Source organism: Oncorhynchus keta, chromosome 21 (genome assembly GCF_023373465.1).
Source record: "Oncorhynchus keta strain PuntledgeMale-10-30-2019 chromosome 21, Oket_V2, whole genome shotgun sequence".
Lineage (NCBI taxonomy): Eukaryota > Metazoa > Chordata > Actinopteri > Salmoniformes > Salmonidae > Oncorhynchus > Oncorhynchus keta.
Window position 1 is genome coordinate 30171969 of NC_068441.1, and position 72089 is coordinate 30244057.

At 39.6% G+C, this 72089-nt stretch overlaps 1 protein-coding gene across 3 annotated transcripts; it reads right to left on the reverse strand.

The window, feature by feature from the left end:
- Window positions 1–26533: 26533 nt before the first annotated feature.
- On the reverse strand, window positions 26534–44601 carry LOC118378220 (protein FAM219A-like). 3 transcript variants are annotated; one of them, XM_052473684.1, is made up of 6 exons: window positions 44323–44601; window positions 32154–32253; window positions 30008–30170; window positions 29052–29135; window positions 27458–27518; window positions 26534–26931 (listed from the first exon to the last, which is right to left on the reverse strand). In XM_052473684.1, exons 3-6 carry the CDS (start codon window positions 30019–30021, stop codon window positions 26773–26775), a joined length of 318 nt encoding a protein of 105 aa, XP_052329644.1. In that variant the 5' UTR covers window positions 30022–30170; window positions 32154–32253; window positions 44323–44601; the 3' UTR covers window positions 26534–26772. The 3 variants fall into 3 exon arrangements, with proteins under 3 accessions (XP_052329644.1, XP_052329643.1, XP_052329642.1); XM_052473683.1 differs by having other exon boundaries at window positions 32154–32256; XM_052473682.1 differs by lacking the exons at window positions 26534–26931; window positions 27458–27518; window positions 29052–29135; window positions 30008–30170 and adding an exon at window positions 31438–31961 and having other exon boundaries at window positions 32154–32256.
- Between the last annotated feature and the right edge of the window lie 27488 nt (window positions 44602–72089).

Below are 72089 nucleotides of genomic sequence, written 5' to 3' on the forward strand. Positions count from 1 at the left end.
ATGGATAAAGAGTATACTAGTTGTAACATGGGTACAGAGCAGACTGGTTGTAACATGGATACAGAGTATACTAGTTGTAACATGGATACAGAGAACACTGGTTGTAAACATGGATACATAGTATACTAGTTGTAACATGGATAAAGAGTATACTAGTTGTAATGTGGATACAGAATATACTAGTTGTAACATGGATACAGAGCAGACTGGTTGTAACATGGATACAGAGCAGACTGGTTGTAACATGGATAAAGAGTATACGAGTTGTACCATGGATACAGAGAATACTAGTTGTACCATGGATAAAAAGAAGACTGGTTGTAACATGGGTAAAGAGTATACTAGTTGTAACATGGATAAAGAGTATACTAGTTGTAACATGGATACAGAGAATACTGGTTGTAACATGGATACATAGAAGACTGGTTGTAACAGGGATACAGAGAAGACTGGTTGTAACAGGGATACATAGTATACTAGTTGTAACATGGATAAAGAGTATACTAGTTGTAACGTGGATACAGAATATACTAGTTGTAACATGGATACAGAGAAGACTGGTTGTACCATGGATAAAGAATATACGAGTTGTAACATGGATACAGAGTATACTAGTTGTACCATGGATAAAGAGAAGACTGGTTGTAACATGGATACAGAGTATACTAGTTGTAACATCGATACAGAGCAGACTGGTTGTAACATGGATAAAGAGTATACTAGTTGTAACATGGATAAAGAGTATACTAGTTGTAACAGGGATAAAGAGTATACTAGTTGTAACATGGGTACAGAGCAGACTGGTTGTAACATGGATACAGAGTTAATGAGTTGTAACATGGATACAGAGAATACTAGTTGTACCATGGATACAGAGAATACTAGTTGTACCATGGATAAAGAGAAGACTGGTTGTGACATGGGTAAAGAGTATACTAGTTGTAACATGGATACAGAGAATACTGGTTGTAACATGGATACAGAGAAGACTGGTTGTAACAGGGATACAGAGAAGACTGGTTGTAACAGGGATACATAGTATACTAGTTGTAACATGGATAAAGAGTATACTAGTTGTAACGTGGATACAGAATATACTAGTTGTAACATGGATACAGAGAAGACTGGTTGTACCATGGATAAAGAGTATACTAGTTGTAACATGGGTACATAGTATACTAGTTGTAACATGGATACATAGTATACTAGTTGTAACATGGATACAGAGAATACTAGTTGTAACATGGATACAGAGCATACTGGTTGTAACATGGATACAGAGAAGACTGGTTGTAACAGGGATACAGAGAAGACTGGTTGTAACAGGGATACAGAGCAGACTGGTTGTAACATGGATACAGAGAAGACTGGTTCTAACATGGATAAAGAGTATACTAGTTGTAACATGGGTACAGAGCAGACTGGTTGTAACATGGATACAGAGTTAACGAGTTGTAACATGGATACAGAGTATACTAGTTGTAACATGGATACAGAGAAGACTGGTTGTAAACATGGATACAGTTTATACTAGTTGCAAATCTATACATAGTATACTAGTTGTAACATGGATAAGAGTATACTAGTTGTAACGTGGATACAGAATATACTAGTTGTAACATGGATACAGAGAAGACTGGTTGTACTATGGATAAAGAGTATACGAGTTGTAACATGGGATACAGAGTACACTAGTTGTACCATGGATAAAGAGAAGACTGGTTGTAACATGGATACAGAGTATACTAGTTGTAACATGGATACAGAGCAGACTGGTTGTAACATGGATAAAGAGTATACTATTTGTAACAGGGATAAAGAGTATACTAGTTGTAACATGGATACAGAGAAGACTGGTTGTACCATGGATAAAGAGTATACGAGTTGTAACATGGATACAGAGTATACTAGTTGTACCATGGATAAAGAGAAGACTGGTTGTAACATGGATACAGAGTATACTAGTTGTAACATGGATAAAGAGTATACTATTTGTAACAGGGATACAGAGTATACTAGTTGTAACAGGGATAAAGAGTATACTAGTTGTAACATGGATAAAGAGTATACTAGTTGTAACATGGATAAAGAGTATACTAGTTGTAACATGGATAAAGAGTATACTAGTTGTAACATGGATAAAGAGTATACTAGTTGTAACATGGATAAAGAGTATACTAGTTGTAACATGGATAAAGAGTATACTAGTTGTAACATGGGTACAGAGCAGACTGGTTGTACCATGGATAAAGAGTATACTAGTTGTAACATGGATAAAGAGTATACTAGTTGTAACATGGATAAAGAGAAGACTAGTTGTAACATGGATACAGAGTATACTAGTTGTAACATGGATAAAGAGTATACTAGTTGTAACATGGGTACAGAGCAGACTGGTTGTAACATGGATACAGAGTATACTAGTTGTAACATGGATACAGAGAACACTGGTTGTAAACATGGATACATAGTATACTAGTTGTAACATGGATAAAGAGTATACTAGTTGTAATGTGGATACAGAATATACTAGTTGTAACATGGATACAGAGCAGACTGGTTGTAACATGGATACAGAGCAGACTGGTTGTAACATGGATAAAGAGTATACGAGTTGTACCATGGATACAGAGAATACTAGTTGTACCATGGATAAAAAGAAGACTGGTTGTAACATGGGTAAAGAGTATACTAGTTGTAACATGGATAAAGAGTATACTAGTTGTAACATGGATACAGAGAATACTGGTTGTAACATGGATACATAGAAGACTGGTTGTAACAGGGATACAGAGAAGACTGGTTGTAACATGGATACAGAGAAGACTGGTTGTACCATGGATAAAGAGTATACGAGTTGTAACATGGATACAGAGTATACTAGTTGTACCATGGATAAAGAGAAGACTGGTTGTAACATGGATACAGAGTATACTAGTTGTAACATCGATACAGAGCAGACTGGTTGTAACATGGATAAAGAGTATACTAGTTGTAACATGGATAAAGAGTATACTAGTTGTAACAGGGATAAAGAGTATACTAGTTGTAACATGGGTACAGAGCAGACTGGTTGTAACATGGATACAGAGTTAATGAGTTGTAACATGGATACAGAGAATACTAGTTGTACCATGGATACAGAGAATACTAGTTGTACCATGGATAAAGAGAAGACTGGTTGTGACATGGGTAAAGAGTATACTAGTTGTAACATGGATACAGAGAATACTGGTTGTAACATGGATACAGAGAAGACTGGTTGTAACAGGGATACAGAGAAGACTGGTTGTAACAGGGATACATAGTATACTAGTTGTAACATGGATAAAGAGTATACTAGTTGTAACGTGGATACAGAATATACTAGTTGTAACATGGATACAGAGAAGACTGGTTGTACCATGGATAAAGAGTATACTAGTTGTAACATGGGTACATAGTATACTAGTTGTAACATGGATACATAGTATACTAGTTGTAACATGGATACAGAGAATACTAGTTGTAACATGGATACAGAGCATACTGGTTGTAACATGGATACAGAGAAGACTGGTTGTAACAGGGATACAGAGAAGACTGGTTGTAACAGGGATACAGAGCAGACTGGTTGTAACATGGATACAGAGAAGACTGGTTCTAACATGGATAAAGAGTATACTAGTTGTAACATGGGTACAGAGCAGACTGGTTGTAACATGGATACAGAGTTAACGAGTTGTAACATGGATACAGAGTATACTAGTTGTAACATGGATACAGAGAAGACTGGTTGTAAACATGGATACAGTTTATACTAGTTGCAAATCTATACATAGTATACTAGTTGTAACATGGATAAAAGTATACTAGTTGTAACGTGGATACAGAATATACTAGTTGTAACATGGATACAGAGAAGACTGGTTGTACTATGGATAAAGAGTATACGAGTTGTAACATGGATACAGAGTATACTAGTTGTACCATGGATAAAGAGAAGACTGGTTGTAACATGGATACAGAGTATACTAGTTGTAACATGGATACAGAGCAGACTGGTTGTAACATGGATAAAGAGTATACTATTTGTAACAGGGATAAAGAGTATACTAGTTGTAACATGGATAAAGAGTATACTAGTTGTAACGTGGATACAGAATATACTAGTTGTAACATGGATACAGAGAAGACTGGTTGTACCATGGATAAAGAGTATACGAGTTGTAACATGGATACAGAGTATACTAGTTGTACCATGGATAAAGAGAAGACTGGTTGTAACATGGATACAGAGTATACTAGTTGTAACATGGATAAAGAGTATACTATTTGTAACAGGGATAAAGAGTATACTAGTTGTAACATGGATAAAGAGTATACTAGTTGTAACATGGATAAAGAGTATACTAGTTGTAACATGGATAAAGAGTATACTAGTTGTAACATGGATAAAGAGTATACTAGTTGTAACATGGATAAAGAGTATACTAGTTGTAACATGGATAAAGAGTATACTAGTTGTAACATGGGTACAGAGCAGACTGGTTGTACCATGGATAAAGAGTATACGAGTTGTAACATGGATACAGAGTATACTAGTTGTACCATGGATAAAGAGAAGACTGGTTGTAACAGGGATAAAGAGTATACTAGTTGTAACATGGATAAAGAGTATACTAGTTGTAACATGGATAAAGAGTATACTAGTTGTAACATGGATAAAGAGTATACTAGTTGTAACATGGGTACAGAGCAGACTGGTTGTACCATGGATAAAGAGTATACGAGTTGTAACATGGATACAGAGTATACTAGTTGTACCATGGATAAAGAGAAGACTGGTTGTAACAGGGATACAGAGCAGACTGGTTGTAACAGGGATACAGAGAAGACTGGTTGTAACATGGATACAGAGAAGACTGGTTGTAACAGGGATACAGAGTATACTGGTTGTAACATGGATACAGAGAATACTGGTTGTAACATGTATACAGAGTATACTGGTTGTAACATGGATACAGAGTATACTGGTTGTAACATGGATACAGAGAATACTGGTTGTAACATGTATACAGAGTATACTGGTTGTAACATGGATACAGAGAATACTAGTTGTAACATGGATACAGAGCATACTGGTTGTAACATGGATACAGAGTATACTAGTTGTACCATGGATAAAGAGAAGACTGGTTGTAACATGGATACAGAGTATACTAGTTGTAACATGGATACAGAGCAGACTGGTTGTAACATGGATAAAGAGTATACTAGTTGTAACATGGATAAAGAGTATACTAGTTGTAACATGGATAAAGAGTATACTAGTTGTAACATGGATAAAGAGTATACTAGTTGTAACATGGGTACAGAGCAGACTGGATGTAACATGGATACAGAGTTAACAAGTTGTAACATGGATACAGAGTATACTAGTTGTAACATGGATACAGAGAAGACTGGTTGTAAACATGGATACAGATTATACTAGTTGTAACATGGATACATAGTATACTAGTTGTAACATGGATAAAGAGTATACTAGTTGTAACGTGGATACAGAATATACTAGTTGTAACATGGATACAGAGAAGACTGGTTGTACCATGGATAAAGAGTATATGAGTTGTAACATGGATACAGAGTATACTAGTTGTACCATGGATAAAGAGAAGACTGGTTGTAACATGGATACAGAGTATACTACTTGTAACATGGGTACAGAGCAGACTGGTTGTAACATGGATACAGAGTATACTAGTTGTAACATGGATACAGAGAAGACTGGTTGTAAACATGGATACATAGTATACTAGTTGTAACATGGATAAAGAGTATACTAGTTGTAACGTGGATACAGAATATACTAGTTGTAACATGGATACAGAGCAGACTGGTTGTAACATGGATACAGAGTTAACGAGTTGTAACATGGATACAGAGTATACTAGTTGTAACATGGATACAGAGAAGACTGGTTGTAAACATGGATACAGTTTATACTAGTTGCAAATCTATACATAGTATACTAGTTGTAACATGGATAAAGAGTATACTAGTTGTAACGTGGATACAGAATATACTAGTTGTAACATGGATACAGAGAAGACTGGTTGTACTATGGATAAAGAGTATACGAGTTGTAACATGGGATACAGAGTACACTAGTTGTACCATGGATAAAGAGAAGACTGGTTGTAACATGGATACAGAGTATACTAGTTGTAACATGGATACAGAGCAGACTGGTTGTAACATGGATAAAGGTATACTATTTGTAACAGGGATAAAGAGTATACTAGTTGTAACATGGATACAGAGAAGACTGGTTGTACCATGGATAAAGAGTATACTAGTTGTAACATGGATACAGAGTATACTAGTTGTACCATGGATAAAGAGAAGACTGGTTGTAACATGGATACAGAGTATACTAGTTGTAACATGGATAAAGAGTATACTATTTGTAACAGGGATAAAGAGTATACTAGTTGTAACATGGATAAAGAGTATACTAGTTGTAACATGGATAAAGAGTATACTAGTTGTAACATGGATAAAGAGATACTAGTTGTAACATGGATAAAGAGTATACTAGTTGTAACATGGATAAAGAGTATACTAGTTGTAACATGGATAAAGAGTATACTAGTTGTAACATGGATAAAGAGTATACTAGTTGTAACATGGGTACAGAGCAGACTGGTTGTACCATGGATAAAGAGTATACTAGTTGTAACATGGATAAAGAGTATACTAGTTGTAACATGGATAAAGAGAAGACTAGTTGTAACATGGATACAGAGTATACTAGTTGTAACATGGATACAGAGAAGACTGGTTGTAAACATGGATACAGTTTATACTAGTTGCAAATCTATACATAGTATACTAGTTGTAACATGGATAAAGAGTATACTAGTTGTAACGTGGATACAGAATATACTAGTTGTAACATGGATACAGAGAAGACTGGTTGTACTATGGATAAAGAGTATACGAGTTGTAACATGGGATACAGAGTACACTAGTTGTACCATGGATAAAGAGAAGACTGGTTGTAACATGGATACAGAGTATACTAGTTGTAACATGGATACAGAGCAGACTGGTTGTAACATGGATAAAGAGTATACTATTTGTAACAGGGATAAAGAGTATACTAGTTGTAACATGGATACAGAGAAGACTGGTTGTACATGGATAAAGAGTATACGAGTTGTAACATGGATACAGAGTATACTAGTTGTACCATGGATAAAGAGAAGACTGGTTGTAACATGGATACAGAGTATACTAGTTGTAACATGGATAAAGAGTATACTATTTGTAACAGGGATAAAGAGTATACTAGTTGTAACAGGGATAAAGAGTATACTAGTTGTAACATGGATAAAGAGTATACTAGTTGTAACATGGATAAAGAGTATACTAGTTGTAACATGGATAAAGAGTATACTAGTTGTAACATGGATAAAGAGTATACTAGTTGTAACATGGATAAAGAGTATACTAGTTGTAACATGGATAAAAGTATACTAGTTGTAACATGGGTACAGAGCAGACTGGTTGTACCATGGATAAAGAGTATACTAGTTGTAACATGGATAAAGAGTATACTAGTTGTAACATGGATAAAGAGAAGACTAGTTGTAACATGGATACAGAGTATACTAGTTGTAACATGGATAAAGAGTATACTAGTTGTAACATGGGTACAGAGCAGACTGGTTGTAACATGGATACAGAGTATACTAGTTGTAACATGGATACAGAGAACACTGGTTGTAAACATGGATACATAGTATACTAGTTGTAACATGGATAAAGAGTATACTAGTTGTAATGTGGATACAGAATATACTAGTTGTAACATGGATACAGAGCAGACTGGTTGTAACATGGATACAGAGCAGACTGGTTGTAACATGGATAAAGAGTATACGAGTTGTACCATGGATACAGAGAATACTAGTTGTACCATGGATAAAAGAAGACTGGTTGTAACATGGGTAAAGAGTATACTAGTTGTAACATGGATAAAGAGTATACTAGTTGTAACATGGATACAGAGAATACTGGTTGTAACATGGATACATAGAAGACTGGTTGTAACAGGGATACAGAGAAGACTGGTTGTAACATGGATACAGAGAAGACTGGTTGTACCATGGATAAAGAGTATACGAGTTGTAACATGGATACAGAGTATACTAGTTGTACCATGGATAAAGAGAAGACTGGTTGTAACATGGATACAGAGTATACTAGTTGTAACATCGATACAGAGCAGACTGGTTGTAACATGGATAAAGAGTATACTAGTTGTAACATGGATAAAGAGTATACTAGTTGTAACAGGGATAAAGAGTATACTAGTTGTAACATGGGTACAGAGCAGACTGGTTGTAACATGGATACAGAGTTAATGAGTTGTAACATGGATACAGAGAATACTAGTTGTACCATGGATACAGAGAATACTAGTTGTACCATGGATAAAGAGAAGACTGGTTGTGACATGGGTAAAGAGTATACTAGTTGTAACATGGATACAGAGAATACTGGTTGTAACATGGATACAGAGAAGACTGGTTGTAACAGGGATACAGAGAAGACTGGTTGTAACAGGGATACATAGTATACTAGTTGTAACATGGATGGTATACTAGTTGTAACGTGGATACAGAATATACTAGTTGTAACATGGATACAGAGAAGACTGGTTGTACCATGGATAAAGAGTATACTAGTTGTAACATGGGTACATAGTATACTAGTTGTAACATGGATACATAGTATACTAGTTGTAACATGGATACAGAGAATACTAGTTGTAACATGGATACAGAGCATACTGGTTGTAACATGGATACAGAGAAGACTGGTTGTAACAGGGATACAGAGAAGACTGGTTGTAACAGGGATACAGAGCAGACTGGTTGTAACATGGATACAGAGAAGACTGGTTCTAACATGGATAAAGAGTATACTAGTTGTAACATGGGTACAGAGCAGACTGGTTGTAACATGGATACAGAGTTAACGAGTTGTAACATGGATACAGAGTATACTAGTTGTAACATGGATACAGAGAAGACTGGTTGTAAACATGGATACAGTTTATACTAGTTGCAAATCTATACATAGTATACTAGTTGTAACATGGATAAAGAGTATACTAGTTGTAACGTGGATACAGAATATACTAGTTGTAACATGGATACAGAGAAGACTGGTTGTACTATGGATAAAGAGTATACGAGTTGTAACATGGATACAGAGTATACTAGTTGTACCATGGATAAAGAGAAGACTGGTTGTAACATGGATACAGAGTATACTAGTTGTAACATGGATACAGAGCAGACTGGTTGTAACATGGATAAAGAGTATACTATTTGTAACAGGGATAAAGAGTATACTAGTTGTAACATGGATAAAGAGTATACTAGTTGTAACGTGGATACAGAATATACTAGTTGTAACATGGATACAGAGAAGACTGGTTGTACCATGGATAAAGAGTATACGAGTTGTAACATGGATACAGAGTATACTAGTTGTACCATGGATAAAGAGAAGACTGGTTGTAACATGGATACAGAGTATACTAGTTGTAACATGGATAAAGAGTATACTATTTGTAACAGGGATAAAGAGTATACTAGTTGTAACATGGATAAAGAGTATACTAGTTGTAACATGGATAAAGAGTATACTAGTTGTAACATGGATAAAGAGTATACTAGTTGTAACATGGATAAAGAGTATACTAGTTGTAACATGGATAAAGAGTATACTAGTTGTAACATGGATAAAGAGTATACTAGTTGTAACATGGGTACAGAGCAGACTGGTTGTACCATGGATAAAGAGTATACGAGTTGTAACATGGATACAGAGTATACTAGTTGTACCATGGATAAAGAGAAGACTGGTTGTAACAGGGATAAAGAGTATACTAGTTGTAACATGGATAAAGAGTATACTAGTTGTAACATGGATAAAGAGTATACTAGTTGTAACATGGATAAAGATATACTAGTTGTAACATGGGTACAGAGCAGACTGGTTGTACCATGGATAAAGAGTATACGAGTTGTAACATGGATACAGAGTATACTAGTTGTACCATGGATAAAGAGAAGACTGGTTGTAACAGGGATACAGAGCAGACTGGTTGTAACAGGGATACAGAGAAGACTGGTTGTAACATGGATACAGAGAAGACTGGTTGTAACAGGGATACAGAGTATACTGGTTGTAACATGGATACAGAGAATACTGGTTGTAACATGTATACAGAGTATACTGGTTGTAACATGGATACAGAGTATACTGGTTGTAACATGGATACAGAGAATACTGGTTGTAACATGTATACAGAGTATACTGGTTGTAACATGGATACAGAGAATACTAGTTGTAACATGGATACAGAGCATACTGGTTGTAACATGGATACAGAGTATACTAGTTGTACCATGGATAAAGAGAAGACTGGTTGTAACATGGATACAGAGTATACTAGTTGTAACATGGATACAGAGCAGACTGGTTGTAACATGGATAAAGAGTATACTAGTTGTAACATGGATAAAGAGTATACTAGTTGTAACATGGATAAAGAGTATACTAGTTGTAACATGGATAAAGAGTATACTAGTTGTAACATGGGTACAGAGCAGACTGGATGTAACATGGATACAGAGTTAACAAGTTGTAACATGGATACAGAGTATACTAGTTGTAACATGGATACAGAGAAGACTGGTTGTAAACATGGATACAGATTATACTAGTTGTAACATGGATACATAGTATACTAGTTGTAACATGGATAAAGGTATACTAGTTGTAACGTGGATACAGAATATACTAGTTGTAACATGGATACAGAGAAGACTGGTTGTACCATGGATAAAGAGTATATGAGTTGTAACATGGATACAGAGTATACTAGTTGTACCATGGATAAAGAGAAGACTGGTTGTAACATGGATACAGAGTATACTACTTGTAACATGGGTACAGAGCAGACTGGTTGTAACATGGATACAGAGTATACTAGTTGTAACATGGATACAGAGAAGACTGGTTGTAAACATGGATACATAGTATACTAGTTGTAACATGGATAAAGAGTATACTAGTTGTAACGTGGATACAGAATATACTAGTTGTAACATGGATACAGAGCAGACTGGTTGTAACATGGATACAGAGCAGACTGGTTGTAACATGGATAAAGAGTATACGAGTTGTACCATGGATACAGAGAATACTAGTTGTACCATGGATAAAGAGAAGACTGGTTGTAACATGGGTAAAGAGTATACTAGTTGTAACATGGATAAAGAGTATACTAGTTGTAACATGGATACAGAGAATACTGGTTGTAACATGGATACAGAGAAGACTGGTTGTAACAGGGATACAGAGAAGACTGGTTGTAACAGGGATACATAGTATACTAGTTGTAACATGGATAAAGAGTATACTAGTTGTAACGTGGATACAGAATATACTAGTTGTAACATGGATACAGAGAAGACTGGTTGTACCATGGATAAAGAGTATACTAGTTGTAACATGGGTACATAGTATACTAGTTGTAACATGGATACATAGTATACTAGTTGTAACATGGATACAGAGAATACTAGTTGTAACATGGATACAGAGCATACTGGTTGTAACATGGATACAGAGAAGACTGGTTGTAACAGGGATACAGAGAAGACTGGTTGTAACAGGGATACAGAGCAGACTGGTTGTAACATGGATACAGAGAAGACTGGTTGTAACATGGATAAAGAGTATACTAGTTGTAACATGGGTACAGAGCAGACTGGTTGTAACATGGATACAGAGTTAACGAGTTGTAACATGGATACAGAGTATACTAGTTGTAACATGGATACAGAGAAGACTGGTTGTAAACATGGATACAGTTTATACTAGTTGTAACATGGATACATAGTATACTAGTTGTAACATGGATAAAGAGTATACTAGTTGTAACGTGGATACAGAATATACTAGTTGTAACATGGATACAGAGAAGACTGGTTGTACCATGGATAAAGAGTATACGAGTTGTAACATGGATACAGAGTACACTAGTTGTACCATGGATAAAGAGAAGACTGGTTGTAACATGGATACAGAGTATACTAGTTGTAACATGGATACAGAGCAGACTGGTTGTAACATGGATAAAGAGTATACTATTTGTAACAGGGATAAAGAGTATACTAGTTGTAACATGGATAAAGAGTATACTAGTTGTAACATGGATAAAGAGTATACTAGTTGTAACATGGATAAAGAGTATACTAGTTGTAACATGGATAAAGAGTATACTAGTTGTAACATGGATAAAGAGTATACTAGTTGTAACATGGGTACAGAGCAGACTGGTTGTACCATGGATAAAGAGTATACGAGTTGTAACATGTATACAGAGTATACTAGTTGTACCATGGATAAAGAGAAGACTGGTTGTAACATGGATACAGAGTATACTAGTAGTAACATGGATACAGAGCAGACTGGTTGTAACATGGATAAAGAGTATACTAGTTGTAACAGGGATAAAGAGTATACTAGTTGTAACATGGATACAGAGTATACTATTTGTAACATGGATACATAGTATACTAGTTGTAACATGGATACAGAGAAGATACAGAGAAGACTGGTATACTGGTTGTAAACATGGATACATAGTATACTAGTTGTAACATGGATAAAGAGTATACTAGTTGTAACGTGGATACAGAATATACTAGTTGTAACATGGATACAGAGCAGACTGGTTGTAACATGGATACAGAGCAGACTGATTGTAACATGGATAAAGAGTATACGAGTTGTACCATGGATACAGAGAATACTAGTTGTACCATGGATAAAGAGAAGACTGGTTGTAACATGGGTAAAGAGTATACTAGTTGTAACATGGATAAAGAGTATACTAGTTGTAACATGGATACAGAGAATACTGGTTGTAACATGGATACAGAGAAGACTCGTTGTAACAGGGATACAGAGAAGACTGGTTGTAACAGGGATACATAGCATACTAGTTGTAACATGGATAAAGAGTATACTAGTAACGTGGATACAGAATATACTAGTTGTAACATGGATACAGAGAAGACTGGTTGTACCATGGATAAAGAGTATACGAGTTGTAACATGGATACAGAGTATACTAGTTGTACCATGGATAAAGAGAAGACTGGTTGTAACATGGATACAGAGTATACTAGTTGTAACATGGATACAGAGCAGACTGGTTGTAACATGGATAAAGAGTATACTAGTTGTAACAGGGATAAAGAGTATACTAGTTGTAACATGGATAAAGAGTATACTAGTTGTAACATGGGTACAGAGCAGACTGGTTGTAACATGGATACAGAGTTAATGAGTTGTAACATGGATACAGAGAATACTAGTTGTACCATGGATACAGAGAATACTAGTTGTACCATGGATAAAGAGAAGACTGGTTGTAACATGGGTAAAGAGTATACTAGTTGTAACATGGATACAGAGAATACTGGTTGTAACATGGATACAGAGAAGACTGGTTGTAACAGGGATACAGAGAAGACTGGTTGTAACAGGGATACATAGTATACTAGTTGTAACATGGATAAAGAGTATACTAGTTGTAACGTGGATACAGAATATACTAGTTGTAACATGGATACAGAGAAGACTGGTTGTAACAGGGATACAGAGAAGACTGGTTGTACCATGGATAAAGAGTATACTAGTTGTAACATGGGTACATAGTATACTAGTTGTAACATGGATACATAGTATACTAGTTGTAACATGGATACAGAGAATACTAGTTGTAACATGGATACAGAGCATACTGGTTGTAACATGGATACAGAGAAGACTGGTTGTAACAGGGATACAGAGAAGACTGGTTGTAACAGGGATACAGAGCAGACTGGTTGTAACATGGATACAGAGAAGACTGGTTCTAACATGGATAAAGAGTATACTAGTTGTAACATGGGTACAGAGCAGACTGGTTGTAACATGGATACAGAGTTAACGAGTTGTAACATGGATACAGAGTATACTAGTTGTAACATGGATACAGAGAAGACTGGTTGTAAACATGGATACAGTTTATACTAGTTGTAACATGGATACATAGTATACTAGTTGTAACATGGATAAAGAGTATACTAGTTGTAACGTGGATACAGAATATACTAGTTGTAACATGGATACAGAGAAGACTGGTTGTACCATGGATAAAGAGTATACGAGTTGTAACATGGATACAGAGTATACTAGTTGTACCATGGATAAAGAGAAGACTGGTTGTAACATGGATACAGAGTATACTAGTTGTAACATGGATACAGAGCAGACTGGTTGTAACATGGATAAAGAGTATACTATTTGTAACAGGGATAAAGAGTATACTAGTTGTAACATGGATAAAGAGTATACTAGTTGTAACATGGATAAAGAGTATACTAGTTGTAACATGGATAAAGAGTATACTAGTTGTAACAGGGATAAAGAGTATACTAGTTGTAACATGGATAAAGAGTATACTAGTTGTAACATGGGTACAGAGCATACTGGTTGTAACATGGATACAGAGAAGACTGGTTGTAACAGGGATACAGAGAAGACTGGTTGTAACAGGGATACAGAGCAGACTGGTTGTAACATGGATACAGAGAAGACTAGTTGTAACATGGATACAGAGTATACTAGTTGTAACATGGATACATAGTATACTAGTTGTAACATGGATACAGAGCATATTGGTTGTAACATGGATACAGAGTATACTGGTTGTAACATGGATACAGAGAATACTAGTTGTAACATGGATACAGAGAATACTAGTTGTAACATGGATACAGAGCAGACTGGTTGTAACAGGGATACAGAGAAGACTGGTTGTAACAGGGATACAGAGACGACTGGTTGTAACATGGATACAGAGAAGACTGGTTGTAACATGGATACAGAGTATACTAGTTGTAACATGGATACAGAGTATACTGGTTGTAACATGGATACAGAGAAGACTGGTTGTAACAGGGATACAGAGTATACTAGTTGTAACATGGATACAGATAATACTGGTTGTAACATGGATACAGAGTATACTAGTTGTGACATGGATACAGAGAATACTGGTTGTACCATGGATAAAGAGTATACGAGTTGTAACATGGATACAGAGTATACTAGTTGTACCATGGATAAAGAGAAGACTGGTTGTAACATGGATACAGAGTATACTAGTTGTAACATGGATACAGAGAAGACTGGTTGTAACAGGGATACAGAGTATACTAGTTGTAACATGGATACAGATAATACTGGTTGTAACATGGATACAGAGTATACTAGTTGTGACATGGATACAGAGAATACTGGTTGTACCATGGATAAAGAGTATACGAGTTGTAACATGGATACAGAGTATACTAGTTGTACCATGGATAAAGAGAAGACTGGTTGTAACATGGATACAGAGTATACTAGTTGTAACATGGATACAGAGCAGACTGGTTGTAACATGGATAAAGAGTATACTAGTTGTAACAGGGATAAAGAGTATACTAGTTGTAACATGGATAAAGAGTATACTAGTTGTAACATGGGTACAGAGCATACTGGTTGTGACATGGATACAGAGAAGACTGGTTGTAACAGGGATACAAAGAAGACTGGTTGTAACAGGGATACAGAGCAGACTGGTTGTAACATGGATACAGAGAAGACTAGTTGTAACATGGATACAGAGTATACTAGTTGTAACATGGATACATAGTATACTAGTTGTAACATGGATACAGAGCATATTGGTTGTAACATGGATACAGAGTATACTGGTTGTAACATGGATACAGAGAATACTAGTTGTAACATGGATACAGAGAATACTGGTTGTAACATGGATACAGAGCAGACTGGTTGTAACAGGGATACAGAGAAGACTGGTTGTAACAGGGATACAGAGACGACTGGTTGTAACATGGATACAGAGAAGACTGGTTGTAACATGGATACAGAGAAGACTGGTTGTAACATGGATACAGAGTATACTAGTTGTAACATGGATACAGAGTATACTAGTTGTAACATGGATACAGAGCAGACTGGTTGTAACATGGATACAGAGTATACTGGTTGTAACATGGATACAGAGAATACTAGTTGTAACATGGATACAGAGTAAACTGGTTGTAACATGGATACAGAGAAGACTGGTTGTAACAGGGATACAGAGAAGACTGGTTGTAACAGGGATACAGACAATACTGGTTGTAACATGGATACAGAGTATACTAGTTGTGACATGGATACAGAGAATACTGGTTGTAACATGGATACAGAGTATACTAGTTATAACATGGATACAGAGTATACTAGTTGTAACATGGATAAAGAGAATACTGGTTGTAATATGGATACAGAGAATACTAGTTGTAACATGGATACAGAGTATACTGGTTGTAACATGGATACAGAGTATACTAGTTGTGACATGGATACAGAGTATACTAGTTGTAACATGGTTACATAGTATACTAGTTGTAACATGAATACAGAGTATACTAGCTGTAACATGGATAAAGAGAATACTGGTTGTAATATGGATACAGAGAATACTAGTTGTAACATGGATACAGAGTATACTGGTTGTAACATGGATACAGAGTATACTAGCTGTGACATGGATACAGAGTATACTAGTTGTAACATGGATACAGAGTATACTAGTTGTAACGTGGATACAGTAAATACTAGTTGTGACATGGAAAAAGGAGAGAATCTCCTAGTCATAAATTGTACTTTGGGGCTCTTGTTTCAGGGCTATTTATTTAGTTGTTCTTTCATTTTGTTTTTCTGTTTATTTATGTTTTATGTGAGACATGTTTTTGAGCAAATATTATAATCAATACATATATTTAGTCATTTATCAGTGACATTGTTAGTCTACGGAAGGAGTTTTACAGCCAAATATTTGTTATATTTCCTCTCTCTCGGTCTCTCTCCCACACTTCCTGTGTGGACTGGCGCCATGGATATCACGATAATTCACAATCATTGAACCACAAATCCCCAAAACATGGATATCCTGCCAACATAAAGCCATATAAAACATTTCTTGTCACTTAAAGAAAAGCCGAGAACGTCATGTTGTACAACCTCTTGTTGTTCCCTGTCTGAAACTCAAATAATGTATTTTGTGGAGTATTACTCTGAAACTACACTGTGTGATAGCAATATTGCCTGCCCTTGACATCAATGGAATTAAATAAGGAATATGTGCAGTTTCAATAGTGAAAAAATATAACTATGTTAGAAGAGAGAACATGCACCTCGGTTTGAATGGTCTTCTACATGTCAATCAATACAAATTCCATGACTTCTCATATTGTACTCCAAAACTTGTTTCCCCCTAGATGACTAGTGCTCAATCATTGGTCTTGTGCACAAGCCATTGTCATGTGAGGTTCAGACTTAACCAATGCAAAATACAGCCTTTTCCACTTATCATCCCAAACATCACTTACATTTTTTTTTAAATCATGTACTAGTATTTGGACACTGTCTGCTAGTTTATTTACTTCACATTAGGTTGGTAACTGATCTGAGCTTAAGAAACCAGGTATATAAATATATCTTGCTGACTTCTGATATGCACCGCTACATGGATTTTCCAAGAGAAGGCCTTGGTTGAAAGGGTAAGGGGACAAGGTAGTGTAAAAATAACTGATTTATATTTGGTCTTTGGATCCCTCTGGTGGATGTACTAAATACCAGCATACAGTCAACTACTGTTTACAGTCAACTACTGTTCTTACAAGTCAGTGGTTCGTTTGTATACTGTTTACAGCATCACCTGATGCCGACTTCGGTTCCACGTCATAGCAGTGATTTATGAAGGTTCTACACCTACTACTTCAATTTTCCAGTCTCATCCACCATATGTTTTTGTTGTAGAGCCTCAAACGCCGACATGCAAAATCTCTTTGTGTGAAAGGTTGAAAAATAAAGTAGATGTAATTGCTAATTAAATAAGAGGGTTGTTTATTGGAAACAATTTTATCTCATCATAAAGAACTTCCATGAGTCCTTAAATGATAGAACAAATAGGTTACTGAAGCCAAAGACAATTAAAAAAAAAAATATATATATATATGTAAAATAATAATTCACAAAAATGAATTGCCCAAAATCCTCAGCGTGATTAAAATGTACTGATTTGTCAGAATTCTTAAAACCTCAGGGTGCCAAACTAAAATCTGATTTTGGTGCAGAATGTCCAGAACTGCACAGAACAAAACTATAAATGCAACATGCAACAATTTCAAAGATTTTACTGAGCTACAGTTCATATAAGGAAATCAGTACTAGTACTGGACCTTTGGATGCATGTTGACATTTAACATCTCCCACTGTCTAGACTAGTCTGCACATTAAGACTGGTGGGTTCCAGACATTTAAACACATTATGCCCATTTTATAAACCCTACAGAATCCGTCCAACCCCCATTCATTCCCAGCAAATAGCCTAATTAATGTTAGCTAATCAACATGGATATACAGTGCATTCGGAAAGTATTCAGACCCCTTAACTTTAAGTTACGTTACACCCTTTTACGCTACAAATATTTCCCCCCCTCATCTACACACAATACAAATCAAATTGTATTGGTCACAAACACATGGTTAGCAGATGTTATTGCGAGTGTAGCAGCAAAATACTAGTGCTTCTAGTTCTGACAGTGCAGTAATATCTAACGAGTAATCTAACAATTCCACAACAACTACCTAATACACACACATCTAAGGGATGGAATAAAGAATATATACATATAAATATAAGGATGAACGATGACCGAGCGGCATAGGCAAGATGCAATAGATGGTATAACATGCAGTAAATACACATATGAGAACAGTAATGCAAGATATGTAAACATTATTAAAGTGTTATTATTAAAGTGACTAGTGACTAGACTATTTATTAAGGTGGCCAATGATTTCAAGTCTGTATGTAGGCAGCAGCCTCTCTCTGTTAATGATGGCTGTTGACCTTGAGATAGAAGCTGTTTTTCAGTCTCTCGGTCCCAGCTTTGATGCACCTGTACTGACCTCACCTTCTGGATGGTAGCGGGGTGAACAAGCAGTGGCTCGGGTGGTTGTTGTCCTAGATGATCTTTTTGGCCTTCCTGTGACATCGGGTGCTGTTGATGGAATATGTAATAGGGGGAGGGTTATTACTCCACCCAAAAATACAGCATGTCATGAAAAAGGGACAAAGCCCCAAAAAACAGGTATATAAAATATACAGGGCGAGGTTTAACCTCTAATAATTATGCGGGACGAAACCTGTAATAACACTACATGGGAAGAGACCCGAAACAAGAAGTGCACAATACACATAGCACGAAAGCGGAAAACAACAAAGCACAGGCCTCGATAGTCTAGGTCTCGGTAGTTCTGGTCTTGACACCGTATCTGAAAGACGATCAGGTGAACCAGTAACTCATTGTTATGGTCCATATTATCCTCTATTAACCTCTTGGTACAGAGGAAGTTATACTTCCCACTGCCAGTCATGGAGAAAAGAAGATGGTATCTAGAACTAAAAGAAAACAAGTGTCACTTCATATACCCAAACAAAACCTGACTAGCATTTTTGATTATATAAGGTTCTAAGGCCTATTTCTCAAATTTGATGATTTGAAACGTAATACAAATGTAATATATGATATGTGATTAATACTTTTCGTATGATCTATAAACAGTGATAATATATAATATAAATAATAATAATAATATATGCCATTTAGCAGATACTTTTGTCCAAATCAACTTAAAGTTATGCATGCATGCACTTTACATATGGGTGGTCTGGTGAATTGAACCCACTACCCTGGCATTGCAAGCATCATGTTCTACAAACTGAGCTACAATTACTCTTTAATGATCTGTAAAAAAAAAAAAAAAACTAAAAGACACTGTGTGTGTGTGTGTGTAACTCAGGGAGGCTGGCTGTGGGGGTTGTTGTAAAGTTTCTGGAAGAGACCGACCAGCTCAAACAGGATGGTCACTCCACTACCGTTGGAGTCTGCTCCATGACAACCACTGTTTCACACACACACGCGCACACACACAATGTGAATAAATGTCTATTTCACTAGTGCATACACAGAGTGATGTTGACTTACTGGAGTAAGGCCGTATGAGTCATAGTGGGACGAGATTACTATGGTGGGCACATCCTCTCCAGCACCAGGAAGTACACCCCGAAGGCACAGTGACCAATCACAATCTGTACACAAGTCTGACATGGCTATGTTGGGACCAGTAGGCCTAATACAGTATTTCACATCCAATTATTCTTTTGAAACCAAATTGCATGATTCATGCATGCATAATACGCCATAACAATTAGCTGATATCCTTGGTCATAGACAGGGTTGGAGAGACATACTCACCTCCAGAGTGATGATTGTGTTGTCAGTGATCGGCTTGATGTTGCTCACTAGAATCTGAAATAGGGTGGCTGTGACCATACACCATATACCGTCGAGACAGAATGAGAAATTCAATAAAAGAGAGAGGGAGAGAGAAAAATTCAAGCTGTGATGTATGAAAGATGCTGAACCAATTAAATGTATGACTATTCAAATCTCATTTTACATTGCGCTATATGCACTCCTCCTCCTCCCTCTTCTCTCCTTCCTCACAGTTTCTACCCCTTTCTTTCCTCGCCCCCCTCTCCAAACCTACTTTCCAGACCCTCCTCCTTTCACCTCGGACCAGGTGAGGGTGGCTGCGGCGTGCTTGACCTCTTCGGACATATAGAGGAGGTGCTCGTCCTCCATTCTCGCAGGAATGATGGTAGACTGCAGCAGCACTTCACTCTCACTCACCATGAAGCTCTGTATAGAAGTAAAGGGTTAACGTTATATTGGCGTAATGTGCCACACATCCAGAACATGTCAGGTGCCGGGTAGAGAAACAGACAATGGCATAAACCCGCAGATTGTCGTATACTCCCAAGTGATGGATATTAAAACAGAACGGACCCCAAACCCTGGAATAAAGTCTAACCTACCTGTATGATATCCTGGGGGATGGAGGACATGTTTTTTGGGGAGCAGGAGGAGCACTCTGCCTCAGCACCCCCAGCTGAGCACTCTGCCTCAGCACCCCCAGCTTTTGCGTCATGGTGAAGTCCGGCAGCTTCATGACGACACAGTGTCCTGCTAACACCGGTTCGTCTGCTGAGCGGGCCTCCGCCTGCACTGTGGCACCACGACAACCTCCACAGCCCAACACGAAGGTCACAGTTCAAAACACAGGCCTAACCTTAACTGCGGACCTGTTTAAAATAATAAAATAACGGGTGTAAACTTTATACTGGTGCAGATACTAAATAACTCTGGCCATGTGACCCTACCATGTGTTTCCTGCTGTAGGTTGCATTGCTGCATCCTATATGTGGTGAACTCATAGGATACAGCAGGCAACGTGTAGGCATGCAGTAACTGAACACAGTAGGAGTAGTGCAGCTGCTCAGGACAACATTCTCATTAAAATGGCTCCACGTCCTGATGATATCCTCGTACTGTCCTGTCACTGGAGCCACTGTCCATCATCTGTCTCTGGGGATAAAGTCAGGCTAATCACCCCCTCTTCCCTCCCCACACCCTTCTGACCTGGCCCATAGTCACTGTCACACCCCCTTTCACTGGTGAACGTAATTACTTTACACGCCCTTGGTCATTGCTTACAATTTGCTCTCAACATTTTTTTTATCAGAAACTCTCACCAGGTGCAAACTTTACATCTGTTTTTTCAAAGATGGAATTCTTTTTGGACAGAGCAAAAGACAACGTGCATTACAGAGTTGCTGACATTGTTCTATTTTATTTAGTTTAGTTTTTTTCCCAGCCAGCACCTGACCATTGGATGTGCATATTTTTCCTGGAATTTGCATCACATCTTTTAATTCAGACCTCTGATATTTATTAGTAGACATGATACACTACACAGAACGATAACATTGTTACATACTGAAATTGTTCGCATCTTCTTTACAATCATAATAAGCATCTGAATAAAAATAGACTATGGACAACCTTTTACATCCACAAAACGGCACTAAGCTCAAAATATTGTGAGTCCTGTAATATTCCGGTGCAGTTTCAGATGTAAAAGTGTTGCCCTCTGTGTCCATGTTAAAATGCATACCCATTTTTTCAAATAAATTAAAACATACCACTGGCAATAAATATCTTCCACTAAAATGCATTACTTAAGGCATACTCTACTTAAGTTAACTCAGGGGTGAGATGAAGTATGAACTCAGTTCAATGACAGGGGAAACTAACGCTTAGGTCTCAGCCAAAGCAGGTATACATTCCCATTGCATTTGCCATCGGGATGATGTTATCTTGAATGATGTAGACTAAGCGTTTTTCCATTTTGTGCCTACTGAACACAGTGTTCCCTGTTTTGTACCATCACAAACAGCAGGTATTTTCATTGTTTTGGATTGACCTGTTTGCACTTGAATTGTCCATCATTTGAGTGGATTCACACTGGAGTCAACCCTTCCTCATATCATTCATCGCACTACAGTGGAATGCATTGGATAACCAAGCGCCCAAAGCAGTATAGTAAAGAACATCCTTACATTTCCCATCCCTTTCTTTACATACAGTATGCTATACACAGTCTTGGATTGTTAGACATTCCCTTTCAACAAGTTGCAATTCTTCATGTGAAACATTTTACAGCGCACGCTGTGTTTGTGTACCGTGTGTACAGTGCATGTGTAGTTGCACAGACTCCTATGAATGGCTCGTGACTGTGTCGGTGGCAGTGAGAGAAGCACAAGGTGGCACTACAGCCTACTTCTGGAAGCACTATTAGCCATGGGCTGCTGTGGGTAAAGGTGGACATGTTGCCAAACCACTATCATTAGTACAAGTTTGCTGGTATCATCCCTGCTCCAGAAGTCAGAAGGAATGACACATTCTCCATTTCAACTGGTATATTGATATAATAATTTATCACCATCTCTTGTTACCTTTCATGGGCATAACGGCCATAATGGATGGCTTCATTAAGAATGATTTAGTTTACACCATCATACCAGGAAAGGAATGTGCCTTTGGCACAGTTAAACTACAGTACCCACACCCACTGGGTGTCAGGACTAGTAAATGGTATTACAGTATGGCAGGTACATTACTCGTTAGCACATGATTGTGTTAGCACATTAATCCTATTAAGCACATTGGAAAATGAGCTTTTCTTACCTATGTGTAATAATAATCTATTTTCATTCAACTGTTCAATTTTCAAATTCAATTTACACACACAAAAAAAGGAAAATATCCCAAGATCATAAGTACAATAGTAGACAAGGGAAGACAGCATGAACTGAAATTAACAATAATTACAAGTAGAAGCAGGAAGACCTAATACACAATGATTTTTGAGCGGTAACTGAAATCTTTTAGGATTCAACCAAATATCCACTAAATAAGATAAAATCATTTTCATTTCGACATTAGTAGAATGACACTAAATACACGCTGGCTTCACTCGTGTGGTCCCAGATAAGTTTGTGCCGTCTTGCCAACTCCTACGGCCATTGTCATTCCAAACAATGTGCACGACAGCACAAACAAACAAAGCTGTTTTCGAGTCATATACCAAAGTCGTAGATAAGAATAGTTATTCTGATGTCTCTGTATGTGACACACCTCACCATGTAAAACAGAGATTTTGATGGGGATTTTTTTATTATGTTAATTATATTTCCGCAGGGGTGCGGATATCAACTCTAGGGGATTAAACACGTCTCACAACAACAGGGAAAGAATGAAAGAGGATAGAAGTAAGACAACTGCAAATCTCCTCAAATCAAAACTCACTTTGCATTTCAACTAATAATGACCTTCTTGATCCAAATCAGTCAGGTTTCAAGACTAGTCATTCAACTGAGACTGCTCTTCTCTGCATCACGGAGGCGCTCCGCACTGCTAAAGCTAACTCTCTCTCCTCTGCTCTCATCCTTCTAGACCTATCGGCTGCCTTCGATACTGTGAACCATCAGATCCTCCTCTCCACCCTCTCCGAGTTGGGCATCTCCGGCGCGGCCCACGCTTGGATTGCGTCCTACCTGACAGGTCGCTCCTACCAGGTGGCGTGGCGAGAATCTGTCTCCTCACCACGCGCTCTCACCACTGGTGTCCCCCAGGGCTCTGTTCTAGGCCCTCTCCTATTCTCGCTATACACCAAGTCACTTGGCTCTGTCATAACCTCACATGGTCTCTCCTATCATTGCTATGCAGACGACACACAATTAATCTTCTCCTTTCCCCCTTCTGATGACCAGGTGGCGAATCGCATCTCTGCATGTCTGGCAGACATATCAGTGTGGATGACGGATCACCACCTCAAGCTGAACCTCGGCAAGACGGAGCTGCTCTTCCTCCCGGGAAGGACTGCCCGTTCCATGATCTCGCCATCACGGTTGACAACTCCATTGTGTCCTCCTCCCAGAGCGCTAAGAACCTTGGCGTGATCCTGGACAACACCCTGTCGTTCTCAACTAACATCAAGGCGGTGGCCCGTTCCTGTAGGTTCATGCTCTACAACATCCGCAGAGTACGACCCTGCCTCACACAGGAAGCGGCGCAGGTCCTAATCCAGGCACTTGTCATCTCCCGTCTGGATTACTGCAACTCGCTGTTGGCTGGGCTCCCTGCCTGTGCCATTAAACCCCTACAACTCATCCAGAACGCCGCAGACCATGGTGCTTGCCTACGGAGCTGTGAGGGGAACGGCACCTCAGTACCTCCAGGCTCTGATCAGGCCCTACACCCAAACAAGGGCACTGCGTTCATCCACCTCTGGCCTGCTCGCCTCCCTACCACTGAGGAAGTACAGTTCCCGCTCAGCCCAGTCAAAACTGTTCGCTGCTCTGGCCCCCCAATGGTGGAACAAACTCCCTCACGACGCCAGGACAGCGGAGTCAATCACCACCTTCCGGAGACACCTGAAACCCCACCTCTAAGGAATACCTAGGATAGGATAAGTAATCCTTCTCACCCCCCTTAAAAGATTTAGATGCACTATTGTAAAGTGGCTGTTCCACTGGATGTCATAAGGTGAATGCACCAATTTGTAAGTCGCTCTGGATAAGAGCGTCTGCTAAATGACTTAAATGTAAATGTAAAAATGTCCTTGGAGTTGGAAACCTAAAATATATACATGGTCAAAAGTACAGGGTCAAAAGTATGTGGACACCCACTCGTCGAACATCTCATCCCAAAATAATGGCCATTAATATGGAGTTGGTCCCCGATTTGCTGCTATAACAGCCTCCACTCTCCTGGGAAGGCTTTCCACTAAATGTTGGAACATTGCTGCAGGGACTTGCTTCCATTCAGCCACAAGAGCATTAGTGAGGTCGGGCACTGATGTAGGGCGATTAGGCCTGGCTCGCAGTCGGTGTTCCAATTCATCCCAAAGGTGTTCGATGGGGTTGAGGTCAGGGCTCTGTGCAAGCAAGTCAATTTCTTCCACACCAATCTCGACAAACCATTTCTGTATGGACCTTGCTTTGTGCACTGAGCCCTGGAAAGGGCCTTCCGCAAACTGTTACCACAAAGTTGGAAGCACAGAATCGTCTAGAATGTCATTGTATGTTGTAGTGTTAAGATTTTCCTTCGCTGGAACTAAGGGGCATAGCACAAACCATGGAAAAAACAGCCACAGACCATTATTCCTCTCCCAACAAACTTTACATTTGGCACTATGCATTTGGGCAGGTAGCTTTCTCCTGGCATCCGCCACACCTAGATTTGTCTGTCGGACTGCCAGATGGTGAAGCGTGATTCATCGCTCCAGAGAACGCATTTCCACTGCTCCAGAGTCCAATGGCGGCGAGCTTAACACCACTCCAGCCGACACTTGGCATCGCGCATGGTGATTTTAGGCATGTGTGAGGCCATGGAAACCTATTTCATGAAGTTCCCGACGAACAGTTATTGTGCTGATGTTGCTTCTAGAGGCAGTTTGGAACACGGTAGTTGTGTGTTGCAACCAAGGTCAGATGATTTTTATGAGCTACGTGCTTCAGCACTTGGCGGTCCCGTTCTGTGAGCTGGTGGCCTACCTTGCCAGACATTTGTGATTCCATGGTGTTTATGTATGTAGCTGTATTTCCTTAAATCATTTAAATGTTGTAATGCTGAAGTTGTTTAAATTTGGACATGATACACACTTAGACAACTATTCATTCTGTTCAAACAAATGTTTATTTTCCCATGCTCACAGTGCATTGGCTGTTAATCCCTCCATACGTACCGTAACAGAAACAAAGACTTTCAGGAGGACATGCAAAGGCGAAGATCTATTCCACAACAGGCAATCTTGGAAACACTGCATTCTTGAGTCCTTCTTTTGTATTCTTGGAATAAAACACAAGGACTACTCAGACAAAAAAAACCTAGTAACTCACTGGAACATAACAAACAGATGTACGCACATGTCCTACCATAGGAGTACATATTTTGTGCATTTTCACCGTTTTTATATCCACACTAATTCCAATAGACCTATTCTTCTGTTTTTTTCTCCCCCTCCGATCATTGCATTCTTTCTCCCTGTCGCCGCCCCAGTGGTGAGGTGAGCTCACTGCAGAGGGCGGAGTCATGGCGTATATTGTGGGAGGGACTATTGGATCTGGCAGGCTGAGGAGGTGGTGGCTTGGCAGCATATGCAGGTGGGGTTGACTGATTTGGGCGGGATCAGATCCAGATGTTCATCGTCAGGGATTTCGTCGAGCCGGTAACCGTCCTTCAGAAGATGGATGTTGAGATCCTGGTTGATCTGCTGCAGGGGACAGAGGAAAAAAACAATCATTTCACAATCATAGAAATAAGAACCACACATCTCATTATTGAGTTGAAATCTTACTTGTTTTAGGTACAACATACGGAACTATAAAATTGCTATGGGTCGTGCTAGTGCTAGTCGTTGTATAGTCAGTCGTACACCTAACACCAAGTAATGGTGTAAAATGATTATTGTCTCACTACAGTTTAAGGAGAAAATGACAACTAAAACACATCTATAGACAGACACATATAGACGAATATATGAATAGAAATAAATGGTGATGAAGCATTATTGATGTCAGCAAGTGCTGATTGTAATGTATGGATAAATCATGACTGATAGAAGCTCCTTAGTTATAAATTGACTAAAGTGAATGGTGGTTCAGAGATGAGATTCAGGTTACAGGATAAAGGCCATGGGAATTAACATAAGCAGGACCGTGTCATGACAGGTTATGTAGTGCCTATGACAGCTTATAACAGGGTTGAGGTGAAATTAACTGTATGTAGTGCATAGATACCTGGTCCCTCAGACATCTCACATCGGCGGAGGAGTATCCAGACATGTCAAAGTCATCATCACTGAAACAAGAAAAGATTAATAATAAGGTTCCTGGACCTCCCTAACACCAGGGGGCAACAGAAACAAGATTGATAGCAACAGTAAAAGAAGTCAAACATCCGTAAATATTACAATATTGTACTATGGTGCTTAATTTCTAGACAAAAAGAGAATACGTCTCAACTCATTTTGGGATACATTTATTTATTTATTCTTTATTTAACTAGGCAAGTCAGTTAAGAACAAATTATTATTTACAATGACGGATACTTTGTTTCAGGGTATACTCTCCCAGAAAGATTTATGAAAATCAAAATGCAGTGTTATGTTATATCTCCAGGCATCTCCCTAGTAGATAATAAGGTACCACAAAGACTGACATTTCAGAAGGATTAATTTATTCTAGCAGAGACAATCTGAAACCTTCTGCTGATCCTGACTCCAGTAATGAGTCAGGATCAGCATTCTTAATGACGCTGAACTCTATCAGACACGGACAAACTCAAGACAACAACCTCAACACAAACACGTACTGTATGCACTTTCATGTATTAATGCATGTGTTTACGTGTTTCTTAGTGTGCGTTCGAGTAAGGGCACATAACAATACAAAAGCGTGTGTGAGAGAGGAGACCGAGAACAACAATGAGAGTGAAATTGAGTGTGAGTGTGTGTAAGAGAGACAAAGAGAGAACAGAAAGAGATTAACTGAGGGAGTGAGTGTGCATGCATAGCTGGAATAAGGGAGACAAACAAGTGTCTCTCTCTCTGTGTGTTTGTGTGCGTGAGTGAGTGAGTGAGTGAGTGAGTGAGTGAGTGAGTGAGTGAGTGAGTGAGTGAGTGAGTGAGTGAGTGAGTGAGTGAGTGAGTGAGTGAGTGAGTGAGTGAGTGAGTGAGTGAGTGAGAACATTACATTATCATTTAGATGGGTGCCAGAAAGCTGGGATCAGTAAAGGAGATCCCATCGACTGAGAACATGATGGAAAACAACAACACAGGGTGGGGGACCCATGAGTGCGTCCCAAATGGCATCCTATTCCCTTTATAATGCACTACTTTTGACACAGGCCCTAATCAAAAGTAATGCACTATTAAAGGAATAGGGTGCCATTTGGGACACAAACCTTCTGTCTCACACACTACTACACTGTGCAGGGAGCACAGTAGGAGGAAGCTTTTCCTGGCAGTACAAATCACAAGCCCTTTAATCCGGCACACTGGGAGAAGATTTTCCCTCATTTGGGAATGCCTCTGCCTGCTAAGAGAGAGGCTCGGAGCATAGCTGTAACTGCATACTTTTCTCGAGTCGTGTCACTCTTTTCTGGCAGGGGCTACTCTTTCAGGCTGTATGGAATTCAGGAAAGTAGTTCCCCATGCATTGTGACAGCGCTTTAAAAGGCTGAAGGCTCACAGTGGACCTCTGGAACAGGGCTGTTGGACGCGAGTTTTAGAGAAAGTAGCCCAAGACATTAACAAGATGTGAGATTTGTTTCAATAAGGATTATTTTTCTCGCCTTGTTTACATCCCAGAGTAACATTACATTCACTGTTACCTGTCTGTGTCCAGTGTTACCAGGGGCTTCTCATCCGGGCTGGTCTGGTCTAAAGAGGAGTAGCCTTTGTTTGGCACCACCAAACTAAAGAAGATGAGAGAAGAAAGTCTTGGAGATTAGAAGCATAAAACATAGGAGGTGTGTGAAGAGGAGGTGAGAGCCACCAACCCTGTAATCAAATGTAGCAGAAGATAAATGGGGGTACTCCTCAAAGTCAAATCTTTGCGAAATTCCAGTTACTGTGGCGCCAAAATGATGATATTCTGGTTTCCTCTTCTGATCTCTTGAATACAATAGACACGTGGCTAAATCTGGGACAAAACTGTGATATTATAAATACCATGAACAAGCCTCATCAGCAGCAGCAACTGTCCTAGTCAGCCACAGCAAGGGTTAGCACTCTCCTAGCCTGGTTAGTGCGCTTTGGGGTCATCTCTGGCCTTCAGAATAATGTGGCTGCTGCCTATAAACTGGGGCTCTGGGTTTAGAGGGAGCTGCTCTACCATATCTGATAATCCACCCAGGGACTAGGATTACAGACAAAGGGAATGGGCCCCTGTTAGTGGGTTTGACTGAACCAGGCCCAAGGTTTTTCAACTAAAGTGAGTCTGAATGTATCATTCACAATCCACAAGGATACCATTTCTAAAGTCCCTGTTTGAAATATTAATGGTTTATGTTTTAAATGTTAAGTGTTATCATAAACACTGGTTGGCTGTCCCCTTGCAGGGTTGGTGTAGAAATTCTTTGAATGGCTGTTCTTTCTCTGCATATGAGTTTACAGACAAACCTTTCTCTAACTTGTTATAGAATTTCAAATTGAAGGGACTGTACAAAATGTTACAAAAGAAAAAAAGTAAACCAAGCACCAAGCTGCCGTGAAATGACGTCGGGACAAATAATAAAAAGAGCATGTTAAAAGCACAGGAAACCAATAGTGTGATCTTTATTGTTACCGTGTTCTGGCCATGACGTTGTTCTTCTTTGGTTGGTGGTTGACGGGGCTATTCTTTACTGATCCCTTCCTGGCCAGCTCTCTCTGTTTCTCTTCCAATCACAGGAGATTCCATCATATAGATGAATGAAACTGTCACCCCATTGTCATCCGGGGAGTCCTTCCTGCTCAACACACAGTACTCAACTCAGAGCCTCCAGTTTCAGTGCAGACCGAATCGTTTTGCTATCTGACGTAAAACGATGACTCAACCCCATCCCCCTTTTTCGATCTGTATCAGGTGAAATACTACTACCCTTTTCCACAATTTATTCAATTTATTTGCTTGTTCATCTGCTTTTTATTTTATTCATAAGAATGTGTTCTTAACTGACTTGCCTGGTTAAATAAAGGTAAAATAAATAAAATGTAGTGCAGGGATGGGCAACTTTGATGGGGGTGGGGGCCACAAAATCTGAACTCATCATGAGGGGCCGTAGTTGCTCACGGGTCTGCAATTCTATTAATTTTCCGATGGGGAGAGCAAAATTAACTGTTTTACAGCAAATTTCCTACAATTATACACATTTTGAGACTGGCTAACAAAATCAATGGGGCCCCTTGGCTGGTAATTCAGCTATGATTACTCAATTTAGACAGCTGTCTGCTAGACTAACTTACCAAACTAAAATTGTTAAGCTGACATGGGATAATTGAGTGGCTGTCAGTGACTGACATAACATGAGAAAAACTGCTGACGCACAACCAAATTCTAACTTGCAACAGTTAGTCATCGACTGAGTAAAACAATTAAATAAGTTGCCCATTCCTGCTTTAGTTGGTCTATAATTTATTTGTTAACATTCAGGTCTATAACTACCTTCCACCTGAAAATGACTCAAATCAATATAAGTAGGCAACTGCACTGCAACACTGGTTGTGCTGACACAGAACACTGTAGTCATTGAAACCTCATATAAGCCTAGCCCTACTGGAGGGGCATGCCAGTAGTTATTGTAAACTTTGGGCTTGACCTCTATATGACTTCCATACTGTGGCATGTGTGATTGGAATTCCCCTGCAGTGCAGTAAAGAATAACCAAGCTGCCAAGAGATGATTGTGATGCAAAGCCCAATTACCATAAACCTGACACTTTATTTACTTAATCTCTGAAGCACAGTGCTGCTGACCAACTGAGTGCAGGAGAGACAGAGGGAGGGAGATATGGTTATGGGATTGGAAGTTGTCACCTCATTGCTCTTTCAAAGTTGTTGCCCCAGAATACAGTGAGTAAATTCAGCCTGCCACTGCTAGACTGTCAATCAAAGAGGATCTTTGTGGCTCCAGCAGAATCTGGGTATTGGCTTTGGCCAATAAACCCCAAACAACCATAGCAATGCTCAGGAAGATAAATACACTAAAACTTTATTCATGGAGGAAACAGCCCAGATATTCATATTCAACTATGACAATATCAGTCAGTAACTCAGAACCTATTTCGACAGCTCTATGCCGAAACATTCCACACAGCTCTATGGCGAAACATTCCACACAGCTCTATGGCGAAACATTCCACACAGCTCTATGGCGAAACATTCCACACAGCTCTATGGCGAAACATTCCACACAGCTCTATGGCGAAACATTCCACACAGCTCTATGGCGAAACATTCCACACAGCTCTATGGCGAAACATTCCACACAGCTCTATGGCGAAACATTCCACACAGCTCTATGGCGAAACATTCCACACAGCTCTATGGCGAAACATTCCACACAGCTCTATGGCGAAACATTCCACACAGCTCTATGGCGAAACATTCCACACAGCTCTATGGCGAAACATTCCACACAACGTGGTAAAGGAATAATGTTCCAGAGATACAGTTCATGGCACAGAACAATTGCATCACTTCAGTGCATCTGGCAGAACCTGCCTTTCTACATGGTTCATGCATGAAGTGCTGCATGTGGCCTAATAGGAAGAAAAGCAATATCAAAACATGAAGGTTCAATCCCACTCTTGTATACACCCATCAGAAATATGTATTGTGCTCACTCACAGAACACAGCGTTGTTGCAAAATAATAGATGAACTACTGACTGAGAGAATTACTTAATTAACTAATTAAAAGGGATACTATGGAGATGCTATAATAAGGCTCACCTATTTTCACTTGCAGTGGGGAGGGCTTGTAGTTCATGGCCACCGTCTCACCTTCTCTCGTGTCAGAGTCGGCCTCAGAGGTGTCGGATGTTGCTGGGTCCTGCTGCAGAACAAAAACAGATGATACTTTTCCCATGTTTGATAAGGACATTTTCTATTAGATGTGTTCACATTTCAAGATTTGCTGTGGTTGTTTTACATTTGACCCCTACAGCACAAATCAGCTTCCATAAACAACAGCCCTATTTGCAATTCCAAAAGAGGCAAACCATTGCAGCATAACAGGTGGAAATAGGGGGGGGTTATATTTTACTGTTTAGGTTAGGCTCTGCTCACGTGAGGTGAAAGCCGGTGACAGAGGCCACTGTTCAGTGTGTGTACGTGTATATGTGCCTGCCTGTGACTCTGCTAGGTCAGTTGCCACTGCCAGAGCACTCTACTGGCGAGGCTGAGCTGGGAGTAGGCCAGTGTGGCTTTCTGTGAGTGACAGCACCCGGGGGTCTGTGACAGAACAGAAGGTATCCCTTTTGGAGCTCCAGTGGTAAGAGAGGGAAGTACATCCCAAATGGCACCCTATTCTCTAAAAAAGTGAATTACATTTGAGTAGTGCACGATAAAGGGAATAGGGTGCCACTTGGGACACAGACAAGAACTGCTGGGTGGTTGAGGGTCTGGTTGGCTGACTGGTCGGCCTACACCACTGACAGAGCCCCGCATTATGTTCACCAAAAGCCCTGTTACAGCCAGCTAAAGTAGGCCGGAGTGGAGAACCCACATGGGCGAGGCCTGCAAGGCAGCCTGATAAAAACGCTGCATCCTCTCCAGGGAACTAACTGGCTGACGGGTTGAAACAACAGACCACTAACAACTGGCACAGCAGGCAGGGCCTGAAACAACAGACCACTAACAACCGGTACAGCAGGCAGGGCCTGAAACAACAGACCACTAACAACCGGCAGGGCCTGAAACAACAGACCACTAACAACTGGCACAGCAGGCAGGGCCTGAAACAGACCACTAACAACCGGCACAGCAGGCAGGGCCTGAAACAACTCCCTCCCTTGCAGTTTTCCCATTCTGCTGCCTTCAGTTTAACAAGCACAGTTTATTACATTTAAACAGGTACTGTGTAGAGTCTACACTGTAGACAGACATGTCATTAAGCAATAGCCTCCATTTTGGGATTTTATTAGGATCCCCATTAGCTGTTGCAAAAGCAGAAGCTACTCTTCCTTGGGTCCACACAAAATATGAAACATAACATAGTGCATTCGGAAAGTCCAGACCGCAAATTTTGTTACTTTACAGCCTTATTCTAAAATTGATTAAATGGTTGTTTTTTTCTCGTCACCAATCTACACACAATCTACACCCTAATGACAAAGCAAAAATAGTTCTTTTTCTGTACAAATGTATATTAAAATATAAACTGAAATATCACATTTATGTAAAATTAATAAACAAGAACAGCTCAAGGACAGAACTACATCAAACAATGTTTTAAAGACACACGTAGACTAGACATCAATACATACACAAACTATCTAGGTCAAATAGGGGAGAGGCATTGTTTATTTTATCTTTATTTAAATAGGCAAGTCAGTTAAGAACAAATTCTTATTTTCAATGACGGCCTAGGAACAGTGGGTTAACTGCATGTTCAGGGGCAGAATGACAGATTTGTACCTTGTCAGCTTGGGGACTTGAACTTGCAACCTTGCGGTTGCTAGTCCACCGCTTTTTTATACATTGGATAAAAGTAGAGACGCAGAGATACAAAATGGTATATCAAACACTACAGTTGAGGAACAATGGGAAAGTAATTTTGCTTTGAAAGTTGATAAACTTTTGAGAAAATGGCCTTTGAATGTTTTAGTACTACTACTGGAGAGCCCTTCTTTGTCTACACCCATTTAGCATTGTTCACACCCTCTTAAGCTTTAGCCAAACCCATTTCTTTAAGGGTTGATCAGAGCGTTCTGCAATAACAACAGCAGTCAAGCACACCTTTAAAGACGTTTATTATACACAGATTCAAAATAGCTATAGATAACAAATATGTGTTTTGTGGTTGTGACTCTTGACCATTTATTTTGAGACTGTTCTTAAGTCAGAAGAATTTGGAGTGAGTTAGAAGATTTTATTTGAAAATGAACTACTATTAAAGTTAATTTGAAAGACTGATATTATGTTTTATTTTGATCAAAATGATATGGACCCTGAATTAACTTTTATTGTTAGTTTATTTTTAATGGCAGATTCTTTATCCATAAAATGAAGTGGGCAGAGAACAAACCCCTCTTCACACTGTTTAAAAGATAGAATTGAAATATTATTTTGAAATGATCAGTAAGTGTAAAAACAAAAAAGCAAAATGTACCATAAAAAATTGATGTTATGTCCCAGCTAACAATGACCTGCTGGTCCGCCAGAGTTTTTTGGGTGGCACACAGTTAGCAGCTTGCAGCGGTCGGGCCTCCGGCAGCAGCAAGCCGATAGTCGGCAATGGCTCATCTGTCCACTACTGTTCTTGAGCGGCAAGCCACTATGCTAGGTGGAGGTCTGACCTTTAGTGGAAGAACTTCGGCATGTCGATATGCGGACCGTGGTGTGTGATCTGCTGTAACACCTTCTCATAAATTGAATACGTACTGCTACTATTGCTGAAAACAAATATATATATATATACATACATACACACACACAGTTGAAGTCGGAAGTATACATACACCGTCGCCAAGTACATTTAAACTCAGTTGATCACAATTCCTGACATTTAATCCTAGTAAATTCCCTGTCTTAGGTCAGTTACGAATGTAAAATGTCAATAATAGTAGAGAATTATTTATTTCATCACATTCCCAGTGGGTCAGAAGTTAACATACACTCAATTAGTATTTGGTAGCATTGGCTATAAAATGTTTAACTTGGGTCAAAACTTTCAGGTTGCCTTCCACAAGCTTCCCACAATAAGTTCAGACTGCTCTTACTCCCTCATTTTTCAGAATACAAGCCTGAAACAATTTCTTAAGACTGTTGACATCTAGTGGAAGGCATATGAAGTGCAATTTGAGATCTAAGTCAATGGATAATGTAATGACATTGAATAGAAAACTACAAAAAAAGTGGAATTCTACTGCCTGAATGGATTTCTCAGGTTTTCACCTGCCAAATCAGTTCTGTTATACTCACATACATTAATTTAACAGTTTTGGAACCTTTAGAGTGTTTCTATCTAAATCCACCAATTATATGCATATCCTAGCTTCTGGGCCTGAGAAGAAGGCAGTTTAATTTGGGCACGCTATTCATCCAAAATTGCAAATGCTGCCTTTGAAAAGGAGACGCTGAAGTGTTTCAAGAGGTGCCACACAAGTGTTATATTCAGCCCTTGGCTGAAGATTACAATTCAGAGAAATATGTTTTCAATGATTGAGGGTGATAAGTGGTCGGCAGAGGGGCCTAATTGTGCACTCCTCTTTCTAAAACACTTTAGAAAACCCCAGTACAGAAACTTCACGTTTATAGTGCACAATTCTAGAGCATATGACTCCTACCTGCTTTTGAACCCCTTGATACAGCAAGGCATTGCACCCAGTATCATAGCTCAAGGTAGTAAAATCTTGTGTTTTGTAGACCCCGCCTTCAACCAGAGATACATTGACAGTTTAAGCTTCTTACCCATGAGATTGGCTCAAATGCCAGAGGCCTTGAGTTTTGAAAACTCTGTGAAAGGCTGGTTCCCCCACTTCTTCACATCTGAGGAGAATCTACATTATATCGGATCTGATCCCAGCCCCGAAATGTACGGGTGTGATCAAATGTCTCCCAAAGAGCTAGAGAGATTCCTGACGTGGTACGAGACAGAAAGACATAGCACCTTTGATTTCCATAAAGAGATGGAATCATACTGTGACAATGATGTGGTTATACTTCGTGAAGGATGCCTCAGATTCAGAGAAGATGTTATCAAAGATGCAGGCATTGACCCCTGTAGTTGTACAACTATTGCATCGGCATGCATGAAAACCTATAGTACACACTTTCTACCTACAGCCTCTATAGCTATCCCCTCGCCTGACAACTACCGACGCCAATTCAAGTCATACTCTAGTGGGTCCATTCAATGGTTGGAGTACCTGGCCCAGGATAAAGACATGATTTGAATTTTGAATAGGGGTGAGAAGGTGTTTGGGCCTTATCATATAGATGGATACACACAGATTGACAGTGTTGAGACAGTGTTTGAGTACAACGGTTGTTTCTTCCATGGTTGTAAATCTTGCTTTGTGCCCAAGGACGTGTGTCCTAACCCAAAATACTTTTGGGGAAATGAACCAAGAGTTTCAAGACAAATTGGAATCTTTACAGGCTACTTACGGGTTAAAAGTGAATGTGATGTGGGCGCATGAATGGATCGCACTCAAAAAGTCTGATCCTCATGTTCAAGCCTTCCTTTCCAGCTTTGACACACCAGAACCCTTGGAACCACGACAGGCCTTGTATGGAGTACGTACCAATGCTTTGACATTGAGGTATGTAGCGCAACCTGACGAGACAATAGGATATGTAGATTTTACATCACTTTATCCTCAGGTAATGAGTTCCTCATGCTATCCTATGGGGAATCCTGAAATTATTCACCGCGACTGACTTACCCCAAATCTATTTTGGTCTGATCAAAGCAACGGTCTACCCTCCTAGGGGTTTGTTAATACCAGTGTTGCCTTACAAGGGACCTCAAGGAAAACGTTTCTTTCCCCTTTGTCGCACCTGCAGTGAAAACAACAACCAGGAAAACCCTTGTGATCACTCAGAGAATTCAACTGTCAAGGCTCTTTCTTGATCTAAGGCTCTAGAGATGGGGTATAGTGTGGCCAAAATCTTTGAAGTGTGGAACTTTTCCAGGAAATCAGACACTTTTTAAAGAGTACATCAAGACCTTCTTGAGATGCAAGCAAATGGCTTCAGGCTATCCTGCATCGGTCACAGATCAAGAGAGCAAAGACAAGTACATTCAAGACTATTACGACAGAAGGCATACTTCTTGACCATGACAGAATAGAGGTCAACAAAACCAAAAGAAATGTCGAAATTGTACTTAAAATCTTTGGGGGAAGCTTTCACAGAGATGCAATATGCTAACAACGTCAATCATTTTAAAGACCCCGAAGGATTGTTGGAATTTGTTTTTTCGGACCAATAACAAATTTCACATTTTTCATTATTGAGTCAAGACATTGCCCTGGTGCAATGGAGATGTAACAAGAAGTGGGTTCTACCTCCGGGTAATGTAAATGTGTTTCTTGAAGCATTTACCACGGCCTATGGCTAACTTGAACTGTACAAGGAGCAGCTTCAGAGGTGGGTTCTGTACCATGACACAGACTCTGTGGTCTATGTAAGCAAACAGGGTGATTGGAACCCCCCACTTATCAACTATCTGGGTGGTTTAACGAGTGAACTCTAAGATGGTGACCATATCACTGAATAGTGCACCTGTGGTCCGAAAAGCTATGATTTTAGGACTAAAGACAATCACGTGGTGTTGAAAGCCAAAGGTGTGACTCAAAACTATGAAAATGCCTGCCTATAAACTTGGAATCAATCACACGCTTGGTCGAGGGGTTCATAAACGATCGGAATAGTGACTTGGAGATTTTGAGCTCCAACAAAAAAAATTGTTAGGGATAAAAAGGGCTTCCATCTAAGTTCCGGCGCCGACAGAGATGGCCGCCTCGCTTCGCGTTCCTAGGAAACTATGCAGTTTTTTGTTTTTTTTACGTGTTATTTCTTACATTAGTACCCCAGATCATCTTAGGTTTCATTACATACAGTCGAGAAGAACTACTGAATATAAGATCAGCGTCAACTCACCATCAGTTCGACCAAGAATATGATTTTCGCGACACGGATCCTGTGTTCTGCCTTTCAACCAGGACAACGGAATGGATCCCATGCGGCGACCCAAAAAAACGACTCCGAAAAAGAGGGAAACGAGGCGGTCTTCTGGTCAGACTCCGGAGACGGGCACATCGTGCACCAGTCCCTAGCATTCTTCTCGCCAATGTCCAGTCTCTTGATAACAAGGTTGATGAAATCCGAGCAAGGGTAGCATTCCAGAGGGACATCAGAGACTGTAACGTTCTTTGCTTCACGGAAACATGGCTCACTGGAGAGACGCTATCGGAGGCGGTGCAGCCAGCGGGTTTCTCCACGCATCGCGCCGACAGAAACAAACAAACAAATCTTTCTGGTAAGAAGAGGGGCGGGGGCGTATGCCTTATGGCTAACGAGACATGGTGTGATGAAAGAAATATACAGGAACTCAAATCCTTCTGTTCACCCGATTTAGAATTCCTCACAATCAAATGTCGACCACATTATCTACCAAGAGAATTCTCTTCGATTATAATCACAGCCGTATATACCCCCCCCCCAAGCAGACACATCGATGGCTCTGAACTAACTTTATTTGACTCTTTGCAAACTGGAATCCATTTATCCGGAGGCTGCATTCATTGTAGCTGGGGATTTTAACAAGGCTAATCTGATAAGATGTTTTTAACTTTAATCATCAACAAAGGTTCCAACCGGAGAATTTCATTGTCTGGAGAAAAGCATTGGAATGGGAGCTGAGGCTCTCTGCTCTCTGCCGAGGCTCTCTGCCAGACCACTCACTAAAAGAGCTCCTATGAGCCCCTCCTTTATAGTAGAATCCTAAAACCAGTATCTAAAGACGGTGAAATCTAGGGGAAGCCCTAGGAAGTGCAAGCACATCCATAACAGGGATTTCAATAGGCACTGTTTTGAAAATCGATTTCTCACTTCCTGTTTGGATTTCTTCAATGGGTTTTGTCTGCCATATGAGTTATGTTATACTCACATACCTCATTCAAACCATTTTAGAAACTTCAGAATGTTGTCTATCCAATACTAATAATAAAATGCATATATTAGCATCTGGGACTGAGTAGTAGGCAGTTCACTCTGGGCACGCTATTCATCCAAAAGTGAAAATGCTGCCCCCTATCCCAAAGATGATAACACACAGAAATACGAGCCTTAGTTCATTAATATGGGCAAATCCAGAAACTATCATTTCTAAAACAAAGCATGTATTTTTTCAGTGAAATACGGAACCGTTACGTATTTTATCTAACGGGTGGTATCCTTAAGTCTAAATATTGCTGTTACATTGCACAACCTTCAATGTTATGTCATAATTATGTCCAATTCTGGCAAATTAATTATGTTTTTTGTTAGTAAGAAATGGTCTTCACACAGTTAGCAACGAGCCAGGCGACCCAAACTGCTTGCACTGAACACAAGTAAAGTGACACAATTTCCCTAGTGAAAAGAAATTCATGTTAACAGGCAATATTAACTAAATATGCAGGTTTAAAAATATATACTTGTGTATTGATGTTAAGAAAAGCAAAGATGTTTATGGTTAGGTACACATTGGTGCAACGACAGTGCTTTTTTCACGAATGCGCTTTTTAAATCACCCATTTGGCGAAGTAGGCTGTGATTCAATGATAAATTAACAGGCACCGCATCAATTATATGCAACGCAGGACAAGCTAGATAAACTAGTAATATCATCAACCATGTGTAGTTAACTAGTGATTATGTAAAGATTGATTGTTTTTTAGAAGATAAGTTTAATGCTAGCTAGCAACTTACCTTGGCTCCTTGCTGCACTCACGTAACAGGTAGTCAGCCTGCCACGCAGTCTCCTCGTGGAGTGCAATGTAATCGGCAGTCTATATAAGGTCCCACAGTTGACAGTGCATGTCAGAGCAAAAACCAAGCCATGAGGTTTAAGGAATTATCTGAAGAGCTCTGAGACAGGATTGTGTCGAGGCACACATCTGGGGAAGGGTACCAAAACATTTCCGCAGCATTGAAGGTCCCCAAGAACACATTGGCCTCCATCATTCTTAAATTGAAGAAGTTTGGAACCAACAAGACCTCTAACTCAATGACATATATACTTTTTTACATTGTTTGCAAACTGATTTGTGACACGTATTAATGCCAAAATAACATGTAAAACAGGCAACATGGGTCGCTACTGGTGTGCATTAAGGTGTCTAATAGAATTAACGGCAAAAACAAATGTAGACTTATGTATGCATTACTAAAGCTTCCAGAATATTTTTTGCGAAGATGGAGGCGCGGTGGCTTCAAAACATCGCAAGATGGGCTAATGCATGAAATAATCAAAGAAATCACAAGAACGTCAGCAATATAGGTATTATTATTATATTATATATATTATTTGATATATACATCCAATTATATGACAGTCTAGGCACACTATTTTACCTTTATTTAACTAAGCAAGTCAGTTAAGAAAAAATTCAAATTTTCAATGACAGCCTAAGAACAGTGGATTAACTGCCTTGTTCAGGGAAAGAACTACATTATTTTTTACCTTGTCAGATCGGGAATTCGATCTTGCAACCTTTAGGTTACTAGTTCAACGCACTAACCACTAGGCTACTTGCCACCCCACTATACAGTACAATTGCCTGGCATATTTGTATGGATCATTCAATTAATTTTACTCTGGATGTATGCAAAATGTTAGAAAATTGGTACTCAGGCTAGGGAATTGCACTAGCAGCTTAAACTTTTAATTTCTCCCCTATTTTAAAAAGTTGTATAGCGTTATCAATACATTAATACAATATTTCTTATCAATAGTTTATCTATTTGACACAATGCCTGTACCTTACAAGACTGTGAAATCCAAGCAGGCAACGTTTCCTATAGTTAACGTTATTAGCTAGCTAGCTAACTTAGCTAATGTGGTGTCGCCATGCTGCATGCACAATTGCAACATTGTAGTAACATTGCTAATAATATGCAGAGTGACTGTTTTTCTTACTAATATATTAATGACATCTCAATAGTCTACACTCTTAGAAAAAAATGTTCCAAAAGGGTTCTTTGGCTGTCCCCATGGAGAACCCATTTTGGTTCCAGGTAGAAACCACCTTGGAAAGGGATCTACCTGGAACCAAAAGGGTTCTACCCTTTTAGGTTCTATATAGCACCTTTTTTTCTAAGAGTGTACAGTGGCTTCCTCTTTGTGTCCCCTGTCCCGGAACTGAACAGGTGAGAGGCAAATGCAAATGCCTGGTTGCTGTCATCTATAGTTTGATTTTCAGAACATTGCAGATGAAGGAGAGAAGACAAGCAGACAAAGCGACTGACTGATTGACTGTAGACTATTGAGATGCATTCCTAGTGGTGCATGAAACAAATTTATGTGAAATATGTCTGTTTTGTATCAGAGTCAAATGCTCTATCCCAGCCGAAGGCACCTGCGGCAAAGGCTGACAATGCTGTCAGCAAGAAAAAGGTATGTACATTTAGCAATCCATATTAGCATTAGGCAAGCCAGATTTAGCTTGTCAAAAACCTGTGCTAATGTTGCTATTATTCTATGGCTATACCAACCTAATAAGGTAAATGTGGCGGTTACTGTTTGTGTTGGCCAGGATGAGGAAGATGGAACAGAGATGGTTAAAGGAGGAGATGAGTGGATACAAGGAAAGACTGATCAAGCCCCCTGACCAACTGAATCTCACTGAAGCGGTGACTATAGCTGGGTTGCGTCACAAATGGTATATAGTGCTCTACTTGTGACAAGAGCCCTGGTAAAAAAGTATTGCACTATGTAGGGAATAGGGTGCCATTTAGGATCTGGTGTCAGGAGACTTTACGTGGCACCTATCAAAATGCCATTGAATCAAAAAGGATGAACAATGTAGTTGGGATTAATTCATTTACAAGTTTTATGCAAATGCTCAGAAGCTGTTTGTCACTTAACCAGGAGTTGAAAGAGGAATTCATCATGATCCTGACTGAAAACAACCCACAGGATCCTCAGAATATTGTCTGTTACAGCTTCAAGGTAAAGTATTGCAGTAACCTCCAGCCTAATCCATGATTAAGTGAACAACTTCTTTCTTCTTGGGTCCATCATATAATGGATATTAATGCAAACAAACAAGATTTTCAAGTGACTTTGCATGGTGGAAATATATGAGCATTGTCCAATACAAATGCATGTGTATCATTGTCTTCTCTCAGGAGTGTTCTTGCAAAACATTGAGGGATTTTAGTCTCCATTTACCTTTGTTTCATCTGGCTGTGAACACATTGGACAATAGTGCAATATTGCATACAGAGTTTTTAAGGAGACATACAAACACGTCTGCTGAAATGTTTGAGGCCTACTTGGATATACCTGGGCACCCTACTCTGCACTGGGGAATTTTCTGAGCAGACCTACAGCACCTACTGCTGCTTTCATCCTTCCACTTGACATTGTGGGCGGTAGGGTAGCCTAGTGGTTAGAGCATTGGACTAGTAACCGAAAGGTTGCAAGTTCAAATTCCTGAGGTGACAAGGTACAAAATCTGTCGTTCTGCCCCTGAACAGGCAGTTAACCCACTGTTCCTAGGCTGTCATTGAAAATAAGAATTTGTTCTTAACTGACTTGCCTAGTAAAATAAAAATTGTGCCTTCCACTTGACATTGTGCCCTGGATGTTTTTGGACTACTGACAAACTTGAACTCCACTTGTTTTTACTCTTTATGACTCTCCCGTGTCCCAGTGTAGCGGTTGCCACCCTCCCGGCTTTCCACCGACCTGTAATGGAAACTACATCCCCTCTAAGATGCTTCTCTCTTGGCTATCATACTGGTAACACAGCCTCCATCGCGTTGCTGTTGGGCCACAGCATTCAATCGCATTGAGTTAGTCGCCGCTCTCACCTTGTTGTTGTTATGCTGGAGAGTTGTGTCAATCTAACTGACTATCATACTGTGTGGATTGATTGACTTTGTGCTTATTCCTCGACAACCCATTTTATTTGTGTGGATTTTAACAGAATTGTTACAAAATGGCATCTACCACTTTCCACCATATGGGGAAACATACTTTTTCCAGATTGGCAGCAACCAACTTCAGAGACTACGGTGAACGTTTCATCCCATGTAGGAGCTGCACCTACTTTTCACAGTTATGGGATAATATTGTCTGGCCAAATTTCCAATGTGGAAACTGTCAGCTTATTGAAGAATATATGTCTGAGCTGGACATCCACAGTATACAAATAGAGACATTGCAGCGTGTCCTGGATAGGTCCCACTCTGAAATGGCTTTGGGGGTCCCATCCTGCTGACCAACAGTTTCACCCACCTGCATCCATCGATTACTGCTCCTTCATCCTCTACCCTGTCTCCAGCACAGGGGGTTTGTACCACAAATACTACAGCTGGCTCTGGTCCATCGGGCGAAAGAACGGCCGGACCTCCCCGGCTGTTTCACCAGCTGTCGTCATCGGCTGCTCTATGGTGAGAAACATCTTGGTTCCCAGTGCAAAAACCCTGTGCTACCCAGGAGCACGAGTACATTACAAGGCTGCTTCCGACCATTCTACGACAGATGCCAGGAGCTGACAGTGTCGTAGTCCATGTGGGGTCAAACGACATCAGGAGGGCTAGCTCTGAACTTCTGAAAATGGATTTTAAAGAATTGATTCTAGCATTGAAAGATTCCAAAAAGGGGCCAATAATTTCAGGTCTGGTACCATCGCTGGGCCGCGGATGTGAAAGATTCAGCAGACTACTGGCATTACACATCTAGCTAAAAGATTAGTTTAGCTCTGTTGGAGTCACTTTTATAGATAACTTTGACACCTTCTGGAAACAGAAGACACTCTACAGGAATGACGGAGTCCATCCAAATCATCTTGGCTCCTGGACTCTGTCCAGGCATTTCAAGGCTGCATTGAGACAATGACTTAAAATGACCCAAGACCAGCTCAGTTAATCCCTACCATTTTGGCAATGAGTTGTCATAATGCTGCATCAAATGTACATCATCCCAGGGGCGTTGGGAGACGCAATGTAAGTAACTTATGTCCCCTTAACTGCCCTGAATACCTCTGTTGACCCTTCAGCTATTGTATGCAGTAATCATGTGCCTATGAACCAGAGTTACACTGTTAGAACTGAAGCGTTGTGTCCTAGTAGGAAGTCCACTGTGTGCAGCTTACCGTGCACATCAGCTCCAGTATAAATAAAATGAGCAAGTCTACTTCTGATAAGCTTCCCAGTAACAAAAGCTGAAGAACATACGTACATCCAGGTACTTTCCACAGGTGCTGGAGTTGTAGGCAAACTCATGGAAAACAGAAAGGAAAACTCTGCACACTGCTGCTCCATGCTCCCAGGTGATATGTATTAACAACATTTCAAAATGTAACGAAATTAGTCTTCCTCTGACGAGGAGTATGACAGATCGGACCAATGTGCAGCGTGCTAAGTGTTCTTAATTTTTTATGAAAAGACACTGAACACGAAAATACAAAATAACAAAGTGAAAGACATAACCGAATACAAAACAGTTCTGTCTGGTGCAGACACACAACAGAAAATAATCACCACAACTAAAATGGGGAAAACAGGCTACCTAAGTATGATTCTCAATCAGAGACAACGAATGACACCTGCCTCTGATTGAGAACCATCCCAGGCCAAACACATAAATACTACATAGAAAAAATAACATATCCTACCCACCCCAACTCACGCCCTGACCAAACTAACACAAAGACATAATAAAGGAACTAAGGTCAGAACGTGACAAAAACTTTCTTGTAACAGATGACATTTATATTCTGACTATTTATGAAACTTACTTAGATAATACCTTTGATGATACAGTGGTAGCAATATATGGCTATAAAATATACCGAAAAATACAGAAATGCCAACAGGGGCGGTGTTGAAGTGATATGGCTACCGGTTCATCTGCCTCACCTAAATTCCATTCTTGTGGGAAGCAGCTATAGACCACCAAGTGCTAACAGTCAGTATCTGGACAATATGTGTGAAATGCTTGATAATGTATGTGATATCAACAGAGAAGTTTATTTTCTGGGTGATTTAAATATTGATGGAACAGTAGTCACTTTAAAAATATTTACCTACTGCTTTACTCATTTCAAATGTAAACTCAGAAAAAAAGAAACGGCCCTTTTTCAGGACCCTGTCCTTCAAAGATAATTCGTAAAATCCAAATAACTTCACAGATCTTCATTGTAAAGTGTTTAACCATTGTTAATGAACGTACACCTGTGGAACGGTCATTAAGACACTAAAAGCTTACAGTTGGTAGGCAATTAAGGTCACAGATATGAAAACTTAGGACACTAAAGAGGCCTTTCTACTGACTCTGAAAAACACCAAAAGAAAGATGCCCAGAGTCCCTGCTCATGTGTGTGAACGTGCCTTAGGCATGCTGCAAGGAGGCATGAGGACTGCAGATGTGGCCAGGGCAAAAAATTGCTATGTCTGTACTGTGAGACGCCTAAGACAGCGCTATAGGGAGACAGGACGGACAGCTGATTGTCCTCACAGTGACAGACCACGTGTAACAACACCTGCACAGGATCGGTACATCCAAACATCACACCTGCGGGACAGGTACAGGATGGCAACAACAAATGCCCGAGTTACACCAGGAACGCACAATCCCTCCATCAGTGCTCAGACTGTCCGCAATAGGCTGAGAGGGGCTGGACTGAGGGCTTGTAGGCCTGTTGTAAGGCAGGTCCTCACCAGACATCACAGGCAACAACACCACCTATGGGCACAAACTCACCGTCGCTGGACCAGACAGGACTGGCAAAAAGTACTCTGCACTGACGAGTCACGGTTTTGTCTCACCAGGGGTGATGGTCTGATTCGGTTTGTCATCGAAGGAATGAGCATTACACCGAGGCCTGTACTCTGGAGCAGGATCAATTTGGAGGTGGAGGGTCTGTCATGGTCCGGGGCGGTGTGTCACAGCATCATCGGACTGAGCTTGTTGTCACTGCAGGCAATCTCAACGCTGTGCGTTACAGGGAAGACATCCTCCTCCCTCATGTGGTACCCTTCCAGCTGGCTCATCCTAACATGACCCTCCAGCATGACAATCCCACCTGCCATACCGCTCATTCTGTGTGTGATTTCCTGCAAGACAGGAATGTCAGTGTTCTGCCATGGCCAGCAAAGAGCCCAGATCTCAATCCCATTGAGCACGTCTGGGACCTGTCGGAGGGTGAGGGCTAGGGCCATTACCCCCAGAAATGTCCGGGAACTTGCAGGTGCCGCGATGGCAGAACTGGCAAATCTGGTGCAGTCCATGAGGAGGAGATGCACTGCAGTACTAAATGCAGCTGGTGGCCACACCAGATACAGACTGATACTTTTGATTATGACAACCCCCCCCCCCCTCATTTGTTTAGGGACACATTTTTCCCTTTCTATTAGTCACATGTCGGCCGAACTTGTTCAGTTTATGTCTCAGTTGTTGAATCTTATGTTCATACAAATATTTACACATGTTAAGTTTGCTGAAAATAAACGCAGTTGACAGTGGGCGGACGTTTCTTTTTTTGCTGAGTTTATATACTGTCTTCTATTCTACTGTATTTTAGTCAATGCCACTCTGACATTGCTCATCCTAATATTTATATATTTCTTAATGCCATTATTTTACTTTTAGATTTGTGTGTATTATTGTGAATTGTTTGATACTACTGCACTGGTGTAGCTAGGAACACAAGCATTTTGCAACACCTGCAATAGCATCTGCTAAATACAGTTGGGCAAAAAAGTATTTAGTCAGCCACCAATTGTGTAAGTTCTCCCACTTAAAAAGATGAGAGAGGCCTGTAATTTTCATCATAGGTACACTTCAACTATGACAGACAAAATTAGAAAAGAAATCCAGAAAATGACATTGTAGGATTTTTCATTAATTAATTAATTATTATTTATCAACAAGCAAGATCTCTGGCTCTCACAGACCTGTAACTTCTTCTTTAAGAGGCTCCACTGTCCTCCACTCGTTACCTGTATTAATGGCACCTGTTTGAACTTGTTATCAGTATAAATCAAATCAAATCAAATGTATTTATATAGCCCTTCGTACATCAGCTGATATCTCAAAGTGCTGTACAGAAACCCAGCCTAAAACCCCAAACGCGGGGGGCGGAGCTGTTGGCCGAGGTTGGAGTAGCCAGGCGGAAGGCATGGCCAGCCGTTGAGAAATGCTTGTTGAAGTTTTCGATAATCATGGGTTGTATTATCATCTATATTTATGATGAGTATTTCTGTTGAATCGATGTGGCTTTATATAAATATGAACTTTATCAAACAAAACATACATATATTGTGGAACATGAAGTCCTATGAGTGTCATTTGATGAAGATCATCAAAGGTTAGTGATTAATTTGATCTCTATTTGTACTTTTGTGACTCTCTCTTTGGCTGGAAAAATGGCTGTGTTTATTGTTGTTTGGTGGTGACCCTAACATAATAGTTTGTGGTGCTTTCGCTGAAAAGCATATTTGAAATCGGACACTGGTGGGATTAACAACAAGACTACATTTAAACGGTATAAGATACATGTATGTTTGAGGAATTTTAATTATGAGATTTATGTTGTTTTGAATTTGGCGCCCTGCACTTTCACTGGCTGTTGTCATATCATCCCGTTAATGGGATTGCAACCCAAAACTCTACCTACATGTCAATGACCTCGACTATTCGGTGCCCCCGCACATTGACTCTGTACCGGTACCCGTGTATATAGTCTCGCTATTGTTATTTTACTGCTTCTCTTCAATTACTTATTACTTTTATTTCTTATTCATATTTAACTGCATTGTTGGTTAGGGGCTCCAAAGTAAGCATTTCACTGTCTATACAGGTCTACACCTGTATTCGGAGCATGTGAGTAATAACATTTGATTATATTTGGTTAGGATTGTGCGTGTCTAAGAGTAAAACAACCGACACGTGTTTGTGAGAGACTCACCTTTACACAGTATTAGTGTGTATCCAAAACAGTTCAGATGCTGCAGACAGAAGTTGGCAGATTGGATGTATCGACTTCAGATGAGTCCTGTGATGTTTGTGGGGGTTGTAGAGAAAAACCGAGAACACCGTTTGGACATGACAGACGTTTTTGTGAGAAGACCGATTTTCGGGATGTCTCATGATCTGACAAACATTGCTCTAGCTCTGTCTCTTTTCACCACATATGCAGTGGATTGGCGACATCGGCGGATGCAATTGATTGTCAACTGCAAAAAAACAGATGGGGATTTTTTAAATTATACTAATTAGATTTACGCGAGGCCTATGACATCAACTCTATGGTGAATACAGTGTGTGTGTGGTATTTTTGTGTATCATTTTGTTCTCACTGTAGTTTTGATGTGGGTTTGTATGGTTGTAGGATGAGCTGGTCTTTACAGACTTCATCAAGCTGTCATTTGGAGAGAGCCGTGTCAGAAAGACCAGAGGGCATGCAACTTCCTATCAGGGGTAACATCTGTCATCAACTGACGCATCACTTCACACTGTTTGTTATAAGCATCAAGCACGATTTAAGTATTTGACAATGTTTGTCGTCCCGCAGCTTGTGGAACATGGTTTGACTTCCACAAACAAATAGACTACCTCTTCCTGTTTGGCACGAAGGAGAGCAAGATTCACAAGGTGAGATACAACTGATTTTATAATGAATCAAGTTAAGTAATCTCAGTCATTTTGTATAATTCATATAACAGCTGTTGTTTGGTTTTGGTTTGAACCGCAGTTGTGTATGTCATTTCATAATGTAGGTGACAAAACATTTTAATACAAGAACTGACTTCTCTTGCTCTCTCACTCTTATTTATTATATATACACTACCATTCAAAAGTTTGGGGTCACTTAGACATTTTTAAAAGAAAATCACATTTGTTGTCCATTAAAATAACATCAAATTGATCCGAAATACAGTGTAGAGGCCCATTATCAGCAAACGTCACTCCTGTGTTCCAATGGCACGTTGTGTTAGCTAATCCAAGTTTATAATTTTAAAAGGCTAATTAATCATTAGAAAACCCTTTTGCAATTATGTTAGCACAGCTGAAAACTGTTGTACTGATTAAAGAAGCAATAAGCAGTTAAGGGGAACCACTTCCATCCCAAGGTCTTCATCTCCTGCAGCTCTGACCTGGTCCCAGATCATGTGAAGATGACCATGGGAGTTGGCAGGACAACACAAACAGATCTGTGATCCTTCTGTTCTAAGATGACAGCCCAACATTGTCCATATGAACCCTAGGTCTTGCTTCATCTTTCACCCAACTATTACTTTACAAACTGTGAAAACTATTCCAAGATGTCCAACCATATTCATCACTTTCCTCACCCCCTTTCAATATAATATGCCTGTCAGATAATTTGACAAACACAATTAGATAGTTATATCAGTTATAATTAAATACTTTGCTGACTAATGTCAGGTATCTCCAGTCGACTTTCCATGAAAACTTTGCTTGGCTCTCTTTCATCAAGCCAATGTTTATGGCTATACACAGAACTACCAGCAGATGGCTTGAACACATCAAAAACACAGACGTGTTCAGTGCTTTTCAACTGGTTCTCAACTGACTTCAGTCTTGTCAGGACTGTGTTCATTGTGTTGATTGTTACCACTGAGATATTGACTATGCCTGCTTTGGTCTTTTGTGTTGGGGCAGACTGTTGGTCTACTTGTAAGTTTCACTCCACAATCATTAGTTTAGCACCTACCCCCAATCTGCCATAAAACCTGGTAATAATATCACATCTTCAAACAGGTTGAAAGGGCTTTGAAAACAACAGAAACCTCAGAAAAACATGAATACTGTATATTCTACATTGTTTAGGGGGCATGGTAAAGGAGACAGTTATTCACTTCAACCAGCTCTTCATTTTTTAACAGTAGTCCGCCTGCACACTTAAATGGTGATTTGAATAGGATCATGTGGATTGATTAGGTTGGCACTACTTTCTCCTTTTGATACAAGTCCTTGTAACTCCATCTATCTGAATGAGCTGTGAGTGATGAGTGATAAGTCACAGATATGATCTAGCCTGAGTCACAAAATGTCAGAAGTAGGTTACATAATCAGGGCTTCAGCCTGGCGGCCTGTGAGAATCTACTGATATCCGTCAGCTGCCCCCACACCCCCTTTATCCACATTATACTAAAGAAAAAAAACTCAAAATGCAACAATTTAAAAGATTTTACTGAGTTACAATTCATAGAAGGAAATCAGTCAAATGAAATAAATAAATTAGGCCCTAATCTATGGATTTTACATGACTGGGCAGTCTGCAGTTGTGAGGCCGGCCTGCAGTTGTGAGGCCGGATGAACTTACTGCCAAATTCTGGAGACGTCTTATGGTAGAGAAATTAACATTAATTTCTCTGGTAACAGGTCTGTTGGATATTACTGCAGTAAGCATGCCAATTGCACGCTCCCTCAAAACTTGACACATCTGTGGCATTGTGTTGTGTGACAAAACTGCACATTTTAGAGTGGCCTTTTATTGTCCCCAGTACAAGATGCACCTGTGTAATGATCATACTGTTTAATCAGTTTCTTGATAATCCATCCACCCGACAGGTGTGGCATATCTTGGAGAAATGCTCAAATTTGTGCACAATTTGAGTGAAATAAGCTTTTTTGCGTATAGGGATCTTAGAGGCAAGCCAGCAATGGGATGCAGGGTGGTATGCTGCTGGCTCACAAAGCAATCTCACCATTGGGAGCATTAACAGTCACTGTGCAGGTCTCCTTCCGTTTTATATTCCATCCTTTCTTTGTCGGCACCTTTGAGATACGGCTGTTCACGAATTCTCTAACTTATCTTCCTGGATCCCATTCCCTGCTCTGCCTCATCTCTTTAAGACACTTAAGACCTTGCAGGAAGAAATTGCATGCATTACAATACAGTGAGAAGAGAGGACCTTTTTGGTGGGATAAGAGAGGGTGTAGGTTACATTTACTCATCGGCTCGAGTCTCACCCTAATGAAGGCTCTAGCATGACAAGGTGGTATTCATTTTGGTTTTAAAGCATTTTCTCTTTCTCAAATGAGTAACGTCTGTATTTGTTCTTTTTGCTATTTACTTTTTACTTGTATCTGCAGCCCATCTCAAATAAACTTCCTCTCCCAATTATGATGAACAAGTACTGTGACTGGTCTTACAAGAGTTTAGAGAAGGTGTGTATGATCTCACTAGGCACACACTGTTTGAATCAACGTTGGTTTGAAATTACGTGGAACCAACATGGAATAGACATTGAATTTACATCTGTTCCCAGTGGGATGTCTTGTTTTTCTACTATCTTTAAGGTAAATATTTGTAATCTTGGTTTTATAGTGTTAGTGTTTGTATCCATTACCGAGTCCTTTCACTTCAGTGACCCTGTCTCTGTAGGACCCCAAAGTTCACTTTTGACCTGAATGCGGCCGTGGGAGATGGTCTCTTTGCTCCTCCACTATCTTCACTGCAGTTACCACTGGTGGCAAGGTAAGTCACCAAATTTAGGCAGAGAGATCAAAGCATGTCCTCTTTCTGCCTGTCTTAATTTATTCAGAAAATGTCTAAAACATTTACTTTCATATGGCTAAGAGGTGACAGCAAATTTATATGTGACGAAGCGCTATGAAACATCTGCTCCCTCACTTTGTCTGCACACAGACTGGGAAAACACTGGTGCTGTCTGATATGGCTGAACACTGGGTCTTCTACTCCAGTCCTCCAGGACCGGGTATGACATGGTTCCTTGAAAATGACAGGATGCAATAGCCTACATATTTGCAGTAGAAAGATCTGGACTAATTCTCAACACATGTATCTAGAAAATACAAATTCAATATTATCTAATTGAGATTACCAATTCCTTGCATGAGTGATAGCAAGCCACGAGGTCAGCCTCTTTTAGAATGTCACCGCTGGCTGTGTGGGCTGCTTGCTTTGTCACTGCTGCTAATGACCAAAATTATCACTACACTGACATGGTGTTTGCTGTTCTTGTTGTTTTTTGCATAAACTACCGACAATAGTGCAGCTGCCCTACTGGGCTGACCAGGCTCTGGTGACTAAGCGCAAGGGGTGTGTGTGAGTGTATGTGTAATTGGCCTAATAATCTGCAGCGATACTAAATGCCAGGATCCTAGGGTATCGACTGAAAAGGCAAGCTCTTCCTGTCAGGGTCGCTTGAATAATAAGGCACGCACACGTACACACACTCAGAGTTGTATAGACTCAAACTCTGACTGGAACTCACACCAGATGGTCTGAGTTGCATTCCCACTGATAATCTTTCTTTCTCTCTTGCCTTGCTGAATTGGTTTGTCACTGAGGTTACCAGCTGGAGTAGGTAAAGGTCGAACAACATGATCAACTCGATTTATTAAGAAAATATCATATTTTTCTATAAATAACTGTATGAACTGTCAGCTACAACACTCATTCCAAACAGCAGCAGTGTCGGCTTTGATTTCCATCATCCCACATTGTATTGCTTTTGACATTTGACCAATGTATTCCCCTTGCATTTGTATAAGATGACATTTCCCTGACTATTTGTACCAATCCTTTGCTTTTTATCAGGTCCACATTTGACCTTAGTGTCAACAAATATGAGGCCATCTGTCAGCAGCCGGTGGTGGCAGAGAAGAAGGCCAAGCTGACTCATGTTGAGTTTAACCCTTTCTCTACCCATCATCGTGGGAGACAACAGAGAGCCACTAGCCTCAAGCTCTCAGCTCTCCTGCTCAAGAAACACAAAGTAAGAGCCTTTGGAGCCCAGCAGCACTGGAGCTGTGATGGCAACTCTTAGCAAAACTCCTAACCTACTCTTAACAGTTAATTAAGAAAAAAACACACTGCACCTAATTAGCCTCACACTTATCCTACTCCGAACAGCTACTCCCCACAAACACTGTTAATACTTAAGCAGTCAAGAAAAACGTTTAGCAAGCAGTACTTTACCCAGGAGACTCCTGTGTATTGAATCAACAACAAGCCATGACACCCTGTTCCCTATATAGTGCACCACTTTTGACCAAAAGTATATTAAATATGTTTTATATGTTTTGTGTGCTCAAGTGTTTGCTCAAGTGTTAGCAGTGTTTGTGGGGCTAAGAATAGCTGTTAGGAGTAGGCTAAGTGTGAGGCTAATTCGGTGCAGTGCCTTCAGGAGGAATATTCAGACCCTTTGGCTTTTTACACATTTAGTTACATTACAGCCTTAACCTAAAAAAAAGAGGTAGATCCTCAGCAATATATACACAATACCCCCTAATGGCAAAGCAAAAAAACATTTTTTTTATTTACATGTATTTTATTTACATGTATTTTTTATTGACATATTTTTATTTACCTTATTTACATGTATTCAGCCCCTTTGCTATGAGACTCGAAATTGAGCTCACGTGCATCCTTTTTCCACTGATCATCCTTGAGATATTTCTACAACTTGATTGAAGTCCACCTGTGGTAAATTCAATTGATTGGACATGATTTAGAAAGGCACACACCTGTCTATATAAAGTACCATAGTTGACAGTGCATATCAGAGCAAAAAACAAGCCATGAGGTGAAAGGAATTGTCTGTAGAGCTCAGAGACAGGATTGTGTCAAGGCACAGATCTGGGGTATTGAACGTCCCCAAGAACACAGTGGCCTCCATCATTCTTAAATGGAAGATGTTTGGAACCACCAAGACTCTTCCAAGAGCTGGCTGCCCAGCCAAACTGAGTAATCGTGGGAGAAGGGCCTTGGTCAGGGAGGTGACCAAGAACCTGATGGTCACTCTGACAGAGTTCCTTTGTGGAGATGGGAGAACCTTGCAGAAGGACAACCATCTCTGCAGAACTCCACCAATCAGGCCTTAAGTTAGAGTGGCCAGCGGAAGCCACTCCTCAGTAAAAGGCAAATGACAGCCCACTTGTAGTTTGCCTAAAGGCACCTAAAGGCTTACAAGATTCTCTGGTCTGATGGAACCAAGAATGAATTCTTTAGCCTGAATGCCAAGCGTCTTTCAGCGGAAGGGAGACGAGTCAAGATCAAAGGAAAAATTAAATGGAGCAAAGTACAGAGAGATCCTTGATGAAAACCTGCTCCGGAGCGCTTAGGACCTCAGACTGGGGTGAAGGTTCACCTTCCACAGGACAACGACCATGTGCACACAGCCAAGACAATGCAGGAGTAGTTTCGGGAATGTCCTTCAGTGGCCCAGCAAGAGCCTGGACTTGAACCCGATCTAACGTCTCTGGAGATACCTGAAAATAGCTGTGCAGCAACGCTCCCCATCCAACCTGACAGAGCTTGAGAGAATCTGCAGAGAAGAATGGGAGAAACTCCCCAAATACAGGTGTGCCAAGCTTGTAGCATCGTGCCCAAGAAGACTCTATCATTTCTGATGTTCATCCAGTTCGATTTACCATATATTTTTAACTGTGTTGTTTCACAAAAGTTCTGAACCTATATACATTTTACGGACACAGTATATTTTACATTAGTTATCTTGTTATTTGTACCAGCCTTCAGCTCCATTCAACCCCTCCCATCTATCTTTTTAGCACCATCCATATTGGATTTCTATTTGCCATATATTTTTCAGCTTTCACCAAAGTTCTGAACATTTCTATTCTCATAGTTTCTACAGATTGTAAGTTCAAGATAAACATTTTTACTAAAAGTATTATTATATTATTGAGCGATTGACTATGACTTTTCAAATCTCCCAGTAGTGCTATCTGCGGAGTTAGCTCCAGGTAATGTTTCTATTCTTCAGCCATTCCTCAACCTGTAACCAAAGAAAAAATAAATACATATGGACAGTACCAAAATAAACAATCTAATGACTCTGTCTCTTCGCAGCAAAATCTACAGAGCTGGGAAGGTTATATCCCCCTATACTGATACCGATTATTGGATGACCAAAAAAGCTGATGCTGATTAATCGGACGATTTTGTTATTTATTTTTTTATTTGTAATAATGACAATTACAACAATACTGAATGAACACTTATTTTAACTTAATATAATACATCAATAAATCAAAGTGTTGGAGAATAAAGTAAAAGTGCAATATGTGCTATGTATGAAAGCTAACGTTTCAGTTCCTTGCTCAGAACATGAGAACATATGAAAGCTGGTGGTTCCTTTTAACATGAGTCTTCAATATTCCCAGGTAAGAAGTTCTAGGTTGTAGTTATTATAGGAATTATAGGACTATTTCCCTCTATGCCATTTGTATTTCATTAACCTTTGACTATTAGATGTTCTTATTGGCACTTTAGTATTGCCAGTGTAACAATATAGTTTCCGTCCCTCTCCTCGCTCCTCCCTGGACTCGAACCAGCAACACAAGGACACAGCCGCCATCGAAGCTTCTTTACCCATGCAGAGCAAGGGGAACAACTACTAGAAGGCTCAGAGCGAGTGACATTTGAAACGCTATTAGCGCGCGCTAACTAGCTAGCCATTTCACTTCGATTACACCAGCCTCATCTCGGAAGTTGATAGGCTTGAAGTCATAAACAGCTGTTAAACAAATGTTTACGCGCCTGCTTCTGCCTACCATCGCTCAGTCAGATACTTAGATACTTGTATGCTTGTATGCTCAGATTATATGCAACGCAGGACACGCTAGATAATATCTAGTAATATCATCAACCATGTGTAGTTAACTAGTGATTATGATTGATTGTTTTTTATAAGATAAGTTTAATGCTAGCTAGCAACTTACCTTGGCTTACTGCATTCGCGTAACCGGCAGTCTCCTTGTGGAATGCAGAGAGAGGCAGGTCGTTATTGCGTTTGACTAGTTAACTGTAAGGTTGCAAGATTGGCCGTCATTGAAAATAAGAATGTGTTCTTAACTGACTTGCCTAGTTAAAAAATGATGTGTTTTGAATACGACATCGTTTTGCATATCAGTTCATATACCATGTGCCATGGAATCAGTACATCGAAAATCTCTTCCCAACTATTTTGCAATCTATATGGCACAGCTGTCAATGTTTTTGGTCCTTAAATGAAACTGGTATACTTTTTTAGTTATCACAATTTACCTTAATCAATGTTGGTCTTTAATGCAGGTCCGACAGACAAGTTCCTTACTTTTTCCCCCTTCCACTTGCCTCTTCCATTTTTGCTGTAATGCTGCAGTTAGTTAGTTGTAATTTTGGGTAGAGTAGACATTTCCATATATTTTTGTCAGCTGCATCTGTACTATTTATGATATCATGTATAAAGATGACACCTTTTTGGAATTTTTATTAATTAGTATATTTGAGTTTAACCAAAATATTTGTTGTACTATTTGTTATGTTTTATCTGGTGGATTAAACGGAAATTGCAACCAACTTTCTATGGCTTGTTTTAAAAATAGCAATATTTTGGAGATTATTTAATTTTCAAATAAACAAAAGTGAGAGGTTGTAATCTCAATAAAAGGAAAAACAGCCATTCTTGAACATTGGGTGAGACATTCTTACTAATTTGTTAGAGAACCAGTTCGGATGTAAGTAAGTATAACTTTTTTATGACTGACACCTTTAGTGAGATTCTAATACTTTAAGCTTTAATAATTTCTGCCCCCCAAATTCATGTTCATTATATAAATAGGCCCTTGTAATTTTGTTTTTCCATTCCAAATAAAATTGAATGTTTTTTACTCATATAATTTAAAAAAACAGGTCACTAGGTGTAAGCAAGACCACAAGCAAATAGGTAAACTGTGATATGACTAAAGAGTTAATCAGGGTGATTTTTATACAAATAGACAAGTATTTTCCTTTCCATGGTAGCAAGATCTTATCTATTTTTGCTAACTTTCTATTAAAATTGATTGTAATGAGATAATTTCTTTTTTTGGGGATATGTATACTGAGTATGTCCACATCACCGTCAGACCGTTTTATTCATAAACTACACAGTAATGTGTAAGTTGTATCTTTTAGTGATCCAATACGTAAATCACTTATCATAATTTGTTTGTAATCCAGAGAGGTTAGAAAAGGCTGTGGAGGGATCCAAATTGTGGATTTTAAAGAGAACATGAATCATCATTGCTCATCCATATATTTATATATTCTTAATTCCATTCCTTAGATTTGTGTGTATTGTGAATATGTTTGTATACTGTATATTTGCCTTTATCTCCCTTATCTCACCTCATTTGCTCACATTGTATATAGACTTTTTTTCCTACTGTATTATTGACTGTATGTTTGTTTTACTCCATGTGTAATTCTGTGTTGTTGTATGTGTCGAACTGCTTTGCTTTATCTTGGCCAGGTCGCAATTGTAAATGAGAACTTGTTCTCAACTTGCCTACCTGGTTAAATAAATAAATAAAATACAAATATTGTGAAATTGTTAGATATTACTGCACTGTCGGAGCTAGAAACACAAGCATTTCGCTACACCCGCAATAACATGTGACCAGTAAAATTTTATTTGATTTGTGTCAGCGTACAATGACACGCCCTGAATTTCTAACCCCTTGATATTATTGTTGGATCTTTTTTTAACAGCTAACATTTCAATGGCAAAAATAAATAGATATGCCGATAGTGGACAGCCTTGCTTTTCTCCTCTTGACAGTTTTAAACTTTCAGAGTAGCCATTATTTAGTATTTTACATCTAGGGTTACAATACATAACTTTAACCCATTTTATAAGAGATTCTCCAAAATTGAAACATTTCAGGCATTTATATATAAACTTCAGTCGTACTTTAACAAACGTATTTTCAAAGTCAGCTATCAACACCAGGCCTGATTTCCCAGGTTTTTCATAGTGTTCTGTCGTTTCCAGTACTTGTCTTTATATTATCTCCAATGTATCTGTCATGCCTGCTCCCGCTCTCCCTCTCTGGCGCTCGAGGGTGCCAGGCTGCCCGTCATTATGCACACCTGTCACCATCATTAAGCGCATTAGCGCTTACTGGACTCACCTGGACTCCTTCACTTTTTTGATTGCCTTCCCTATTTCTGTCTGCTCCCCCGTTTGTTCCATGTGTCAGCTTTGATGTCGTTATGTGTTCATATCCGGACGCTAACCTGCCATGTTCCATGTCCGTTGCTCATTAAATGTTCACTCCCTGTACCTACTTCTCATCTACCAGAATCGATCCTGACAGTATAATCGATGTAAAAAACCTGTCTGATTAGGATGAATAATATCCGACAAAATCTTTTTAATTCTATGCGCTAAGCATTTTGCTCGAATTTTTGCATCACAACACTGAAGTGTAAGACGCCTCCGATTTTTTTAATGGACTGGATCTTTATATTTACCACTTGGATCCTGTTTCAGCAATAATGAAATCAGACACTCATTCTTGTTTAGTGACTGATAATCTACCATTTATATAGGAGTGGTTAAAACATGCTAATAACGGTCGTCTGACTATATCAAAAAGTGTTTGGTATATCTCCACTGGTATGTCATCCAGCCCTGGAGTTTTCCTTGCCTTAAAGGCTTTAATTGCATCAAGAAGTTCCTCCTCTGTAATTTGGCCTTCACGTTAGTCTTTCTGTACAGCTGTTAATTTTACATTATTAATAGGGAAAAAATCCATACAATTAGATTTGGTTAGTGGAAATGGAGGAGACTGAAACGAAAACAAATGCTTATAGTACTTTACCTCTTTCAACCATTGTTTGGTGAATCATGGGTGATTCCATCATTTGTAAGTTTCAGTAAATTATTTTTGGTAGCATGTTGAAGATTAAGAGGGCACCCTGCTGGCCACTTTTGATGTGTAGAGCTTGTACACTTAACATCCCACACACTGGAGGCTTGCAGGCGCTACAACACTTCCTTAAGCAGAGAGACTTGTCACGAGAATTATGTTCTCGATGTTCATAAACCAATTCAATTAAACTACTCAGTCTGCTAATCAGGATTTGTAAGATACTGTTTGAAATGAAACAGACTGAGGCCCAGCTAAAATAGTCAATAAGGTTTATTCACGAGAGTGCTGGTCTGTTGTACAAAACCATTCATTTTATACTGGCTTCTTACGCACAGACTTCCACACAAACAGTATTCATCATACACACAAACATTAGGTATCCTACGCACACTGTCCTGCTACCCAGCCAACAAAGATTAGGGGACGTGAGAATCACTCCCCGTCCTCCCTCAAGATAAGGAGACCCTGGGAAGTACTCTGTGGCCCCCAACCAAGGTCGGCACCGAATCCTGCTCAGACAGTCTGTTTTTAAGATACTATAATACAGATGTATTGTTATACTCTAATTCTGACTAAAACCTACACTCACGGATATATAATTCTACTGACTAAAACCACACACATCATTAGAATAATTTCATGATTCTAATCCATTTCATACAAACATATGGTTTCAGGGTAGAATATTCTAGTCATTCATTTAAACATATAAATCCCATTGACAGGACTCTACCCTTGCTCCATCCAATGATTGCATCTTACAACTTACTGAACCAGATTGATGATGTCTTTGTGCTCTGGGAAGGAAGTCAGCAGGAACTAAATCAATTCCAAACTCTACTAAACGAGATCTCTGAATACTTCAAATTCACCATGCAGACTGATGAGAGAAAAATAAACTACTTGGACTTATGGATCATCAAAGAGAATGACGCACTACACACACACTGATACACAAAGCCCACAGACCACAATACCTTGCTATGTGTGGATACTGTAGTATGCATCCCCTTCCCCTCAAGAATGGTCTACCATATAGCCAGTTATGCAGGGTTAAACGAATCTGTGGTCACCAGACAGACTTTGACAGCAATGCTAAAAAATGACAGATAAATTCAAAATGAGAGGCTACAAGGACAAAACTCTTGATGCTGCTATGATGAAAATATCTCAAAATCCAAGAGAAATTACTAAACTCAACCAAAGAAGAAAAACAATGTTTTTTGCACCAAGTACACCAAGTGTTCGGAGAAAATTAAAGCGATCCTGAAAAAGCACCGGCATATTCTGCAATCAGAACAAAAACATGCACTCCTCTTCAAGGAACCCCCACTGACGGTCTACAGTGCCTTGCAAAAGTATTCATCCCCCTTTTCATTTTTCATATTTTGTTGCATTACAACCTGTAATTTTATATGGATTTTTATTTGGATTTCATGTAATGGACATACTGAAAATAGTCCAAATTGGTGAAGTGAAATTAAAATAATGACTTGTTTTAAAAAATTCCCCAAAATTAAAAACGGAAAAGTGGTGCGTGTATATGTTCACCCCCTTTGCTATGAAGCCCCTTAATAAGATTACCTTCAGTAGTTACATAATTAGTTAGATTGCACATAGGTGGACTTTATTTAAGTGTCACATGATCTGTCACATGATCTCAGTATATATACACCTGTTCTGAAAGGCCCAGAGTCTGCAACAGTAATAGTAATAGAGTCTTGTATTGCTTATAGGGTTGATAAATAAGTGTTTATATTTTCAATGAAGAATGGATCGTCATTATTTGGACCGTATAGGTTTATGAGCCGTATCTAATTATGGTCCAATAACATATTTAAAATCATCCATCTACCTTGAGGATCTGTGTAGATGGATGTGTTATTATCTCTACCATGTTCATTGAGTACTTTTGTGTTCCAGTTCCTTATATTTGAAGATGTATTATGTAGCTAATTATCCTTTCTTCTAATGCTGTCTTATCCATTTATAAAATACTATAAATGGAAAGTCTAATACAAATTATTTGAGTAGAATGGTATAGTGTAGTCGTAGTTTATTTCTTTAACAATTGTTGTATTTTATTGCTTTTCTATATATATATTTTATTACAATCCCTGCCATGGCCAGTAATGGGTGTGCATAAAAAATTGGAATAAAGTGCTATTTCGAATGCACATCGTTTTTGGTCTGAAGATTTCTTGACCCATTTTCAGAAAAGACAAGCTAGCTTACAGTGCTACTGATGATTAGGTAAGCAGTGATCTAATGACGAGTAGTAGTTCAACTATTTGTTGATTTGAACAAATCAAGATTCTTGGGGACATGACCTCACTGTGCCGGCCATCGATTGGGGACTAAATTGTTCATTGCCAGCCGCGGAGGAGCTTGTTGAAAGTATCAATCAATTGTACATTTATGTGAGCAGGTCCATGTCACATGCATTTCTCATAAAGGAAAAGCAACTTTATAATTGTTGGTGGGTCTAGCGGACATAAAATACCAATCATTGAAGGCCTTTGTGCCTTTTTTATTTTAACCTATAAGTAGTTAGAGCAAAAATTTATAGAGGGAGGATTTATCATGATATCATTTTGTTTTTGGCAGGTTTCCGTTTGATGGTAGAACGTTTGGCCTGTAAAGTGGTCCTGTTCATTTTCATACTCCCGTATTTGTTCTTTGACAGTTGACTCCCAGCGGCTGAGTTAGGCCATGTATTTTCCAGTCACTTATCATGTCATGTCATGCTGACGCACAGCCTTTCTCCAAGGACCACACTTTTGGCATCTCGGTGCTTCAACAAGACAGCAAAATGACTGCTAAAGCCAATACTTCAAAAAATAAGCAGACTATACTAAATGACAAATCACATTTCAGGGTGTGCCTGCTTATCGTGACAAATGGTCAAAGATAATTATCTTCTTTCGGTAGCTTTCGATGACTTCACTTTGCTAGCGTCATCGATGTACTACTTGTAAGATGGCGGCGCTGGGTAGGGCTCACGATAGTGCAACAATTTCCTCCAACCGCCAAACACTTTTGGACATTAGATTGGAAGTTACAAACATATCTTTCAGCCTCCCAGATCTGGAATAAATTAGCTCCTTTCTCCCCACACAGTCCTGTTGTTGCTGGATCATCCGACCGAGAAGACAGAAGGCAATGCCAATGAATAAGATTATGGCGGACTCCTCTTCCTAGTATTCTGTTGGCTAATGTCTAATCATTGGATAATAAAATATGCAAATTCAGAGCACTGCTTGAATCACAGCAGGACATCAGGGAATGCTGTGTTTTTGCCTTCACAGAAACATGGCTGACGGACAATACACTGACAACCAGATGTGTTCTTCGTTTTCCATATGGATCGAACAGCGGCCTCTGGTAAGATTAGGTGGAGAGGTGTATGCTTTCTCTTCTACAATTTCTAGTGCGCCGAAGTTTAAATCATCTCGAGTTCCTGTTCGCTCGATCTGGAGTTTCTGATACTAAACTCCACAGCGGCACTCAGCAAACTGTACAAGACCATTAGCCAGCAAGAATCCTTGCACCCAGAAGCAGTCTTTATTATTGCAGGAAATTTCAACCAGGCAAACCAAAAATAAGTCCTCCTTAAGTATCATCAGCATGTCTCCTGCCCCACGGGAGGAAACAATGTGCTGGACCATGAGTACACAAACATCCCCGACTTGTAACAAACCACACCTCGCCCCCACTTCGGCCAATTAGATCAAGTCTCTCTTCTCCTACTTCCGGCTTACAAACAGCTACTCAAGAAAATAGTGAGGCGTTGGACTGAGGAGGCGTAACTGCTGCAGGACTGCTTTGATGATACGGTTTGGAATATGTTCAATGACTCATCCACCCAGGACTCATCCATTAACTTTGAGGAACACACATCATCAGTCACAGGTTTCATCAGGAAATGTGTTGATGATGTTGTACCCACAATAACAATCTGGACATACCCCAACCAAAAACCATGGATTAATGGAGAGATTTGTGCAATGCTGAACGTCCGTACTGCAGCATGCAACTCTGGTGACATACAAGGAAAGCAGGAATGAGCTCCAAAAAGCCATTAGGGATGCAAAAATACAATATAGACTAGAATCATACCAGAATCACAGTTTGACCACCAGGACATGTGACACTTGTGGCAGAGATCAAAGGCTATTATGGACTACAAAGGCAAATCCGGCTGTGATGTCCTATGAGGCCTCTCTCCCAGACAAGCTTAATGCATTTAAAGCTCTCTTCAATGCTAACAACACAGAGCCATCCTGAAAGGCTCTTGTTGTCCTAGACAACCAGGTGCTTTTGTTGTCTGAGGCTCTCAAGGGAGAGAAACAAGGCCTCTGGCCCAGACGGCATCCACGTCCTCATCCCCGGCCTGTCCTGTCATCTTCAACCTGTCATTGTCCCAGGCTGCTCCCCACATGCTTCAAGATGGCCACTATTATTCCGGTGCCCAGGAAAATCAAGTTAACATGTCTAAATGACTATCAGCTCTTTGTACTCACCCCTATCATCATGAAGGGCTTTGAGATGCTGGTCATGGCCCACATCAAGGCCTGGACCCACTCTAATTCGCTTACCGCTCCAACAGATTCACTCAAGATACCATCTCCATCACAATCCACACAACTCTAGAGGAACACGTATGTGAGAATGCTGTTAATTGACTAATTGTTCAGCATTCAAAACCATTGCTCCCTCAAAGCTCATCACCAAGCTCAATGCCCTGGGTCTGGACATCACCCTCTGCAACTGGATCCTGGACTTCCTGAGAGGCAGACCACAGGCTGAGGGTTAGCAAAAACACCTCCACAATGACTCTCAACACGGGGGCCCCTCAGGGATGTGTAATCAGCCCACTGCTGTACTCCCTGTTCACCCACAACTGCGTGGCAAAGCACGACACCCACTCCATCATCAAGTTTGCTGATGACATCACGGTTGTATAAATAGAAAATTAATTATTATATATATATATCAATCATACAAGCAACACAAGACTACTATTATGGTGGGACATTATAATACGGTTTTAAATATCTCAATGTACGTAAAGAAAAAATACTACAAACTATCACCCTCAGGCACTTAAGGAAATCATGAATTGTATTGTCTTAAGGGTCTGAAATTACCACTATGTTTAACAGCAGAGAAAACCGCCTAAATTATCCTTTTTCAACTTGAAATTTGATTACTTTTCCTAGAGTGACTCCAACATTATAAAAAGTGAAACATCACCTCTGTTCATATTTCCATGAAAGCTGTACACCACCAGAGTACAAAGATTGTTCTAGGGTCATTTTTTACCCGGCAGTTATAAAATCATTTACACACCACAAAAAACACAAAGACACACACACACACACACACACACACACACACACACACACACACACACACACACACACACACACACACACACACACACACACACACACACACACACACACACACACACACACACACACACACAATGAGAATTTGAGATTATGTGTGCTACTGATTGAACTCAGACAAAACTAAAACGTTCTTGTGCATGTGTAGCATCTCCCCTCCACGACCCCACACAACTCAAGTTCACAGACAAAATAAGAAGAATTTCAGACAAAATAAACATTTATTGAAAGCATTGTTTACTAATGCGGAATGCAGTCAGAAGCTATAAAGGTGCTGCAGATGACAGTCCCCCCAGATCTCTCTTTGCTGAAGCCATGAGTGCACGTTTCAGTGTCCCAAACCGGTCATAGATCTGATTTTTTTTGGATGTCCAGTAGGAACAAGAGAACAATGATTTAGAAGAGGAGGAGGGTGGCCTGTGACGCACAATCCAGCTATGCTTGGAAGATGCAAGTCTACACAGGGAAGCCGACCAGTGGAGGCTCGGAGAAGAACCAGGAGATGCGGGTTGTGCTTGATGTGACAGAAGGACTGAGGGGGCACAATGTCACATGTGACAATTTCTTCACCTCTTTTGAACTCAGCCTGCAGCTCCTGAAGAGGAAGATCACCATGTTTGGCACAGTTAGAAATAACAAGCCTGAGCTCCCCCTGCACTCCTCACAACAAGGGGGAGAGAGGCCTTCTCATCAAAGTTTCCCTTCTCCCCCACCACCACTCTAGTTTCTTAACTCCCAAAGAGGAACAAGAATGTGGTCCTGCTGAGCACACTGCACAAAACGTCTGGGATCAGTGATCATGAGGACTGGAAGCCAGCCATCATCCTGGACTACAACCACAACAAAGGAGGAGTGGACAACCTGGACAAGGTGATTAGAACTTAAAGCTGCAGGAGGATGACTGCCCGCTGGCCCCTGGTCAACTTCCATAACATCATTGATGCGTCCTCATACAATGCCTTCATGATATGGAACAAGATCAATCCTACCTGGATGCCTGATAAGCGGAACAAGAGGAGTGAGTTCCTGGAGCAGCTGGGAAAGACACTTTTAACCACACACATTCAACGAAGGGAGCGCCTCGCCCGCACAGCAGCCTCTGTAGCGCTTGTCAAAGCTGTTCAGGGGGCTGAATCTTGTCCTGATCCACCTGAGGCTGCAGCTGGGGCAGGCAAGAGGAGGAGGTGCCAATTCTGCCCCCCAAAGAAGGACTGTAAAACAAATACTATGTGCTGCACATGTGAGATACATCTGCAAAGTCCATGCACACACACTTGCATACTGTCCTACATGTGCTAATTAGAGTTGATTGATTTATGTTCTTCACATTTCTGTTTTGTATCTATTATCTTATTATGTTCTTATTTATTGTTGTTGTTTATATACTTTGTGGGTGAGGGAAATGGTTTTAAAAAATGGGAGAAGACTAGTATTTTGTAGTTGAATTCCTCATTGTACGGTATATAAGAATATATCACTATGTTGACAAAAAAAGTTCAAGACTGTTTCCCTTCAATAAAATGCATTCAAAATTACTTTCTGCTTATTTCTGCTACTTTCTTAGGCTATACATGTGCTATCCTTTGCTAAAAAAATGTATGTTTACACATGCGCAGTACCTTTAGCAATAATAATAATAATAATAATAAACCTCTACTTTAGTAAAGAAAACAATAATGACAGGTGTGTTGTAATAAAACGAGTGGTGTCCACTGATTAAATGCAGTCTTTCTGCAATGTGAAGAGGGAAAACCCAAATATTCACAAAGTTTAACATGTTGTTTCATTGTGCAAAATAGATTTGGGGTTTAAAATTCAATTAAGCTGCTTTACTTTATTTTAGGAGTTTAGTGAAGGCAGGTAATTTTTACACTTAGGACAAGGGGAGTATACAGAATGTTAAGACTATACAAAGGTTAAATACCCTGACCTAGTTGAGATATACATGGCTGAGGCTTAATCAAGCTAGTCATCTTGATTACTTTCTTATGTAATTCTCTGTGGCACCAAAAATTTAAAAAGTGTTTATAGGGGACAGAATGCGGTTGGGTGGAATTGGCATATATATTACTTTTACAGAATTTCCATGTGGGAGAGGATATTGGAAGTGCAATCAAAGCCTACTGGATGATAAATTGTTTTTAACTAGGACAAAATAATTTATAACAGACTTTTTCTGACATAACACAGGTACAGCAGATCCCCTTATTGTATGGGACACTTTTAAATGTGCCATTAGAGGCCATGCAATTCAGTACTCATCTATAAAGCAAAAGCAATTTAGGTGAAAATAGTCCATAATAACAAAGGAAATGGAAGGACTAACAGTACAGATAGATAGCAATAAAAACTGTACCATAGAGGCTCAGAGTAAGTTGGAGGAAAAACAAAAAGAAATGGAGGAACTTATTCAAGAAAGATCCAGTGTAATAAATTATAAAAATTAAACGAACTGGATGGAATATGGGGAAAAATTGAAAAAATTATATTTCAATCTTCAACATACTGAAAGTTTGTTGAAGACAAGCTTACTGAAACTTGTTACAAATGATGGATTCATTTACATATACATTACATTTAAGTCATTTAGCAGACGCTCTTATCCAGAGCGACTTACAAATTGGTGCATTCACCTTATGACATCCAGTGGAACAGCCACTTTACAATAGTGCATCTAAATCTTTTAAGGGGGGGGGGGTGAGAAGGATTACTTTATCCTATCCTAGGTATTCCTTAAAGAGGTGGGGTTTCAGGTGTCTCCGGAAGGTGGTGATTGACTCCGCTGTCCTGGCGTCGTGAGGGAGTTTGTTCCACCATTGGGGGGCCAGATCAGCGAAACGTTTTGACTGGGCTGAGCGGGAACTGTACTTCCTCAGTGGTAGGGAGGCGAGCAGGCCAGAGGTGGATGAACGCAGTGCCCTTGTTTGGGTGTAGGGCCTGATCAGAGCCTGGAGGTACTGAGGTGCCGTTCCCCTCACAGCTCCGTAGGCAAGCACCATGGTCTTGTAGCGGATGCGAGCTTCAACTGGAAGCCAGTGGAGAGAGCGGAGGAGCGGGGTGACGTGAGAGAACTTGGGAAGGTTGAACACCAGACGGGCTGCGGCGTTCTGGATGAGTTGTAGGGGTTTAATGGCACAGGCAGGGAGCCCAGCCAACAGCGATTCACTCATGATTCACCGAACAATATTTTGAAAGAGGAAGTTACGTACTTTAAGAATATGTTTTTGTTTCAGTCTTCTGTATAACATTCTATTGGTTGCAAGAATTTTGTATAATAATTTAAATATATTTTTTTTGTTTCAAATTCGGCATTGTTTTTCGTGTCAATTCATAAACCATGTGCCATGGAATCGGTAAATCGAAAATCTCTTCCCAACTCTTTTGCCATTTATATGGCACAGCTGTAAATTTTTGGGTCATTAAATGAAACTGGTATATATTTTTATATGTCACAATTTTCTTTAACCAATTTTGGTCTTTAATGCAGGGCTGACAGATAAGTTCCTTAATTTTTCCCCCTTCTACATGCCTCTTCCATTATTGTGGTAATGCTGCAATTAGTTCGTTGAAATTTTGGGTAGAGCAGACATTTCCATATGTCAGTGTTAGCTGCATCTGTGACATAACGCCACCAGTCCTATTTATGATATAATTGACAAAGATTGTATTTTTTCCTTTTTTCCCCCCTAAAAATAAAGTTTTTCTATCAATTAGTACATTTGAATCTAACCACAATATTTGTTGTATTATTTGTTCTGTCTTTTCAGGTGGATTAAGCTGAAAATGCAACCAACTTTCTATGGCTTGTTTAAAAACGAATGATATTTTGGAGATTATTTCATTTTCAAATAACCGACAGTGAGCAGTTGTAATCTGAATAAAGGGAAAAAGGCCATTCCAGAACATGGGTTGAGACATTCTTACTAATTTACTAGAGAACCATTTCGGATTTAAGTATAACTTTTGTATGACTGATGCCTTTAGTGAGAGGTCTAATGCTTTAATGTTGAATCATTTCTGCCCTCAGAATTCCTATTCATTATATAAATAGGCCCTTTTAATTTTGTTTGGCCTGCCATTCCAAATAAAATGGAATATTTTTTGCTCATATCATTTTAAAAGCAGCTCGCTAGGTTTAGGCAAACCCATAAGCAAATAGGTCAACTGTGATATGACTAAAGAGTTAATCAGGGTGATTTTTCCACAAATAGACAGGTATTTTCCTTTCCATGGTAGCAAGATCGTATCTATTTTTGCTAACGTTCTATAAAAATGTATTGGAGTGAGAAATGTATTGGAGTGAGTATGTCCACATCTCCGTCAGACCATTTAATTGGTAAACTACACGGTAATGTAAAATTAGCATTTTTTTGTGATCCAATATGTAATATAGTACACTTATCATAATTTGGTTTTAATCCAGAGAGGATAGCAAAAGTATCTAGATCCTCTATGAGGCCGCGGAGAGATTCTAATTGTGGATTTAAAATAAAATATGAATCATCAGCATACAATGACACCTTAGTTTTTAAGCCACGGATTTCTAATCCCTTAATATTATTGTTTGGTCTCATTTTAACAGCTTACATTTTGATGGCAATAATAAATAGATATGCTGATAGTGGACAACCTTGTTTAACTCCTCTAGATAGTTTAAAACTTTCTGAGATGTAGCCATTATTTACTATTTTACAGCTAGGGTTACTATACATAACTTTAACCCATTTTATAAGAGATTCCCCAAAATTGAATGATTCTAGGCATTTATATATAAACTCCAGTCGTACTTTATCAAAAGCCTTTTCAAAATCAGCTATGAAAACCAGGCCTGGTGTCCCCGAAATTTCATAGTATTCTATTGTTTCCAGTACTTGTCTTATATTATCTCCAATGTATCGTCCATGTAAAAAACCTGTCTGATTAGAATGAATAATATCTGACAATACTTTTGAAATTCTATGCACCAAACATTTTGCTAGGATTTTTGCATCACAACACTGAAGTGTAAGAGGTCTCCATGTTTTAAAATGGACTGGATCTTTATATATACCACTTGGGTCCTGTTTCAGTAATATTGATATCAGACCTTGTTGCGTGCATGATAATCTATAATTTATATAGGAGTGGTTAAAACATGCTATTAATGGTCCTCTGAGTATATCAAAATAAGTTTTGTATGCTTCCACTGGTATGCCATCCAGCCCTGGAGTTTTCTTTGCCTTGAAGGCTTTAATTGCATCAAGAAGTTCCTCCTCTGTAATTTGGCCTTCACATGAGTCTTTCTGTACAGATGTTAATTGTACATTATTAATAGGGAAAAAATACATACAATTAGTTCCAGTTAGTGGAGATGGAGGAGACTGAAACAAAAACATATTCTTAAAGTACTTTACTTCCTCTTTCAAAATGTATATATTTTTATAATATATTACACTGGATCTTTCTTGAATAAGTTCCTCTATTTATTTTTGTTTCTCCTCTAACTTATTATGTGCATCCATGGTACAGTTTTTATTGCTATCTAACTGTGCTGTGTTAGTACTTCAATTTCCTTTGTTAATATGGACTCTTTTGATCTAAATTGCCTTTGTTTTATAGATGAATACTGAATTGCATGGCCTCTAAAGGCACAATTAAAAGTGTCCCATACAATAAGGGGATCTGATGTACCTATGTCATATCTGAAAAAGTCAGTTATAAATTCTTCTGTCCTAGTTCTAAACAATGTATCATCTAGTAGGCTTTGATTAAATATCCAATATCCTCGCCCACATAGAAATTCTGTAATAGTAATATATATGCTAATTAGGTGATGATCCGACCGCATTCTGTCCTCTATCAACACTTTTTAAACTTTTGGTGCCAGAGAGAATGGTATAAGAAAGTAGTCAAGACGACAAGCTTGATTAAGCCTCTGCCATGTATATCTCCCTAGGTCAGGGTATTTAAGTCTCCATATATCCACTAATTCCAATATATCCATGACATTCATGATTTCCTTAAGTGTCTGAGGTTAATAGTTTGTAGTGTGATTTCCTTTCCGGTCTATAGAGGTATTTAAGACTGTATTAAAATCTCCCACCATAATAATAGAGTCTATTGCTTGCAGGGTTGATCATTTATTATAAATATTTTCAAAGAAGCATGGATCATCATTATGTGGTCCGTAAAGGTTAATGAGCCATATCTGTTTATGGTCCAATAACATTTAAAATCATCTATCTACCTTGATGATCTGTTAGGACAATTAATACATTTGGATCAAAATCACCTCTTTTGAATTTCTTTGCCCATGGAAGCAATATATTTCGACCCCCCCAGTCCTTTTTCCACAAAACTTCATCTAAAATTGTTCAATGAGTTTCCTGTAAAAAAAACGGTCATGCTGGAGGATGTTGCAGGCAGCAGAACGTTCTCCACGGCGTCTCCAGACTGTCACGTCTGTCACATGTGCTTAGTGTGAACCTGCTTTCATCTGTGAAGACCACAGGGCACCAGTGGCGAATTTGCCAATCTTGGTGTTCTCTGGCAAATGCAAACGTCCTGCACGGTGTTGGGCTGTAAGCACAACCTCCACCTGTGGACGTCGGGCCCTCATTACCACCCTCATGGAGTCTGTTTCTGACCATTTGAGCAGACACATGCACATTTGTGGCCTGCTGGAGGTCATTTTGCAGGGCTCTGGCAGTGCTCCTCCTTGCACAAATTATTTCCATAATTAGCTATTAATATTTGTAGTAATGTAGGCAATTTATGCAAAGGTTTTTACCTCTCACCAGTCTTGTCATTACCAAAATTACATTATTGCAAGCAATTACTATTTTAGCAAACAATTATTGTGAATCATCCTATATTGTCCCAAACATCTTTTACTCCTTCGCAACAGTTGTGGGATACGCACATACACCCACACACTCATACACACTTAACCCTTTCCCCCCACACAAACATAGGCTCACATTCTCAACAGTTGCACCATCCCAGAGCCCAACTCAAAAAAGGTATTGATTTACGAATGCATATACAGTTGCAGCTGTATGAGAAGGCCTGCAAGACTGTGCAAAAGAAATTGGGGCAGAAATGGAGAGATTTTATTAACCATTGTCACGTCCTAGATTATGGAGGTCAAATTAAGGTAGCCCCTTGCCCCTCTCTGATTCAGAGGGGCTGGGTTAAATGCAGAAGACACATTTCAATTGAAGGCATTCAGTTGTACAACCCCTTCCAGTGAGGGGTGGAGCAGGAACAGCAATGGGCTGGATGGGGAAAGATTGATGGATTTCATCTCACTACCTTAATACCTCTGCCAATGCAGCTCTCTCTCTCTCTCTCCAATTTCTAGGGCATTGTTTCCCAATTTCGGTCCTTGAGTACCCCCAACAATACACATTTTTGTCAAGCACACCTGATTCAACTAATCATCAAGCCCTCAATGAGTTGAATCAGGGGAGTTTGTCCGGGGCTTCAACAAAAATGTTTGCTGTTGGGGGCACTGAAGGACTGGAAATGGGAAACACTAGGGAATCTCTCTCTCCCGTACCTATCAGATATGATGAAATGCCTAAGACAGAGAGTGAGGGCATATTTAAACAGAAATGGAAGTATTCGAATGCAGAACATTTCTATGGATTTGATTTCATATCCTAGCGCTCATGAGCCAAAAGGGGTTCCCGAAAGTTGTGTAGTATATCATAATTAGCAGTGCATGACTGCAGGCACAACCCATTAAAGTACCACACAATTGTGATTTTATTTGGCATCACCTGGCCCTGCCTTGCACTTTTACCTTGCAACCTCTGGAAACAGCATTAGTGTTTAACACTCTATGCATGACATGTACCCTTCCTTAGTCATTACTAGATAACAAGGTTGGGCAAGAACAGTTGAAAGGAA

What these genes read in the sequence shown, in the direction of transcription:
- LOC118378220 (XM_052473682.1), bottom strand. Translation starts at nt 44,433, where the DNA reads ATGTTGTTAATACATATCACCTGGGAGCATGGAGCAGCAGTGTGCAGA. An exon ending in CCTGTGGAAAGTACCTGGAT is followed by an intron (nt 32,257 to 44,322) that starts GTACGTATGTTC and finishes TTTGTTCTGCAG; the next exon opens with CAGGACCCAGCAACATCCGA. An exon ending in CCCACTGCAAGTGAAAATAG is followed by an intron (nt 31,962 to 32,153) that starts GTGAGCCTTATT and finishes TCTTCCTATTAG; the next exon opens with GCCACATGCAGCACTTCATG.